General features: G+C 41.8%; 2 protein-coding genes across 2 annotated transcripts in view; both read right to left on the bottom strand.

Moving 5' to 3' along the window:
• Window positions 1-22,700: 22,700 nt before the first annotated feature.
• Window positions 22,701-46,196, bottom strand: HSD17B3 (hydroxysteroid 17-beta dehydrogenase 3). Its single transcript, XM_010223816.2, has 11 exons — window positions 46,003-46,196; window positions 43,939-43,985; window positions 37,905-37,980; window positions 31,375-31,482; window positions 30,587-30,654; window positions 28,855-28,890; window positions 26,814-26,848; window positions 25,694-25,775; window positions 24,015-24,080; window positions 23,572-23,721; window positions 22,701-22,853 (listed from the first exon to the last, which is right to left on the bottom strand). Exons 1-11 carry the CDS (start codon window positions 46,154-46,156, stop codon window positions 22,743-22,745), a joined length of 933 nt encoding a protein of 310 aa, XP_010222118.2. The 5' UTR covers window positions 46,157-46,196; the 3' UTR covers window positions 22,701-22,742.
• Window positions 46,197-56,954: 10,758 nt separating this feature from the next.
• The window catches only part of SLC35D2 (solute carrier family 35 member D2), a 17,593-nt gene continuing 2,610 nt past the window's right edge, over window positions 56,955-71,937 (bottom strand). Inside the window, exons 3-12 of the mRNA XM_088531462.1 lie at window positions 71,353-71,439; window positions 67,720-67,787; window positions 66,311-66,382; window positions 65,084-65,152; window positions 63,985-64,087; window positions 62,535-62,627; window positions 60,664-60,731; window positions 59,797-59,875; window positions 57,881-57,963; window positions 56,955-57,234 (exon numbers count right to left, since the gene is read on the bottom strand). Of these exons, the coding sequence (XP_088387588.1) occupies window positions 57,132-57,234; window positions 57,881-57,963; window positions 59,797-59,875; window positions 60,664-60,731; window positions 62,535-62,627; window positions 63,985-64,087; window positions 65,084-65,152; window positions 66,311-66,382; window positions 67,720-67,787; window positions 71,353-71,439 (825 nt within the window). The 3' untranslated portion in view covers window positions 56,955-57,131. The remainder of the gene's footprint in view (window positions 57,235-57,880; window positions 57,964-59,796; window positions 59,876-60,663; window positions 60,732-62,534; window positions 62,628-63,984; window positions 64,088-65,083; window positions 65,153-66,310; window positions 66,383-67,719; window positions 67,788-71,352; window positions 71,440-71,937) is intronic.

Below are 71,937 nucleotides of genomic sequence, written 5' to 3'. Positions count from 1 at the left end.
CCATTCCCAGGGCAACTCAGCTGAAGCTTAGAGCGAAGTTAAAAATACAAGTTCTGCAGCTGGAACCTGATCCACAGGCATCCACTCAAACACTTACAGACATATCTACGCATGCGTGCTCTCTTTGCAAAGACACTGAGCATTCAGAGCTTGATAAATGACATATTTGGAGAATTTCTTATAAGGAAGGATTATGGCTACCTTGAAATCAAACCAAGTGGTTGCCTCTTCCAAAGGGAGGGATGTTTAATTCAGTTGTTTGTGATCAGAGCTGTGAAGACCTGACTCCCATAGCCAGTGTTATTCAAAAATACTTTAAAGCACTTTGGGTCGTATTAGTTAGTATGCTCTCCCTTTTTTACACTCATTTAATTATGCCAATAGTGTAATAGTGGCTTAGCCTATCACTTGAAGATTTTCTCTGCATGCGGGAATCTGAGATCTGGAATTTGCTTAGTGTCTTTGTTAAGGTTAGGAAGTTCTTTTGGCATTTTGAGACATTAAATGAAACTTCTCTTTTTTTGGATCTTTTTTGCTTTGATTTTTTTTTTCAGTCAAGGTCAATGCAACCAAAATATTAAACTTCGCTTGATTTGAAGGAAGGCAGGAAGGAGAAATGTGATCTCATGAAACCACTTTATTTTTCCCTGAGAGCAACGGGCCTTTCCTTCCTGTGATTTCAAAGCTTGTCTAAGATTTACTGGAATCATTGGCAAATGCAGGATGTGCTTTAGTTTCATAATGAAATATACAACTTGGATCTTGCAAAGTTCAAAGTAGGCCCTGAGGAGCACCATTAAAGATGCTGCTATTGAGCACTCATGACACTGCTGTCACTCTCTTTGCTTTCCTATGGGGTTTCCTAAAGTTGAAATTAACCTGGTTTTATTTTATATTGTCTTTCTGAAAAACTGAAAAACTGGTAAACCTCAGTATTACCAAAACACCTGTTGAAGAATATGGGAAAATAAAGAAGTGGACTGGAAGGATAAAAGTATGTCTTAGACATAAGGGTTGTGTTTTTGTCTTTTTGTTTTGATTTGTTTTTTTTTTGTGCAAGTTTTGTTTTTTTTTGTTTGCTTGTTTATAAGAGTTGCAGCTGCAAACTGGTGGAGTACATATGGCGTCAAACTCTGCTGAACTCTGGTGTAACTCAGGTCTGAGTTTCTCTCTCTTGGTGTTGAATTTTGGGCCGTTTGGGAATAGGAGAGGCAAATGATGCAGCAGTGAGGCACAACATGATTTGCCCGGGCTCCAGACGTTTCCAGGAACCTCTCTTTGCCACTGGCTCTCTTTATATAACCCAGGTGTTGAGCTACTCCAGCCTGCCCAGGACTTACTCTGATTGCCCTGATTGCCTTTTTGAGTGAGATGTTGTTAATCACTACAAGAGACTTTTTCAAATTGTTCATGAGCTATTGCATTAAGAAACTTGAAAAATCATTAAGCACCTTCCTCACTGTAGCTAGCTGAGGATTTATAACATCTTCAGTGAATCAAGCACTTCTCATTGCCACTTATGCATCCTTCAGAAAAAAAACGCCTAGCCATGGTCGTTATTTGCAAGATGTACCTAGTGACAGAGTTCATCTAAGCCTTATCTCCCGTTGTGGTTGAGGCTCATCACTCCACTCCCAAAACTTGAGATTGGTTGGGGCTGGGGAAGAGCCACTAGAGCAAAAGCTTGAGGTCTCTGACACCCTGCAGTATTTTTCCCTTAATGAACTGCGCATTTCACCAGATGTCATGTTTCTGCTAGCAAATCTGCTCTCAGGTGGCAAATGGGCACAAGGATCAGCATGGGAATAAAAGTTATTTCATTTTATGAAATCACTGGCATAGCCTCAGCCAACTTTCCTGGTCTCCCTGTACTGGCAATAGAGATCAGGAGAGAGAGAGAAAAGTCAGAGAGAAAAAATAATGCAGAAGGCAATTTCAAAAAGGAGATACTGGAAGCATTTTGGATAACCTGGTAGATTATTTCTTTTTTTTTTTTCCTCACTGACTATATATGGAGTTGAGGATGGCTAGGCAGCTGATTTAGTTAATCAGGTGTCTAAATCTGGGGGATGTGAATAGCCACAAATTCCTCAATGCATGCATGAATATATAAACTATATGCCTGATCTGCCCTGCCAGCCAGTGCGAAAAGCTCCTGCTAGCTCCAGAGAGGATGTCTATTGTAACAGACATCTGTTCATCTCTCCCTGCTGTAGAATGACGTGTAAATAAGAAAAAGAGGAGGTGGGGAGGAAGTAAAGCACAAATTATACTGATTTACAGTCTTATTTGTGCACTCTTGACAAAACAGGTGCAGATTCAAGGTTCTGCATCTCCCTCCCTCACCAAACACAGCCTCACTAGTCTTTTTAGACTAGAGACTGTGAGTGTGTCTGGCAACAGGCCAGCAAACAATATTCCTTCAGTATCGCTGAAACTGAGCACTGACTTGAAATGTGAAAGGTTAATTTGAAGAAATAAATAATACTAAAGTACTCCATGACAGCAGTTTCACAGAATCTTCTCTTTGAAATAGGCAGGAGAGATCGTTTCAAAATCACCTCCACGATGGACTTCTCATCGGAAGGCCGAGCGCTGACAGGATGCTGGGGCCTCTAATGACACCATTTGGTCACCGATTATTTGTAGCTTGGGTCTTAGTGGGTGGCATTGGCGCTCTCTGTGAACTTTTTCATTTTGCTGTTGCTTTTGGCTCTTTCTTTTTTTTTTTTCCTCCCCTGGGGTGTCCGGGAAAGGGTGGTGGTGGGAGGACAGCGCATTCACAGCTAGCCGGAGACATGGGCCAGTTTATTTACTTAGACAACAAACATCCAGCGTGCCGTGAGTGCAGTGACAGAGGGCAGTTCCTGAATGGGATGAGACAGTTCGTCTTCTGAAGCGCCCACCCACATCGACTGAAAGGCTCTAGCAGCGCGGACTCCCGGCGAGGAAATGACAGCTTGTGTGTTCAGAGACGTCACAGGCTACTCGGCAATGTGTGTGATGCGAGGCTCTCACAAGCTGTTTGCAAATGGCCGGAGGCAACACTCCGCTCCTTTTCCCTTTATTTCCTTCGCCCCGTGCTCCCCTGGCCCCCCTTTCGGGGCTGTCACTCCGCTCGCTGTCCGGTACCAGCTGGCACGGAGCAGTGCGGCACGTTCCCCATCGCGGCGCGTTCCCCACCGCGTGGAAGGAGAAGGAGGTTATGCAAACAAACACAACAACAAGAACATTTCTAGGAGCAACATCAAACCTGACCTTTTGTTTTACGGCAAAAAAGCAACAAAGGCGTTCTTGGGAAAACAGCTTAACTGAGAGGGGAATAAATACGAACCCTTGAACTGTTGTGCCTGTGTGGAGCTGACCAAGCAGTGCTTTGCTTTCCTACCAGGGCTCTGAACTCTGCTGGACTATAAAAATGTACATTGTCGTTGTCATTCTGCAGAGGCTGGTAACCCCAGAACACAGCTGAAATGAAGCAAAACAAACTTTTTTGTGTCTGTTGTTTGTCTAGTGAGCCTTTACTGGGATTTCTGCTGACAGCTCCTCAGCATGGCAACGTGTGACACCAGCGCTCTGTGATCTCTGCTGCTCGCCTGCTGCTTTTCCAGATTGAAATAAAGGTGTTGGTTTCGACCTACACAGCCCTAAACGGCTTGGGACTTTCCTACTTGAAAGCTTTTCCCCTTCTGCTAGCTGTGACCAGCAGAGGTGCTCCAGATGCTAAGTTTAAAAGAAGAGAGTGGTGGGAGCATTTTCTTGTCCAGGACCCCTAACGGGTGGTATAAGCGCCTCCAGACCCAAGCCAAAATATTCTTCTGACCCTCGAGCACAATGTGAGAGAGCATGCCACTTTTTCTGGGTCCTATCACATGCCTGAGACACCCTCAAAAGAGGACCGAGATCAGGAAACCAAGGAGATGATTCAGGTAATTCCTGTTAATCTCCTGCAAAATGTTTCCTGTGAAACACAATCTTAGGTTAAAGCTGAATGTTCCTGAAAGAAGACACTAGGCCATGAGTGAGCCACTTCTCTGGTGAAAGCACCCCAATGTATATGAGAATAGGGGATAGAAAATCCATCTTTCTTGCCAACGAGAGCTGACACAAGCCCTGAGTCTTCCTCCTTCCTGGGAGAAATTTTTGTGACCTATGTAGATATCTGCAATGAGACAAGACGATCAATGCCCCAAAACTTTTTCTCTTCACTGACCAAAGAAAGCGTTAGTCAGTATTTAGGTTGATATTTGAAAATGTGAATCTCAGTTAGGGATCACATCAAAACACTTTTTTTTCACCTTTCCCTTTTAACTGGAATACCTTCTTCTGTTTTCTCCTTGGTCCCAAAATGTTTATGCTTGCTTTTTAACATTGCTCTTTCCATCCTCAATTCCTAGGTTGAGATCAACAGCAGTGGCTTAGGCCCTTGCGGCTCCTAGTTAGCTTGGGGTACCTACTATTCTACTACTCTAGTACTAATGCTCTACTACTTTACACTCTCTCTAAGTCATTCTTGCCTGGTTAGCCTTGGCCTAATAGCAAGCCACATGCAAAGATCTCCTTCTGTTCCTTATTCATGTGAGAAATAGGAAACTAATGCTCATTCTCAAAGTAGGCATGCTCAGGAAGTGCTGGAATGCAGCTAGACCAGAACCAGCGACCATGTGCTCTCTGTATTACCCAGGGGATCGGTGAAAACAAGTTCTGAAAGTGGCATCAAGAGACCGTTGTCCAAGAAGCTCATTCTCACTCTGCCTTTCCCATGAAATGGTACGCAAGCTGTGAATACTTGCAGCAACCTGGAGCTTCACAGGTCATTCACGTAATGATCACAGTCTCCTGAGGTGGCTGGCGCAGTTGGCGCGAGGAGGGCACTGACTTCTCTGCGCGTAAGTGAAACTGCAATTGCACGCCTAATTCTTTACAAATGAATAGCATGAGTTTAAATGGTATGAACAGGACTGTTTGAACAATTAGGAAAGATAATAGCAGGACTGGGGACAGAACAAGATGATTCTCTGCACTCCACCTAGGCCATGAAAATAAGTCATGTGCTTGTAAAATACCTACTTCCTAAATACCGCTGTCTGTTTGACAGCAGCTCACTTCCACTGCTTCACAGTACCAGGCAGAAGAAGATGTATCTGTGTGGATCCTTCCCAGGCTCTGTCCCTTCTCCATGTGGAGACATTGGTGAGACAATGAGGGCACAAGCTGAGGAAACACTTCCCGTAAACTAATTCAGTATAAATGTTACTGCTACATAAAAACCTACATGCACAGATTAACCACACATCCACAAAAGAATACTTGCTGCATGAAGTTGATCAAAATGCGGTATTCCACTATTTCTTGTATCTGGCTTATCCAAAATTGGCCTCAGAATAAAGAGTGTCTTTCTATTCCACATGAACCATAAGGAAACTTAGATTTATAAGCAGACACAGTTTCTCTTGGCTGTCTTGGCTGAACACCATTTGCTTGTTATCTTTTCTTCTACAGCACCTGGTTGACAACTAATCCCTGGTTGTACCTATTCTAGTCTCCAGGTTGACCATAAGCGTAACCAAAGTGTCTGCCAGGAGACATAACCCTGCATCTATCCCCGCAGGCAGGGTTTAACGCCACACACTGAGAGATGAAACTGCTACTGCAAGAACATTTGTGACACTGCACTGCTACTGCCATTTCTCTTTCCTTCGTTGCAATTTGCTGTGCTGTGCAGCTCACAGTGCACCACAGAAGAACCCAGCTACTGCTCCCTCAAAAAAGGATGAAGGGCATCTTTTCTGCCTTTCTTTGGTCGCTGGAGTATATTTTCTCTGAACATTACATGGTTACACTTAAGTGGCCAGGTACTTGAACTACAGCAAATAAGCACTTCTAGATTTCATTAATAAACCCATTCACCCATTAGAAAAAAAAAAAAATCAGAGTATCAGATTTTCCCTGAGGAAGAAGCAGCAGTTAGTCCAGATTTTTAAACAGACTTTTCTACTAAGGAAACGAAATGTCTCCACAGGGAGTAGACACTGAGATTATCTGAAAAGCTATGACCAAATCTGATCCACTGCCTACTGGCACATGCTCTAGTTGGTAAATTCTGGCCCTTTTCAAAGTGACCACATGAGTAAACAGCAGGAACCCTGTTGTTCACAAACCTTGAAGTTTATCTTACCTGCAAGTTAGCATAGCCAGAGGAACACATTTCCTGGAGCCCTTTATCAACACCCCGCCTCGAGGAAGAAAGAGATAGACCACCAATGCTCAGAATTCATTTACACTCTAGTAAACTATAGTTTCCTGCCTACAGCGAGTGCATACTGCTAGGAGTGACAGATTAGCATCTGTCACACAAGGGGTGATCTGGAGACGAGTGCTGGCCTCCAGCGTATCGCTGCTCGCTTCACAGCGCAGATCCATCGACGGGCCTCTGCAGTCCTCTGGTGCCTGGCCACTGCGCTTCTCAGAAATGTGCCAGGCAGCATGCTGGCCAAAGTGTGTCACCCTGACAACTTGTTCTAGAGCTAGAGTGGAAAATCTGACTAAAAAACAGTGAGCAGATACTGACAGAGATGATGAACAGCTCTCCCATGTAATAAGAAGATCCTTAATGCCTTAATCCTAGAATATTTAGAACAAAATGAAGCTACATCATGTTAATACACAAACTGCCGCTCAAGCATGAGAATATGTGACTGTAAAAATGAGCCGTCAGCCCTCACTCTGAAGATTTTAATGTGGTGGAAAGTCTGCTGAACTCTGTGTGGAATGCCGATAAATTCCAACTGCCCAAGTACATCCAGGACAACCCAAGAGTCACAATTTCAAATAAAATCAAATTCCACATGAGTTTTAAAACTGAAGGACATGTCTGATATCTGGGTAATCTGAATTTTGATTATATTGAATTTCAATCATCTGAGCTCACCACTGTTGTGCTACTGATGACTGTTATGGTTTTACAGGATTAGCAAATGTGTATTATTTTTTCAGGCATTTGCAGCCAGAGATACAACCCACACATTCCAGCTATCAGAAAGCACTTTCTTGTTTGCTAAGCCATGCACATCTATTTTGACATTCTATATTGCAAACTTTTGGCAGAGACTGGGCATCATCAGATTCAACAAAATTCTCATAGCATTTCTATGTATATAAAAATTCTCCAAATAAGGGGAACCGAGTATTGGAAGTTATGCGGGATTCTTTCCAAGGAATTATATGGCCTGTATTACATAGAGGGTCGGCATAAATGACAATAACGGTCCCTCTGGGCCTTAAAATCCATTAAACCTAAATAAATATAGAAATAAATGTAGTGAGAGAGAGAGAGAGAGAGAGAAGATGAACTACATTTCTGGTGTTCTTTTTTGCTGATGTTTACTTTGTAACAAGTAAGCTGGAATTCATGGTGTTTATCAAGCTGTTTTAGCCACACAGAGAAAAGCCAGAAGTCCTTTATATGTTTTAAATTCCAAAACTTCATTTTGTCATTTTGAAGAGACATTCTATTTGGAAATTTATCCAGCTTTAACTTAATATACATACATAGATATATATGTATGTGCATATATGTATATCTTTGCAATGAAAGATGTAAATCAAACCTTTTTTTGGGGATTAAAGAAAATGCCTTGTCCTTCCTCGTCAGCAGTGCTTTTCCAACTTCTCAGTTTGCCTGGGATGTGAAAACTCAGTTGCTCCCACAGGTGGACTACAGGAATACAAACATCTTTCATGAAAGCTCTTGAAAAAAGGAGTCCAAATCAGGCCAGAACACTTTAGGGAAGAAAACTACGCACAGATGAATGTCCAGCTATACTCTTAGCAAGAAAGAGCAAGAATGTGTGGTGCCCAATGCACTGTACATGTACCTTCTGTTTGAGAAAGCAAGGCTTGGACTGCATAAAGCAGGAATACATTTCTTTTCCACTGTATTTCTATTTCCTTGACCCTCTGATAAAGGAAAGAAGGACTGAAACTTCAAGCCATTACATTGTTTTTCTTTTGTGTTGAAGGAAATTCAAGAACAGTACCTTCTGCAGAAAATCTTGTGCTATATTTTGGGAATTCATCATAGATGTTCATTAGGTAAATAAGTAAAGCTAACCTAAAGAACCAAATTGGACTGCAAATCACTTGCCTGCTTCACAGAGCTCAGATGGTCCTTTTTAAATCACCACCCTACTGCAAGACCCTTTCCAGCCTTAGTAAATGTGAGTCCCGTTTATACCACAATGATAAAGATGTCAAGAGGTAGGCCATGCCCCCCTGCAAACTATTTTAAAAATCCATCTCTTCTGCATCCCATCTAATAGTCACGATAACGAAAGTATGTGAAAAAACATGACAAAATTGCACACAAGAGAGGCAGACCCACAACAGAGCACGTTGAACAGCTGCTGAACCTATAGAAGCCACAGTGTTTCCTGCACTGATTGTCTGAGGAGCTGAGCTTATTGAAGCCAGGGTGATTTGGAACAGCTTAGAAGGGAACTATTGACTGAAGAGCCCTTTTGTATGGAAAGCCATTGTTCGGTAAAATTTTATGACTTCACAGCTTTTTAACAAGAGGAATTTTAACAAGGAAAGTTTCCTTCGAGGTTTCTTTATGAAGTGGGTGAGCTGAGTTCCCCATTTCTCCACAGATTAAGCTCTGTTCTAAGAAGCTTTCTTGTCTTTCATGTACTGGAAAAACAAAAGGCGCAGCCTGGGTTTAGCACTGCAACCCCCTCCCCACAAATCATTCCCCTCCTTCTCTCCACTCCCTCAAAAAATAAAGAAAAAGGAAGAAGAATTTTTCAGTTTAATTATTATTAATGTCAAAATGGCTTTTAGAGGAGCGGCTGGTGATGACCAGGGTATCTCCTTCTCTGCCTCATAGTTACGTTACCAGAAAGCCCTTCTGTGTAGGCATGGAGCAAAGCCGGCAGCAGTGGGAGGCCAGCAGGCACAACCAGCGCTTTCACCAGCGTGTCACCTGGGACTCCTGTCCCCAGTGCCATCCATCGGCCTGCACGGAGGGGATCTCTCACCAGATGCAAAGAAGTGAGAAGACTTTGCTCACCAAAATATATTCTCAAATATACTCTATGTGTGTGTTCCTTTCATTGCTCACTCCCTTGCTGTGAGGAGACTCAACTCTGATGGGGCAGGGCTACCTTCAGAGGGCCTTAGAGTCCCGTGCTTAAGTTAAATCTTGGAAGAGCAATGAAAAGATTGCACTTGAGGGAAGTTCTGCTTAACCCTGACCACTGCTGTCTGCTGTGAAAATAGCTGTCTAGATGGACTAACTCATATTATAAGGAAAAGTCTAGGAAAATGTCTGAGTGGTGCAAGCCATCAATGACATGACAGAGTCCTTGTCAGAGTGAACTGTGCAAAATGGCAATCCTTTGTACTTTTGCTCTCATTCCTGTTCTTTTCCTTTTGCTCATTTTCAAAAAGAAATACAACACGGCAAAAAAGTCAGAACCTCAACACCTCTCCAGGCAATGATATCTTGTGCACTTCTGAAAAAATAACTGGAGTAGTGATTTCTCTGCCTCGCATCCCTTAAAACATCTTATCATTAGCTTGTCCTTAAGATGGGGGCCACCTGGTAAAAGGGCCCTTCTGTCCCCGAGAGACAATCTAGTAGCAAAAACCCTGGAGTAATGAATACGAAGCAGTGGCCATTCGGCCACAATTCTTATGCTGCAGTGAAAGTCCTGGCACATGTGAAAGAGGAGCAGATACCAAAATATACAGGCATCCAAAGTGCTCTCATTACATTCCCAAGTCTCATTAAAATCCACTGTAATCCTCCCTGCCAGGACCTTTCTGCCAGACCATCATTCACTGTAAGTCATGCTCATAAATCTGAAGAATTATGTTTCATCTCACATTATACTTTAAATGCCATTTCCGAAATGTTTATCTGTGTCAGGACATAACACGGACACAATCTAAGAAACTAAACATTTTAGTATATTTTTGAAATATATCTAAATGGAGACTAAAAGATAGTCTTGCTTCTACAAGCATAAAATATTCTAAACTACCAAGATCAAAAAAGACATGTTTTCCTTATTGCTGTCTTATTTCCCCAGGCACCAGAGAAAGTATTTTCCTGATCATGTGTCCTTTATGCTTCACATCATTGTTGTTTTTTCCCCCCTAAGTCAAGAAAACTTCACGTTGATTAGCATAAGCCACGGTCAAAGCAGAGAACATGAGTGAGCCTGACAAAGTGAGGATCCTTCTCAATATATCTTAATATCCTAAAGCTTCATGCTTTGTAAATTGCATCATTGTAGGATTTATTCTCTCCATTTTTTCCAGTGTTTGGACTTGATAGGAAAGGCTAATGGTCTCAAAAGAAAAAGAGCAGAGTCTTGAAAGGCAACAATTGCTCCCTATGTGGTAGTGAACTCCCACAACTACAAATTGATGTCAGGGCACCACACAGCTGGCTGCAGAGGGGAAGCGGTTAGGAACACACCTCAGGGAGAAATGGCATTTATCAGCCATTTTGCTGGCAAGGCACTGTGCAGAAACATGCATTCACTGGGCAGCAAAATAGCAGGTCTGCTGCTGTTCTCATCTGCAAATCTCACACGTATTTGGAATAGCACCATGGAAAATATTTGCTGAAATCAACGCGCGTTATTTCCCGTCCCTGGACCAGCCAGCGAGCAGCATGTGGAGCTCTGTGCGGAAACCGCAGACAAAACCACCTGCACCTCCCTGGCCCTGCGCTGTGCGGGGAGGCTCCGCATCCCACGGGCGGGAGCAGCGGCAGCCACGGCAGCTTCCCCGCACACGCACGGCAGAACCGCAGCTGCAGCCCCGCTCTTTCTGAACCCGGCGTTTGATACGTGCTGCCCTGCTTGCTCCGCTCTATGTGTGGTCTTATAGGGAAGAGGCTCCTCCTTGGGAGCCAGCAGCACAAGCGCCGAGTGCTTCAAACAAAACAGCTCAGGCTGCCACTGCATCTTATGCCTTCGCTTTTGCCAGAATTTTCCTCTAAAACACTTTCTCCCTGCCGTGCAGTCTGTGCCGTGATGGCCTTTCAGAGCTCCTGTGGTCTCAGTGGTAACGGGTTTGGGCTTTATGGCTGGCGGAGGGAAGTGCCAGGAATGTGAATGGTGCCACACAGACAAAGCAGGCACATGGTTCCTGCAGCTCATTATCAGATCAGAGGTATCATTGCGGCAGCGACAGAAAAGAGCTGAGTTTCACAGCGTAGCAGCCCAACTACTTCTGCAGTATTGTTATCTCTGAGCTCAAGACATATTCGATAAGCCTATATTATATCCAGAAGTGTCTGTTCATTTTCTTCCATCAAAGGAAAAATAAAGAAGTCACACATATGAAACCCTATGGATCAATATTTTACTTCTAAAGAAATGATGGGAGGAAGGCAAATGGGAGGTATAAGAATTGCAATGCCATTACAGCCAGGTGCTTGAGAGTATTTATTACTTTGTAACAGCTGAAAATAATTTGTGAATATGCAAGATGTGTACATGAGTAATTTTGTGTCTGCTTAGCAATAAAAACCAAAGAGCATTATAAACGACCTGACAGCCTCAGAGCATTCACGTCATGCGTGTGTGTGTGGGGAGATATGACATATGTTTCACACATACTTTACTCCTGTGAATGCTGAAAGGTCTAGTCCCCCAGCAACATGTGTGCCTATGTGGATGTCCAGAAGAGGACTCACGTGGAACTGCTCAGGCCTCGCCAGGGGCTACCCTGACCTCCAAGCTGAGGCCCTGCTTGGGTGCTGAATGTGGGGCTGCTGGACCCAACGTGATGGTCACCAGCTGGCTGAAAGCCCCTTGGACACCACTGTGGAGGGGAGGACTCTGCCTGCCTTCCAAATTAGGCCACCACAAACACCAGAGAAAATAGTTTCTGGAGGCGAAATAAAGCTGTTTTCCAGGTTCAAGCAGGCGGAGGGTCTCTCCCTCTCCCTCTCGCCAGGCGCAGGCAGCACCAGCGCTGCGGCTCCTGTCCCCACTGCACCTACCACCACCACACCGCGCTCACAGTTCAGTTCCACACAGCCCAGGACAGGGCCAGGAGCACAGCCTCTGGGCATGGGCCTGCACAGCAGCTCTCTCAGCAGGGGAGGAGAGGAGAGGGGCTGGCCCTGCGGGTGCCCAGGCCCAGAGGGCAGCACCTCAGGTCCTGCGAGGGGCCCTGCAGAGACAGACTGTGACAGAAAGGAAGGCTGAAGAGGAGCAGGAAAAGAGGGGAAGGCCAAGTGCACACGCAGGATCAGCTTTGCAGCAGGCACCAGCCACTTTCAGCGTAGGCATGGATGCACCAGCTGGATGTAAAAAGGATGTGAAAACACACTGGCAAACTATTTATCCCTTGATGCATTTGTGAACACCCGCATCCTACCACGGAGCGTGTTGTGGCCTGAAGCTTTTCCTTCAGCAAAAGGGCAGCGAGGTACCTCATGTTTAGCCTGTGTTAAGAATATGCCCCTGGAAGGGCTTGGGAGCTCAAGGCTGTCCCTGCAGTGGCCTTAAAAGGCAATTAACAAAAGCAAACCTATTGCAGTTTTAAGTAAGGCCTGCATCTCCACTGGAAAATACCTAGATTTACAGTTATAAAGAAAAACTTTAAAACACATTGGTTTTAATTTTTACTGTAAAGCTGGTAACATAACAAGTGATCAAAAGAATAAAAGCAAGAGCTGATTGAGGAAAACTTTTCATTGAGAAGGTATTTTTAGAAAAAATAAAGTAAAATCTGAGCATTTCAGCTAACAAATGTGTGCCTGTGTCTCTTGGCTACAGACATATGAATTCATTATACTAATGGTTGTGTTGATATAGTTGTGATGATATAAGGATAAAAGCAGTCAAGGTTTGTCAGAAGAGGCAATATGTCTTATTACATTAAGACATGAAGAAGAACTTACGTGCCTGAAGGACTGCCTGTTGTTTTCCAGGCATAACAGTGAATGTAACAAAAGACTTCACCTCTCCTGACAAACTTTGCTTCATTTTCATTAGAGCATACAGTTTTCTTTCTTTCTGCCAGGCTCTCTTACACTAAAAGAAGCTATTGTTTGTGTACAACATCTATTTAAAATTGATTTAATATTATCCCAGGGTGGGGGAAAGGAGGGGCTCCTCTACTACAACGTCTCTCTCTCCCAACAACCCATCACAAGTCATTTATTAGCAGTGGATTTGTCTGGACTGAAACTGTGCTGGAGACAAACAATAGATTCAGAGTACAACATGTTGTTCATGTGCTTGCCATATGCCTATGCTGCAAGCACTGCCAGGACTACACACAGTTATTCAATATTTAGAGAATATTATTCAACTTTTACTGAAATCCTCTGTGATTTCAGCAGCAAGATGGGTTTCTGTAATCCAGATGGGATCAGTGACATGGTTTAGCAACAGGCAGCTCTGGAAATCAAGGTGATTATCAATGTACAGGCCACCCACCCAGTGCCATTCATTCAGCTCGGCCAAGGAGAACAGGAGGAGAAACTGGCATCGACTGTGAACCGGCAGCGGAGATATTCTGTTACTTATTTATTGATCTATTCATTGATTTATGATGGGGGTGGGGCTTAGGGGAAGAAAACCGTCTTTTAAAGCCTTGGTCTATAAAATCAACATGTGAGGATAGTTAGAAACTTCTGCAAACATTTGTGTCAGCAGCTTCTGCTGTTTCTTTGTGAGCACTGCATCTTTAAACACTGCCCTTTTCAAAACTGTTGCTGCTCTGGAAATGCAGCAGAATGTGCTTTGTTGACTCTTTCTGAGCAGCTCACACTTTGTATCTCGGTGCAAGTGGCCAAGAGTGATATACATAAAATGCCTTCAGAAGCTTCTAATCAGCAGAGTCTGGAGAAGCTGCTAATCAAGAAATTATGAGTTTTAATTAAGAATTAGGGCTGTACTACATGGTCCTTGAGGAAAAGAACCCTAGAAAAGGGCTGTAAGTATTGTAAAATGTATTGTAAAATGTAAAGTATTGTAAAATGTAAAGAAATACATTTAAAAGCATGTTTCAGTTACCATAAGCCTTCAAAATTAGAAGACAGAGCTAAACCTGGAACTGCCCTAAATTTATCGGAGCTGTATATCCAGATAGCTCAATTCAGGGGCTCCAAAACTGGAGAGAAGGAAGGGAACAAACACGTGTTTTGGCCACGGGATGGACGCACACTCTTCAAGCTGTGCAGCAGGGTAGAGCTTCATGCCCCTAGGGAAAGGAAGAGTGCCCAGGGTGGACTGTCACAGGGGCTTTGCAAAAGCACAGCTCTGAAAAATGGAGAAAGTGAACAGCATAAAGAGAGGCTACAGGCCAGGCAACAATAACTGAAGTGTTTACAGATTTTGTTTGCTCTTAAAGCACAGGAGCCAGAAATGTATGTTCTTGATTGACACTGCTTCTCCAGCCTCTCCTCTAGCAGAAACTCCATCCACTTGGGCATCAATGTCAATGCAAATGAATGACGCTTTTTCTCATCTTCATTTTCCTCTCTTTATATCTTTATTCCTTCAGCTGTGACACATTCTCCTTCCTTCTGTCCCCAGTTCCCAGCCTTTGATGATCCCATCTTAGGCTTTGTCCACACCTCTCATTTTTCATTCATCTTTCCAAGCCCCTTTTGGATCCAGGTCCACTCACTATCCTCTTACTTTAACTCTCTTGTCCCTCTCCCCAGCTACCTCCAGCTTCTCTCCCTCTCTCCACTGGATGCCATTCTGCCATGCACATCTCCCTTCAGCCGTGGCCCCTTATCCACACAGACAATACACCTAGCTGCTGGAAAATACAGGAGAGAGAAACTAATCAATCACAGGATCTCAATTAAAGGTTGTATGTGTTGCATTCATGTTAGGAAAACATGAATTTATCTTAAAGGCACTTTAATTTTCCAAATAAATAGTGAGATATTGGTCCAATACAAGGACCAAGGCAAATTATGGAAGTCAAGAAGCTATTTCCCGAAAAGATCCACTCCAGTTCAAGGAAGTGCAAGAGAAGCAGCAGGTGTAGCCCTAGCTGCAGGAAACCTTCCCTTCCTCTAAGTCCACTGGGATGGGATCCTGCACTTGCGTAAGCTGATTTGTATGTTTTACACCAAAATATTAGGGAACCAGGTCTTACACATTTAAAACCGATATTACATCTTCAAATTACTAACACCAACTCATGTTACAAGCTTTGCTTGTCTTGTAGCTCTCATTGGGACCCAGAACTCCATTTACATTTTCCGAAAGTCAGTTCAGGGTTATTTAGGATCAAGTGCTCTAAAACTGATACTGAAAGTTTTTCGGTTGACTGTGCAGCCTGACTGGTGTAGGCAGCATGAAACCTTGTTCCAAGGTCCTTGTCCTGCCTTTTCTTAGAACAGCCTGCAGGCAACTTTGCAGATGCTTATGCAAAGTTCTTTTTTTTTTTTTTTTTTTCCAAACTGCTTCTTGTCTCTACTTCTTGGATTCCTTTGGTGCTGTCCCGCAATGCGGGAGGACGAATGCCATTCTGACAGCATATGAGGGATTTCTATTCTGTTTCAATCAATATGTTTAATGTAATCAGAAATCACCAGTATTGTTCCACTGATATCCACAGGCTAGTAGTAGGAAATGGAATGGATTAGAAAGGATGCAGGTGAAAACCCAAACTAGAATAATATAGGAGAGAAAACACTTAGTTACACTTCCATATGAAACTTTACTGGTCAAGGCAGACCACAGCCAGACAAAATAAGAAATTTGAGAGCCAGATTAAAGCAACCTTACATGCTGTAGGTATTAGATGAATACAGGTCTGTATCTGTAACAAAAAGGGCAATATAACCACCTTTGATCAGCAAGATGGTATACAACATTCTTTCATGTCCTTCAAAGGCAAAAAGATATTTTATTTACCTAACGTCACTTATACCATTGTTTGCGCTCCCAGAGCAAGATCTAGAAGCATTTCTGCCTGTGTGGAGCACAGTGAAAGATAAGAGCCCATAAAACCGTCAGATGATCTGTCTCCCGGCCATATGTTAGCCTGTAGATAGGAACAGAACAACACAGGGGTTTAGACCAAAGTCTGCAAGCAGAGCAGACATAAACCAGAACCAGGTGTGCTGCTATGGGCTGATCTCCTGTGGTGTTGATCCGTCTTCAATACTGTGTTGACATCAGTGGGCTTTTTGTATGAGCATGCCCAGTTGGCTTTTTGGAAGTTATTAATGTGGACAGCACGTTGTTGAGAGGTGTATGAAAGGCAGGGCTTGCTGCTGGACTTTTGGGCTTTCCAGCTTAGCACGGAACTGAAATTTGCTGCATTCTGTGCACAGCTGGGTTGAGAACAAAGATTACAGACTCTGATGTTCTTACTTGGCCTTAACTCTGCTTTCGCCCAAGGAAAACACCCAAGATCTGTTTTTGTGTTTTGTGGGTTTTTTTATAAACTGTATTTACTCTTGGAGAGATAAATTAAATGAATGTATGACGCTTACTATGACTTACCAAGATGACAGAAAAAAAAAAAAAAAAGGATAATAGGGAAATCTGTCAGAGACCCATTTTGAGGACATACTGCCCCCCTGTGGTACTGTGTGTTCAGATATCTGCATGTCTTGACATCACTTTTAAACTGCATAAAACCTGAAGACCTAACTTGTCCTCCTAACCCTGAACAGTTCTGCTTTTCGTTGGATTAAGTCAGGTTTCGATTGTGTTCCTTAATAACTTTAATTTATGCAGATTTAAGATACAATGCAATTTGTATTTTCCATACCTAAGCTGCAGTAATGTTGCTGCATGCGTTTACATTACATGCGCCTGCAGCACCCCTTAGTGGTCAAGCCACCACTTGATTTATGGCTGCACAAGATGGATTTTCAGGCACAGGACCGTGTTTCTATTTTTCAGTACGGCACAAGACAAGTAAAAAGGAGTGCACCTCGAAACATCCACAAGACATCCCTGAAGCACTCATCAGCTTCACCTGCTCGAGCCCCAGCGGAAAGCATCCCTGTCGTGCTCAGGTCTATCCAAAGGGACCGGAGCCCATCTGCACTCACTCTCACAGATCCCCGAATGGATCAGCAGTCTGGCCCAGTCTAATCTGGCATTTCAGGTTTGATGCGTTGCTCTCTTAGTTCTAGTAACAGCAGCTCAATATACAGCAACAGATCAACTGGTCTGCTTAATGTTTCTATTCACTTCCCTAATGAAAAATCGTGCTATCTCAAATACCCTATTAACACTGAGCAACTTTTGCTTGAAATCCAATATCCAGGCTTGGCTCTCTTCCTGCAGCCATTCTGTTTCATTATGGATTGAGTCAAAGCCCCCAAAGTCAAAGGGAATCTTTCCTCTGTTGCAGTCTCCATGATAATTCACTACCCTTTAGAGCATGCTAGCAGAAGTCAGATCGACCTGTTCACAGACACCGAAGCAGTTTCAATACCACCTTATGCTGCATCTTTCTTTTTCAAGCAATTATTATGGGTTGTACATCCCTGAGGACAAGAATTACATTTTCCAGCACCTGCTGTGTTATCACATGCTAAAAGTGACTCAGTAGTGATATCACTAGCCAGTATTCTTTACACGTGTGTTAAAAAGCCTTCACTTCTTACAATTTCACAGGCTTTACATCTCACTATCTCTGACATGGGATGCATATTCTTATCTGCACACATGGGCACAGATGACCAGAGACCTAGGTGAGCACCTCTGATCACATAACGAGCACAGTCCAAATCACCATGCTCTGAATGGTCCAGCTCAGGCACCAGACCCTCTTTAGTCTATCGCAGGCCATTCTGCCTTTGAATATTTTTTTAACAGGCGTTTTTGCAAGAATATGCTTGTTTCTTTCCCCAGGCCACCCGTTTGTTTGAAGACAGTGACCAGAGGAGTGACAAGTATATATTCGGTTTTCATGTAGCTATCTGCTGGCGGCATTTCCCCTGCACAGGCTCTCGCTGTGCTTACAGTGTAGCAAGGTTTCACACGGGCACAATGATTCCTTTGCCGTCACAGCGGCATTTCAGCAAGGTCTCTGCTTGCACCAAAACAGGTCTGCCCTCGCCAGCAGCATCATTATTGGCTTATTACACAGAATTTCTCCATTTTCATCAGTCAGAAAGACTCCCTGGGAAACACTCATATATTTTCAAGAAGTTCTCAGGGAGTAACAGCCCTAGTTCTCTGGGGTTCCTCCTTGCTTCAGGGGGGTAGGAACCCCACCAGGTCTACTGCCACTGGATTTCACACTCTCCCCTTATGCCAGCAAGACTATCCATTTGGGACCTGAGTGCGTAAAGCCACGTTTGACCTTGCCCCCCCGTGCCTTCTCTCTGCACCATTCACTCCAAAGTGTGTGGAGTGGTAGAGGAAAGAGAAGGAGCAAGAGGAATGTAATAGTCCTCCTGGGCCAGCTGCCTTTCCTGTGCTTTCCTTCACTGTGCAAGTAGGCAGTAACACCAGCCAAAAATGTTTTAATTCAGCATTCTTTCTAGGCAACCAAAAAATAACATTCTGGAGAAGCAGAACTATTTCACAGGTTGTTTCGTCTTTGGTCCATTTGCTAAGCTTCTCCTGACAAATGTTCACATGCCTCAGATCTGAAGCTTCAGAAGTTTTGGTAGTTTTGGGTTGAAAACTATCTATACAAATATATAAATAAATATGTGTGTGTTGGTGTTTATGCTACAGTTATTCTAGGTTTTGTTCATTTCGGAAGGTTAAAATGCATCCAAATCGAAGCAGAAAATGTTGATTATTTGTTTTCTGTCTCCTTTCTCAAGTTGCTGAGTAAGCAGGCCAGTGTTTTGACTGTAAATCACACACACTGCTCTAAAACGGGTACACAAGTGCCTAAGTGTGGATTTCAGGTACTTACTTAGCTTTAACATCCAAGATTGAAGACAGGGTTGAGAAAGCTCTCATTGTCTCCCGGCTGTCCCAGGAGATGCAGGGGGGCGTCAGGGGGCAGCTTACTCCAGATGTCTGCCATGCTTCTGCTGCAGCCACGGACAGTGACTGATGGTCTGCCTCACTCCACCAAACTCCTAGGCGTGATATTGAACTCTGCCTTCACCCCCAGGAACCCGAATGCATGAAGGAATATGCTACCACGGCTGAAGGGCCTCTGCAAGCGCCCTCACAGCCAGGGAGGGTCCTCGCAAGAGAGCAGAGGCAGCTGGCCCTTTGCACAAGGTTATCATTCATCTGTGATCCTTGAAACGGGAACGACGCGGCAGGACATCCTGGTGGATCACGTGCAGCCTCGTTCGCCGCCTTTCCGCCACTTTTCAGAGGATGGATGTCTCCTGGAGCACCACGGCCGCCTCTGCCGGTCCCTCAGCTGCTCCCTCGGCAAAGCTCACCTCACTTCGACAGCTCCTGCATGCTCCTACCACATACCAGTGTATCACAAATAAATTTTTCAGGCAAGCTGCCACATCAAATTCTTTCTCCTGTGGGTGGTCCCGGGGAACAGTAGGGCCCTGTCTCTAATACCAGCCCTGATAACAGACTGTTTACAACGTTAGGATTCAATGGGTTTGATTTTTTTCTTCTTCTTCCATGCTGTAAATTGCTTGTCTAGACAGATTTGCAGCTCCAATATTTTCTAAAAGTAGGACTTTGACTCAGTTACTGATGCAATTCACCGATGGAGCGAAGTGTATTGTTAAAGGTGGCCTTACGCTGCAGAGTTTCTGTTTTCCTTAATCTAGAAGTCTTGAAGATGGACTAATTGCATTTCTTTTCTTTTTTGTTCTTTTTTTTTTTTTTAATTAAAAAGACTGTCTCTTTTGCCTGCACATGGGACTAGCTTAAAAACCTGCCTAAAGCAAAAATTTCATGCTTCCATTTCAAGGTGATAAATTGTTTTAGTTCACAAGTTTGTTTATTCAGTAAAGAGTAACACTAAAATAATAATAATAATAATTAATAATAATAATAATAAAGTTTGTACCCTGGCCTACATGTTGCAAAAGTGGGAAATCCCTCCAAGGGGAGTCCCTCCAGGCCCAGCTCACAGCACGCCGCCATTTTGTGACCTCCCCACGACGCCCATGCACTGCTTTGGGGCAGCGGCCCTCACAAAATGGCGGCTGCTGGCCCACCTCACAATGGGCAGTGCTTCCATGGAGGGAGGCAGCAGCAGAGACTGGGGTGTCAACACGCAAACACTGACATTTCCTTGCTGTTCCCCCTTTTTTCTGAGGAATTGATGTGGAAGTGGTGCTGCTCTGCCAGCCCCAATGCGCTGTTGGTGGGTTCAGCCATGAAGTGAGCTGTCCTTCCCCTTCATGGGGAAAGGGGCCATCCCTGCTCTCTCGCTGCTGCTCAGGCCAATGTGACATCTCCTGGGCTGGGTCCCTGCATAGCAGGTATGACGGTGTGAATCTCTCAACATCGAAGTGTGTTATCACTGCAGGGAGGCAAAAAGCAGAGGTGGGTGACCCGCGTGAGGAATGTGCGCCGGTGGCAAACACAAGCCCCGCTTTCCACACCTACGGCTAGAACTGGATGAGGCTTTGCCCCCACTGACTTCAGCTTTTGGCCCAAATGTAATATTTGTCATATATTATTTCCCTCGTTAGTTGTCGAACAGCTGCACAAATATCACATATGAGAGGATATAATCACTCCAAAACCATCCTTGTGAAATGATGAACGAACCGTTCCTATTCCTTGTTTTCCAAATCAACAGTGTTAAAATGAGCAACACAGATGTCTCATTTTCACTTCCAGATGTTTTCTACATGGGGTGGTAATAATCAGTAGTAGTTTTACTTTAAAGGTATTTTATATAAGGCTATGAAATGCAAGCAATATGTAGAGGCCATTTAATTAAAAAGGCTACGAGATGCAATGAGCATGTAACACAAGAGAGTTTTTCAGGTGTTTTTACAAGCATGGAAATAAATATTTTCCTGTTCCAAAGCGGAAAATGCAATGGTTTTATGACAAGACACAACCCAAGAGAAATGAATCAGGCAACATTTTGAAAGGACTGAACTGATTTTACACTCTAAGAGTCAATGCTAATTTTGTTCCTGAACCACAGAACTGTACCCACTGCTTTTATTTCTGATGATGATTCAAAATACCCAAGAAGAATATTTTCCACGTTTCTTCCTTAAAAACAGCAGAATGATCTTGAAATATGTATGCTTCTACATGCACAAATTGGATGTGGATTGGAAACTTCCAGTGTTCTAAACAAAGTTCTTCTGGGTGCCAGAAGTGACATGTATTAAGCTTCCTCTCCTGCAGAGGTAACTGCAGGGGATATTCTCAGGGTAATTTTAGAGGAAGGTACCAAGCAGGGGCTTGCCTCCCAGACTTTTCCCTTAAAACACCAAGTTCTACAATCTTGTCACTGTGCAAGAATTGGAGCTTATGTTGTTATATATTTATAAAGTAAATGGTAGATTTCATGGCCATAGAGAAAGTATTGGCCATGCAAATTTCAAAGGTTCAGAAACGACCAAACAGAAAGGTACTTACTAGATATTAAAATCTCCTGATTTTAAGGGTAAAGCTAGCCTTTTTAATTCTGGCATTTAGCAATGCCTGCCTGCAAGTGGCCTATTTCTCCCTTCATCCTCAATTCTGACATGAATAAATATAAGAACTGGGTGGTCCATGTGGGGTTTGTTTTTGGTTAATCTGCACCAAAAATGCTTATATAACTGGAAAAGTACATATTATTTTACAGTCATTTTTAAGATTTTAATTCAGAGATCTCATCACAGTCCTTAATTGTTTCTTGCGAGAATTATAATAACAAGGCATCTAGAGAAAGTTGAGACTTAAAATCCTGTGTTAGAAGTCTATGTGGTGTCACCTATATTTGCTACTAGATTCCATACTTGCCATTAGATTTAATATAGTATGCAGGAATTTCTGAAGTCAGTAAATTATTATTAGCAATTGACCCCCATTATATAGCAATTATTGCAGAGATTTTGTCAGGTCACATCAGACCAGCAAACACCAATATATGCTTTTCTAATAAAGCCTCTGCTATCTTAATGCAACTTTACAAAAAGCTTCTTGGAATGCAGAAATAAGACTACTTTCATTAGATACACTGAACTTCCTCATTTAAATAGTTATCTACTGTTGCCTTCTGGTTTCATCCAAGAAAAGAGAATAACTGCTTATCTTTTGCTGATTCTTCTGCCTCCTCCAGGTCGCATCTAATATAATAGGGGAAAAGTACAATAATATGATCTTGACAGTAATATATTTTTTATGGCTGCAGACTTCCCAAACCTCTGTGTGTACATTCCCCCTGAAAGCTTCCTACTATTTTTTTATTTCTTGTAAATCTCCTTGCTTTTTTTTTTCTTCTCAGAAGAAATCAAAGACAAAGGACTTTCTGAAAACAAAAATACACTATGAACAAACTTGGAAGTAAAGCAAATGTTTTATTTCTGATTATCAAATAAGTGCAGGTATCTGTGGCCTCTAAGCTTATGTTAAAATAGTAACAGCAGCAGCAGCAGTGTTTCTTAGAACCTATGTAGAGCCCATAGAAGTCACTGGAATATCTCATGCCATTTTTGTTGTTTTGAAGAGGGAAGCTAATGAATATGCTCAAAAGATTAACTGGATCAAATTAGCCTTGGTAATGATCTGGACAGGGTTATTTACACACACACACAGGCAGGCATTGCAAGATGCATCCCACTGTGGTTGCTGATCACAGGTCTTCTCCCAGAAACTTCTCTTTCAGGGCTTCCTCCAGTTCTTCTTCAGGTAGCTGGTAAATGTGTTCAGGACGACTTCTTGAAATCTGTCGCTGTGGAGTACCCACAGAGGGATGAGCTGCAGGATGCACGCCTTCAAAACAACCAAGCAAAAGCGATACAAAAGACAAAAGGTTACAGAAGCCTCTGGAAAGATACTAACTCAGTGTTCACAAGGTCATAAAAAATAGGAAATGAAAAAAATGCTACTTGATACTTTTAGTATGAATGTTGGAGGGAAATGTTCTTTTTGCTCAGTTTTCAGTAGATTTGTTCTCTTCCGAGTGCTTTTATTTAGTGGTCATCATTGCAGCTGACATATAAAAATACTTATTCTATTTTCTTAGCCTAGTTTCCTAGGAAGATGAAGTTTATGGGATAACAGAGTCAGTTTGTTTGTTTGTTTGTTTTGTCCTTTCCTTTCAGCACTAATATTCCCTCACTAATAGCTTGAATCTGCAGGTCAATTTCTGTAATGGGGAAGGGGTCTCAAATTCATTTACTAACAGGGTCATGAAAACAGGCAGTTGAAGAAAGGAGAGAGACTAACAAGAGAACAGCTTTGAGCTCTGCTCGAGATACAAAAGCACAGAAAGCCACACTTCACTGAGAGACAATGCCTGTTACTAGCATCCTCCTCCCTTCATAGTTCATTATTACATTATCAGCACCTGGGCACCTTAACAATCTAGTCATAATCTCTCATCTGAAGCCTCATCTTAAGGTTTTTGAAGTCAGTAAAAAGATCCTTACTGCCAGTCGGCCTTGGTTCCACTTTTAGGACCCATCTGCTAACTATCAAATTCAATTACCAATATTTCATGGGCTAAGCATCCAAAAATCTCATCTCCAAAGGTGACATAATCCAGTGATTCATTAACAAACTCCTCTGGCCTCTTTGTGATAAGACCAGGTTTTTGGTACATTGTCATTGGAGTAGAAACACCGTAAGGAGACACTACCTAAAATAAATAATAAAAAAAGGAATCAAACAATTGCAATGGAATCAAACAATTTGATAAACTCTTGCATTTCACTGTGCAGAAGAATACCCTCGCATCTGATGAGCTATAATAGGCACGTGCAGTGACCTGATACTACAATAGAATAAGGAGAAAAGACCATAGGTCCAGAGAAGGAGAAGAGAAAGCTTTGGCAGAAGCACCTTCACTACAGGTGGCTACCCACTGCAGGTTTGAGCATCCCAGACAATATTCATTAAAATGAAGGCAAATATGGTAAGATATAGCTTCACCTGTATGATAATTCCCTTTTCCTTATATTCTGCTTGCAGTGCTTTTGAAAAAGTGCATATAAAAGCCTAGGGAGAGAAAAAGAAAGAAAAAAAAAAAAGAATTACCTTAGTACAGTGTTTGTATTTTATTCACAAGTATGTGCATACATAGTCTTTACCAAAAATGACCAAGCATCATACAACTTAAATCACAGTAAAAGTGGTGAAAAACCTATAAATGATCTTTTCAAGACACTCTGCTGTCCTGCCTTAGCAATAGCAGGATTGAATCTATCTGCAATTGAAAAGACATAGCCCGGCACCAGCTCAAGGCAGACTTGGAGCAAGTCCTATGCAGGTTGTGCTGAAACTTTTGTCATATTTCATGAAAATGCAGAAACATAAATACCAGAGTCCCCTTTATACTAGCCCTTGGCACTGTTACATGTGCTTTGGCTGAACATATCCTTACAGTCCAAGGCTTATGTTATAGTAAAGAAGAAAGTGAAATCCAGCTAATGCCTTAGCCTACAAAGATTTTTAAAGAAGGATTGAGGATTTGGGCACATTGTCATGCGAGTAGAAACACCATGAGGAGCTTATTTGATTTCATGGAATCATAGATTGGAAAAGACCTTCAAGATCATCGAGTCCAACCATAAACCCTTCTACACTATGCCTGTTAAACCATGTCCCTAAGTACCTCATCCACACATTTGTTGATTTCTGAAGCTTGAGCCTTCAAGGTTGATATTTCCAAAAGTTTCCTCCACAAAAATGCCATATTAAGAGGAAAACCTGTTGGCATTTCTTAGCCATCTTTTGCCAAGTCTTGCAATTTAGGACACCAATGGCCTCATGATATATCATGAAACAATATTATGTTGATAAGATAAATAGCTTCCTTTTAGGGCATTATAAAAAGAAGTGCATTTTAAAAAGTGCTCAAAAACAGACATTCAAGAAAAAGAAAAGTCAGAAGATGACAACCAATCTACCACCTCACTTTGGAATTAAAGAACTAAAATTGTATGGTTTGAATGTACTATTGAGTACTATGAGAGACTTATTTTAAAAGGAGAACAGGTAAACAGTAAATCAGATTTTTTTTGGCCTTTTTTGTTTTGTTTTGTTTTTAAATAAAGCTGAGTTCTATCTATGTTCAAGCAAATACCATTCTTTAAGAGTTTTTTGGTTAGAAGTAAATCTGATCTGAGTGGAACATTTTGGGAGTTTCAGTGAAAAGCAGGAATTCCTTATTCTGATAAGTTCTTGGGTTTTAATTCAGGAATTCTAAATGAAATATTTGAAGTCAGGTGACTCAGCACCCAACAACCAGTGATTTTTCTCTTAATTCCATAACTAAAACTAATCAATAGTCCTGTGCATCTAAAGTTTTGAGTAAAACACATAAGCTATTCCAATAAAAGCCATCACAGCTCTGAATCAAGTCATATTGTGATTATTGGTAAAATAGTGTTAAATTAGAGGCAAAAATATCCTCATTACAAGCCATACCTTCAGCTGGATTTCAGTGGTATAGCCCCAGTGCTCAGTTAGTGCAAATTCCCATTGATCCATTATTTCAGGGGAGCAACATTGACTCATGCCACCTGGGAACCTGACCCTGTGTTGCTGACATAAGCATTGGAGCAAACATTTGATTGACATTTCTTTATAAAACAATGTGAAAAACTTACCTTAGAAGCTGAGTACATTGTGTATAAAGGACAAGGGAAAGTACCCAGACCAGAAGACAGATTCAGAATAAGACCTTTTTGTCTGAAATTTAATTTAAATATGGTTACATTCAATTATACTTGAGAACACTACAGTAAAAAATGTGCAAGCTGAACACAACTTGTTTTCCCCCCAGAAGACAGAGCTCTCTCATTATATAGTAGACTACATTCTCAAAAGAGTTGATCTTTGTGGTTTAGTTAAGTGCCCCAAACAACTTGGAATTATGTCATACGGGAAATTTAAATGCCCAGTGCAGCCAGAAGCATGGGAACATTGCACACACTATTGTACGTCCAACAGAGCAAGAACTGCCGGGCAAGGAAAGACTTCATGCTCCTAAGGAATCGGTAGGTCTCCTTTGCTCGTTAACCAGAACATTCTTTTTCCTGCTTCTTGCAACTGTTTCTTCAGTTTCCCTATCCACAGCTCCCAATACAAATTCATAAAAATGATGCATTCAGCAACAACCAGGAGAGAAATAAACAGTAAAAGCTTATTCTGTTGCCCAGAAAAAAAGCATATACCCTCCTCTAATGTGCATTAGTAACAATGTTTTCTAAAAACTCCCTCTGAAGAGTTTCACTGCTAGTTCAGTAACTCCCATGTCAAAATACACATTGTATTAAACAGAGGAAAGAAATACATATTTACACAGCTGAACTAATCTCTCTGAAGAAATATAGGTACCTATATTTGAACAGTATTACTCAGAGCACAGCTACCACTAAGCATTAAAATATTTTCATATGCAACTGCATGCCTAGCTAGGCCCAACACATGCAACTTTATTTCTGCAACACATGCATGTTTTTCTTGGAAAAAGGTTACATATTTTGTATTTTCTTTTGTTCTACAGTTGATTGATGCCTCATGGCAATTCCTGTCATTCATTCACACAGCACTAACATCAACAATAATAAATCTGACATACCATAAAGCAGAGAGGGTAATCATGAAAAGGCACAGCTATCACTGAGCAAACTGAAAGTAACAACTGAAAACTAGTGAAAGTTATAGAGTAAGAAAAAATATCTAAATTATACATATATGTATTTAGAGAGAGAGAGAGATTTTTACCGTAGCTCCATTTGTTTCAAAATTATTTGTGTCATCTGTAAGACAAGTAAGTTAAGAGTTATATCAAAATATTCCTACTTCTGGCTCTAGCTTTTGATTCATGATTTTTTTTTCACAAGATTTTGCATTTGCTAAAGACCCAGGAATATGTGTACAACTCAGACAACCTTTGGGGAAAGAATTAGAGATATCCATGGCCTGCCAGGTGGCTGAATTGTTGCCAAGAATTCCAAAGGTTCATCTGCTAAGCAGTGAAAATTCAAAAAGTTCTCAACAGCATCTGAATTCCTGCATCTTCCACATTTAATAGAAACTTAATGAGAAAGCAGGTTTCACTTCTCACTCTACTTGACTCATGAAGATCAGTAAAATCATGAAAAGCCAACTTCTTTTTCTCCTAGTAAAATAGTGTTAGGATCATATTTATGCTAAATATTTTGTCATCCATTCTTATTTTAACAGCAGGCTTAATCATATTTATACATTTTTACAGCACGGGTAAATCCATTTTAGGTATGAAGTCTGCTGCTGGTTGTTTTACTCGAGGAGTGTTGCTGACATTAGGCTTTAGCCCTTTGGCAATTTATACTCAGATTATTGATTTGCTGTAAACAGTTATAGTGCATAAATGCCTGCATTTGAAAAATTGCAAAGGGTAGTAATAAAAAGCAGTGCAAATGAATGGTTCAGCTTAATTCAATCTCTGTTAATTCCCTGTTTCTTGGGGTTGGTGGCTTGGTTTTTGTTCTTTTGGTTTATTTGGGATTTTTCTGCTTTTTTTTTGTTTGTTTTGTTTTCTGGAAGTGTCATTGCACAAGGGATAAGTAAGAGCAGGGTAAGGTTCACAAGCTTCATTTTCAGAAAGGATAGTAAAACAAAAAGAGAGGGTAAAAGCTCGTCATGACAGCTTGAATAGAAGGGAATTCACAAAGTAGAGGAAAACATTGAAGAAGGCCCTGCCTGCGCTGAAATGCTGAAATTCCCACTGACTTCTGTGAGAGCCAGAAATACCTGGAGGTTGGTCACCTGAAGAGAGCACGGAGCAGTGGGCAGGATCCTTCCAGGTATCCAGCCAACAAAAGATTACAAGGTAACTTGGATCTAGCCATTTGAAATGCTCTTGGGAGCATGACTGGCATTGGCACTAAGTGTTTGTTGCAGGCCTGCTTGTGTGGGAGAGGTACCTGTAGCACTAAGTATTGCAGATGTTTCTGTTCTTTCCATGTGTAACTAGAATAAAACCTATGAACAGAATGTTCCCCAAAAATCACTTGATGTGTTTTAATTGACAGGTATTCCGTGATTTATAATCTCAAGTCATTAAGCAGAAATGCAAATTTGGGAGGTAAAGTTTGCTAGCTAAGGCAAGAAGAACTTCTGGTGATAATTTTTATACTGTGTTTAGAAAGACATTACAGATGAACGACAAAGTGTTCTTCTCTCGTTCATGTTAACATGCTGGTTGCAAACAGTAGAGTTACACAAATTTTAATCAAAGGTGGAAAATGCAAAACATTAACTGTTCTTTTAAGCAAGGAGTCAACAAAATTAACAATGAGGAGCAGTGAAACAGAATTGGCATTCAAATCCTTAAGTTTCTGTCCCGTATTGATGCAAAAACATTTTTGCAGGCAGAGTTATATCTAAAAGTGTTCTTCCTGTACCAAAAATGCCACTGAGTATCTTCTACAGATTTCGATTTTGTAACAGAATCTCCCCATTTATTTAAATCAACGGGTTTTGGAAAATGTTTCAGCTGCTATGTAACACTCTGTCTTGAAGCAACTGTGTTAAACAATTTCCAGCAAGTATTTCCCAGGCAAAAGAATCAATTCTGCCAAGCCTTCCCTAAAACAAAGCTGACTATTTACAGCTGTCATAAGTGACTATGTGAGAATAAATAAAATGAAAAAACACCTGAGAGCTAATTGGTCACTCCGCATGGAGCTACATTGTTTGTTGTTGTTGTTGTTGTGTTGTTTTGTTTTGTTTTGTTTTCCAATCAAAAATGTTATGGATTATATAGGTCTGTGGCACATACCTTTGTAACAGAAATAATGTTGCAGTTGATAAGACTCTGCAAGAAGCAAGAAAACAATAAGCACATAGTTAACAACAGACTGGTATCCTATCTAGATAACATGTGTAGAAATTCCAACAAAAAGCCTGCATCTAGCAAAGCATTTAGTCTTTCAGCTGCTAATTTTGATTTGGATTTTCGCCAACTGTGAGGTACTCCAAGGTACCTTAGCTGACGGTGGATTACAGAATCCCAGAAAGGTTAAGGTTGGAAGGGACCTCTAGAGATCATCTAGTCCAACCCCCCTGCTCCAGCAGGGACACCCAGAGCACGTGGCACAGGACTGCATCCAAGCGGGTTTGGAAGATCTCCAGAGAAGGAGACTCCACAACCTCTCTGGGCAGCCTGTTCCAGGGCTCTGTCACCCTCACAGGAAAGTTCTTCCTCACATGGAGATGGAACTTCCTGTGTTTCAGTCTGTACTCATTACCCCTTGTCCTGTCACTGGGCACCCCGAGAAGAGCCTGGCCCCATTCTCCCTACATTCACCCCTCAGGTACTTGTACGTGTTGATCAAATCTCCTCTCAGCCTTTTCTTCTCCAGGCTAAGGCGGCCCAGCTCGCTTAGTCTTTCCCCATATGATAGATGCTCCAGCCCCTTCATCATCTTCTTTTGTTTTTGTTGTGCTTTGTTTCCTTTTCCCAGCCATGCCATTCAACCCCCTCGGTTTCATATTGCTTTGATTCTGCGTGCAGCTTGGCCCAGCCAAGTCTTCGCACATGGCAAGGCCTGGAGGCCGCGAGCGCGGGCGGCCATGGGTGAGGCCGGATGGCGGCGGAGCAGCAGCCACAGGGCGCCCGGCCGAGCCCGCGCGGCTCCCGGCGGCAGAGGCAGCAGCATTCCCCACAGCGCGGATGCTGTGGGAGCTGCCGGGCAGTGACGCCCTCACAGCGGGGCCGCGTGCAGCCCGCGCCACAGCTCCCGGGCCGCGCGGAGCCCGGGGCGCTCAGCGTGCACGGAGCCTCTCTCCGCCTGGTGCCCGCACTGCCGCTCGAGGGGAGCAGCCTGCTCAAGGGCTACAGTCTGTGCCAGGCTGCGGCATATAGATTTCACGGGTCCTGTGGTGGGTGCCAGCAAAAAGAAAAAAATTGAGATGCTCAGAAGATCTGAGCTTTGTCCACAATTATGTTCGTATAGGTAAACAACGAGGCAAAGAGAATCTTGATTAAGTCTTTAATCCTATAAAACTTTTGCACTATAGTCTACTTCCCACAATAGTAAACTTCATTCAAACTAGTTTTTGGTTAGTTTTTGTTGTTGTTGTTTGTTTTTCCAGTTTTCACATACTTAATAATGGTGTTTCAAAGAAAGGAGGTTCTAATGATATTAGTAAGAACCCAACACTTAAGCTGTGGCTGTGACCGGGCTGGACCCCATTATATTACCTATGATCAGCGAGCCAGAGAGGCTGCTGATCTCTGCAACATCCTGGCCAGCTGCACGCTCTGATCCGTTCTTAAACGTCTGCACCAATTTAGCTGACATCTACCACTCTGTTTCTCTCACAAGCTCTTCTGAACATTAAAAAATGAAACAAAACAAACCATGCTCCTTCAGGCCCAGTGCTTTCCCCACTCAGTTGCACAGTTAAGCATGCGCTGATTGTAACAGGGGTAGAACCTGTCCCTCATTAAGTGGAATTGCACTTCCTAATTGTTATAGTGCAAGTAGGAAACCACAGAGTAATCCTACCTCATCTACGTCTGGTCCGTTAAGGAAGCGGCACGGAAGAGGATTATGAAGCATTCCAACATTGTTAACTAATCAAGGGAAACACAATGATAAGAACCACATCTAGACAAAGTACGTATTTGAGCTAGTTAAACAAACAGGTTCTCCACAAGAGTCAGAAGTTAATAAGCTGTGTGTGAGGGGGGATGCTGTCTAGCACTCGGTCTCATTCGTACTGATGTTATCTGCACTGACTTCAGGGAATGGAAAAACAGTCTGTTTCCACAGCTCGGGCCTGTTTCTTCTTTTGCTTGGTTGTTTGGTTTCTATTTGTTTGTTTGTTTCACTGTTGAATGGACAGTTTTCTATATCAACAACAACAAAAAAGTTTTCATTGTTCCTATGTGGCTCACACAAATTAGGGTTAGCCACAGGCTCATTTCAGACTGAATGTAAAAACTGCACACAGCTGGAAAACAACCAGGAGTGAAAATTAATTCCCTGATGCTACGCAGGGGAAGAAGTCACCCCACTAACTGGTGCTGCTTGTAAAGCAGCAGAGGAGATCTCACAGGAAAGAAGGCACGTACAGAGCAGAGAAATGGGAAGCCCTTGGAGAATTATAATTCACTTTTGAAACTTTCTCATAACAAACAAAGCTTAAAAGCAGTAGGCATGCTTGGCTTTAGCAGTGCCTGCGAAGTATAACAAGTTTTTATGGCATGCATCATTTTATGCAGTTCTCTATAGAATAAACCACAGATGCAAAACACCCTTCAGCCGCGTGATGGCTTCTTTTAGTGACTCACCCAAAACACCAATTTCCAGGCCTTCAAGACTTTCTTCAATATTCTCATACACTGAATCTTTAGTGAAATCAGCTTGTATAATCTTCACCTTTTGACCTGTGGTCTGCTCTGTAATTAAGAAAAAAAAAAATCCCTCTACATCTACAGTGGGAGAGAGAACTGCAACTGAGGGAATGAGGGAAATAACCAGATGTCCCATGTAATAATGTCCATTGTAGAAAAGGTAACAAGAAAAACACCCTCATTGTAACAAGTTGCTTTCAGGGAATGGCCTGACTAATAAAGGATCAAATTTTGCCCTGAAATTGATGGATACTCCCTCACAAAACTTGAACATTTGGTTCTCAAGTAAGAAAAAAAAAATGGAATAACCAATACAGAACTTCTTCACCACGTTATCCTAATACTTACAAAAGATTGCTGTCAGCATGTTCGACAAGTGAACAAGTGTGCAGAATTGCTTCAAAGTGTTTTCCTATAATACACCCATTTGAATAAGCAGAGCTTATGTTTTTGTGCAGGGGGAGGGGAAAAGAGGCATCGTGAGGCAGTATCTTCTGCCTCCTTTTCAAACTACTTCTCCCATATTTTTAGATTTGTACTTCTGTAGACCGGGCCTTCCCCAGGATTCTGCAGGACTAAAAGGCATTTAAGGGAGGGCATAACTTCCATTTTACAAGGTAATTTACACAGAAGGGAAAGGGAAATGTATGATTTTTCCACTATCATTGCTATGCAGGAACGGAGCCCAACTGTACATTACCATTTTTAACAGCAGGCAGTTTACTGCTGTCCATATTTTCAATGAGTTTTCTTGAGAAAAAAAAAGTGGAGGAGACTAATTTATTCCTCTTTAACGGTGAGGTTCTCCTTTAAAGGGGCTCAATGAGGTCTCCTCTAACTAGAGGTCCATGTTGTAAAATCTGGCTACTAAACCTGCCTTAAAGTTTTATGGGCAGCCTGAAATCCAGATGAATTTTGCTGAAAAAAGTGGCAAAGGGAAGCTTGGAAACATCAGTAGATGATCTGAATGCAAACAGGCTGGGAGCTGCAGGAGTTCAGGCACACAGGGATAGCAGGAAGTCTGCCTGGGAGCCCTGCTCGGGAAACCCTGTGTTTGCTCAGAGCTTGATTTTGTCTCTAGTTTCATACAGGCAGGAGAGCGAGCTGCCCCGGGTGCAATTCTGATGCAATGATCTCCATGCAGAGATCTGGCATCATACCTCCTGGAGTACATTTGGATTTAGGAAAAGACCAGTTATTCCCTGCAATGACTCCTGCATGGCAGTGAGGCTGGCATGAGGCCAGCTCCGGTTTCGGGTCCAGCGGGCCAGCTTGCACCAAAACAGGGCCCATGCTGGAGGGCAGGGGGCAGATGTGGGAGCTGTTCCCTCCTCGCCACACGGATACACCAGGAGCCTCCTCTGCCTCTCACTAGACCCGTAACACAAGCAGCCTGAGGAACGGCAGACTCTCTGGCTCCAGGTCTGAAAAGCGAGTTGCATCTTATGTGCAATTTTAGAAGACATCTGTCTCCGTGACAGGGGTGAGGGGAAAGAAGTGCCCTTTTCCCTGTGTCTTTCCAGGCTGCGGTTGTGTGTATGAAAGGGACGAAAAGGTACCCTTTGAACCTTCAACCTATAAAAGCAACTCTAGTGGCAAATGACCCCCTAGTGGTCCCAGGCTGGGGGAATGATATCACTACAAAGAATAAGGACATTGTGAGCATAAATGCAGGGAAGGAAAAGAACAGAGCAACAGCTGGAGCAGGCGCCTATATGACCTTTGGATTCAAAGAGCTCTATAAACAAAATGAGATGGTCTTAAAAAGTGCAGTAATGTTGTGGCCATCTTTTTTGCGGGCAACCAGAAGGGCAGCCAAAACTACAGTAACATAAAAATCAGGATCAAACAAAACATTTGGCCTTCCCGTGTCCCCGTGTCTGCACAGAACTGCACCGCTGCAACCAGCGCTGTCAGCCAACAAACAAGTACTCCAGATGGCTTTGCTCTGTCTCATTTAAGAATGAAACAATATATTAAAAAACAATAAAACTATCATGCTGATAAATGAATTATCCAAGGATAGCTCTTTAGAAAATGATAATAATTCCATAAAGGAAAGTGCCAAAGAAAAAACCCTTTGCAATGTTTCTCTCTCTGTGACAGAGATTTATGACAGCCTTTGAAGGCATAAGCCATTTCAACCTTTTTAGAAAGTTCTAAGTGTGCCAGAAGCAAAGAGCCTGGGTTTTCAAACATGAGCACAGGTTATATGCTTCTTTTTAATGAAGGGAAGATTAATATAATGAAAATTTAAAACTTGAATTGAGGTGTTTAATCTGATGTGTTATAAAATGCGTCATTAAGAAGGATACATCTAACTCCTTTTGACCTCAGACCATTTGGGAATCCTGCTTGTCAGATAGGATAATATGCTCCCTTTTGAAATTTACCAAGAAGAAAATAAATCAGGCTGAAGCACAAAGTTGGTTAGAGCATACACTCTGCCAGAAACGCTTCTTTCAGGCTTAGAGAGTTACAAAGGTCATCCAAAAACTTGAGGTAGCAAAATAATGAAGGCCTGAGTGGTTCAGGAACTGATCTGTGGAGGAATAAGAGAAGTTTCTGAAGTAACTATAGTAGAATTTGAATATGAAGAGAACTCAGACTAAGATGGCATCCATATTCAGATGAAATTTGCAGAGAGCGGGACAAAATAAGCAGCTGAGTAAGCCATTTTACCTGCAGAAATTGTTGTTAAAAACAAGATTTATGACTGGGAATACATGTAAAAGTTCTATAGTATTATAAAGCACTAATTCTGGCTCTAGTTTTCTTGAAAAAGTATTTACTCAGAAATACAGGTAAAACCTCTTCAGAAATAATAGGAAAACAGAGATGAACTAAAGAAAGATGGTAAAAATATAAAAGAGAAGAAGACGATAGAAAATACTCAGAAAAACTCAGTGAAGAGACAAAAAAAAAAAAAAGAATAAAAGAAGAGGAAATACTGTTAACCACTAGAGTACTCAGAAACATTAGTTAAGGCCCTTAATCTCTTGGTTTTGTACTTGGATATTGGAAAAACAATGCCAAGTAATAATGTCTCACCAGTAGGCATCAGCTGTACTGCAGTTACTGTTAAACTACAGTTTACCAACAGGTAACCTTGGAGGGAAAAGGAAGGATGTGCCAAGTGCTTTACCGGGTGCAGGCATCTCGGCCTGCTCTCTGCTCAGGGAACAAGGAATGGAGAAAGAAGCAAAACAAACTGGAAACTGACCTTCTAGGTTTAAGAGCATTTAAATGAATTATCACTTTTACAGGTCTTAGCGGGAATTAAACAGATTTGTTTCCAGACCACTCAGTAGAGTGGTTTTGATATTAATTCTATCATTTCATATTAATGGGCATGATTTCAGCAGCAAAGGTTGATAAAACTAGTTACTGTATTACCAAACCCAAACTCGTGGAGTACACGCTAGTCTAAACCAAAGTATCTGCACTATTCCTACTACTTTCTGAGGATCAAACACTTTCTTCCTAGAAACTTCTCACTCTTCCTAGTGCGAAGAAAGCTCACTGTGAATAACTCACGTATCTTACAGCAGTGGCATTTTCTCATCTGTTTAGTGTAGTAATATAACAGCTAAACCCTACAAACCTTGCTTGCATCAACACGTCATCGTATGCAACTCTTCAGTCAGGATTGACCTGTTCCGCTCAGCTTGCTGAGAAGGTGCATGCAGAAGTGCAGGGAGTGCAGCTAATGTCCCACTGCTAACTTCTGTTGCTAATCTCACGTTTTTATGGATTGATCAATAATACATATTGCTACATACCGTAACACAAACTGCGAGAAGTATACCAGAGTGTGTCTGTCTGCTTGTTGTAGGGCTTTGTTACCTTTCATCTCACATTTTGAAAACCCTTCTTGCCAGAATGGGAGGAAATCTTGCTTTCAATTCCAATGTTCCTTTGGAGAAATGCTTTTCTTATTGTGGATTTCTGCCCATTCCTAATTCCAGTTTTGAGACATGTTCTCTGGATCACCTACGATTCACTGGCCTGTTTGAAAGCCAAACTCTGAGATCTCTGGACTTATCCACACTTCAATCTCCTTTCTTTTGTATTCTTCTGTATCAAAACAGAAGGCAACACACTGATTATGCAAATAATATTACCAGGTTGGAGAGAGAGGCAAGTCAATTAATTAATGATGTCTAACCTATTGGGAAAATAATAATAATAAATATATGTGGTGTAAAAGTTAAAGAAGAGAAAACACGAATAACTGCCCAATCCTACAATTTATTTATGTTGCCTAAAGCACATTTTTTGTCTAAAGCTCTCTATGTCTTAATCTCCTTGCACATTAGTTAGGGATAATGATAACTGCTCAGACTGAGGCACTGCTTGTTTAAGCAGTTTAAAGAGAAAAAAAAAAAAACAGAAAATTTAGAACATTGTTCTGGTAAAATTTTTGCTTAAGCTTTGGCTTCCAATTTTTATTTACTCACATAACATCACAGTAAGTTTAACCTTTCGCTCTTTCCTGATGCTTAGCTTCTTTCTTCTTTTCTGATGACTGCCTAGCTTAACTACGAAAACATTTGCAAGCTGAAATCAGGCGGACATTTCAAAAGCTTTGACATAAGCACACATTTAAAAGCCTGATCCAGAGCTCCCTGCTGATTTAATGGCCTCCAAGATCATATACTCTGAGCTTTTCTTGACTCCGTCTTCCTCTCCTTCATTTTCTTTGTGCCATCTACTTGTTGTTATGTTCTCATTTCCAACCTGACACAAGAAACATCACGAGTCACTCTGGGCTTCAGCCAAAACCCATGGAAAACAATGGGAAGAGCTCGCTGGGATTTGCCCCAGCTTGGGCAGACTCTGGGGGAAGCTCTTTGTGCCCACAATCCATCTGAACAGGGCTCAGATGCCCCAACAGCATCACCGCGCTCCTGCGGTCTCACTGCCTGACTCTGCACACCAGAGATTACCTGAAGAACCCTGCTGAAGTCCACGGGGCTTCCCCACAGGCCCCGCTCGCAGGACACCAGGAGCGCTCGCAGGACAGGCTGTTTGAGCAATACCTTTCAGGACAGGGTCAGGCTCCTGCTATGTGTGAGCTACAGAGCTCAGTACAGGAGGGCCTCAATTAGGAAGGGGGCCAGCGGATGGCCTTAAATAAATCACAGTACGGTGGAATTTACAGTATGTTATCTTTCCAGCCCTCCACCACTTCTTCTCTTTACTTAGTTGTGTCAGTCTCATGAATCTTGGTGTTTTCATTCTTTGGTTCTGATTATAATTTACAACACAAAGAAACCATGAAAACTCCTTAGCCTTTTTAGAGGATTTTGTTGTTTAAATTCTTTAATATTTAGCTGCAAAGAAAGGCAACAATGACACTGTAGCTGGCCTAATTCCCATGGAAGTTATTTTTTTATGACTGTTTACTTAAGAGGAGCTAATGTAGGCTACAGTCACACTGGCCTAATGGATATGGCCGCTTATAGAGACTGCTCACAGAGAGCTTGTGCTTTCCCCACTGAAACCACTTGCTTTTTGAGGGAAAACAGGTATGTTGTTAGCACAGACAGAGGGAAATGGGCAGAAAATTTAGGATATTAGGACTTGATTCAGCAGCTTCAGGTTCAGAAATTACAGATTTCTTTGCTCTCTTAAAGTGTATCCTATCCCTGAGAGATGCACTGCTCTCTCTGCAGATGGGTATCCTGTTGCAGTGAGGTGACAGACACTTAACAGGACAATACATGAATCAAACACCGGGTGGATTGACAGAGAGAGAGTGGGAAGAATAACCTTGATTATAGAAGTCTTTAAAGTCAGTTCAGGGTATAAACTCCTTTGACTCATACAGGGATCCCAACCTCAAATCTCCATGGATTTAAAAAAGCCATTTCTTAAACTATTTCCCTTCAAAGATAAAAGAGGGGATATTAACTCCAAAGACATGCTATTTAGCTGCTTTACCCCAAAATAGGCATAACTTGTAAACCTTATGGAGAAAAAGCTATCAAGTATTCATTTACTCCTCTTTTTTTTCTATATCATTTATGCTTATTTTCTTAGGTGACTTACTTTTTTCAGCTTATAAGAACTAGCCTAAAGATATCGTTTCTTTGCCAGTCACAAGGTGACTATGCCAGCTTTTTTAGGCAAGCTTACTATAACATCTCAGTTGTCTGCATTTACAGTTTTTACGGATAGGAGAAGCCAATCAGGAACCTGCCTCCATTTTTGCCTCTAACCTATTCCACTGTTGGAATTGCAGCCTGTATTTTCAAAGCTGTCCATGAGTCACTTGGAGAGGCTCAAGCAAGGGAGTATTGCAACGAATAATTTGTAGCACTGCGGTTGTACCTGGGGCTGCAGCTGTACCTGGGGCCACGCTGTGCTCTGCACAGTGCCAGCAAACTGAGGAAATAGACTCAGGTCCCTGGGGGCTTTGCCAGTCTGCTAAATATGAAGGTAAGTTTGAGGCAAGCGCTTACCTACTTCAGTGGCTACTCTCTGAAGTTTTTCAAGAGTTCTGCTTATCATAACTATATTTAGTCCACGTTTTGCCAGCTACAATAGAGGAAAATAGAAGTCGTTAGAGAAAAATAGGTGATGAGAATCCCTATAAAATTTTCCCGTTTTATGATAAAAGCAATAATGGATATTTTGTAATTGCTTTCACTCACCCATCACCTGCCTAATGAGCAAACAGGAAATGTGAAAACCATGCCAAATTTTAAGAAGAGTTCTTACAGTCTGTCTAAACATCTCCTTCTCTAAAAGTCCTGGACTTTTGCAAGAAAAAATATACTGGACTGTTGTCTAAACAGTCCATAATCCCCAAAAATACGGCCCAAAATACATTATCTTTTCAAATGAATCACTTTTTAAGCAAAAGAATGCCTACAAGCAGTGAAGACAATCTGACATTTCCCAGAAAAAAAGGGATTTTTACTTGGAAAGGGAAAGCCAAATATGTTGATGACTTCCTAGTCATTTTACAAGACTGCTCTCCACCCTCTTTTGTTTTTTTTCTTTTCTTCCTCTAAGAAGTGGATTAAATACATTGAAGACATGAAAGTGTTTGAAAGAAAATGGATTTAATCATGATTTTTATAGAAAAAAAGTCTCATATAGATCAGATAGCTATTTTTAAGTGTTTGTTGTATTAAAGGGAAAAAAAAAGGAAGGGGGAAAGGAGAAAAGATGAAGAAGTCTATGCATGAAAATTCAAAATACAATCACACAAAGATACATCCACAAAGATGTTGGCAAGAGTTGCAGTTTACAGCTGTGAATACTATTTAACACAACAGTCCATTTATAGTCGCTTTCGTATTACCATGTGCAGAACAAATGCAGAACAAACAGAGAAGGCCCTTTTTCCTTTGGCCTCTCATTCCCATCAGTTTGAGTTTAAGGCAAGCCTTGAGAGAGAAATATGCCCCCAGCTTGTGAACCTAGGTTATTAACAAGCAGCAGCCAAACTGAGTTCTGCACACAAAGTAAAAAAAGATAGAGCTGAAACTAGAAAAATGCCCATGGGAGCAATAAGAAAGAAAGTTAAATGAGCACAAAGGATAAAGCCAACTTCATCCAAAAGTAACCAGGTTTGCTTAGAACAAGAAAGGGCCGGTGAAGCCCACACACTGAACACCCATTCACTGCTGCCGCTGACTCCCCGCAATGCTTTCTCCTTAAACCTATTTGAGGGAAATAGTTTGTCCTATTGAGCTCTTCTGAAACAAAGAAAAGAATGTTAAGAAATAAGGACCTTTGTTTAAAAATTGGCTACATCGAGAGTATGAGGGGTGGACTGTCTATTAAATGTATCAGCCACGACCATTTGCATTTTCGGCACAAAGACCGTGCTCACTATTCTCTGCTTTTGGAGACCCTCTTACATAACTGCCCGGTGCTCCAAAGAGACACGCAAACACTCAAACTCTCTGGAGTTTCGGAAGCTCATTTTAAGGGCTGCATTTGAAGTACTCCGGAAGAGAATTCTAATTATCTACACACTGGCAAATTTCCCTTTGTCCACAATGAGCTTGGCTCTAGCTGTTTCCAATCCATCTGGAAGCCAATGGAGACGTGGTCTCTGCTTCCATGGTCGCTTGTTCCTATTTGTAACTTAGGGATGTTCAGATGGAGATCATTTTAATTTTTTATCATGTAGACCCAAGAGCAAATATTAGTTGCGTTAAGTAAATAAATAAATAAAAATAAGGCAGTGGTCTTTTTTTTTTTTTTTTTTTTCTGGGCTCCTTAACAACATCTCAACTGTATTTTTGTCTCATCTGGTGGAAAATTCCCCTTCTAAAAAACTATGTGAAATATTCTTCTTCCAAGACCTAAGATTGTCTCATAGCTAAAGCCAGATCCTTGTGGCAATTTGTAAAAATTGTTAATCATCCAGTGAGAGAAATGCACTTCTCTTTACTCCCATATACCAGGCTAACCAGAACTATTTGTTGCTACAAAAACAAATGGTCATAGCAGTCTTTTTTTATGGCAAAAGAAGCTAAACTCTTTTGCTTGCTCATTCACATAAAAGAAAGACAAGCATCCTTTTCACAGGTCTTTTTGACTACCAGGAGATTCAAATGCATCTTCCAGGCAAGCAGAAAGCATTGCGATTTCCTGGCCATCCACACTAACAATTAAGTCAGCTTTAAGACAACTGCATTCTAGATAAAAGTAACTTTTAGTGTAGACGTCCTTAGCACAAAGAATTTTGCTACCACACAAAGGCTTTGACCTTGGAGAATGGAATTTCCACCACAGATAAGAGCACCAGCTCCCAGGTCTCTGCAGGGTGAACTCACATGTGTTAGGAAATCCTGACGCCCAGTGGCAGAGGATTAAAATGCTTCTGAGGCTGCTGCAATGTAAGAGTATTACTGCCTTCAGCCATAACGAGTAATGACAACTCAGCATTTAGAAATTGGCTAAAAAAATGAAAAATAAATAAAAAAGGCAAGCAGGATCTTGCAAAGCTGTTCAAAGACTTGAATAAACACAAAACTAATGAAAAAAATCACTGCACATTTCTCAGTAAGCTTGCAAGCAACTGAAGTTACATGCAAGACATATTTTTGGATTCAAACCATGCATGTAACTACTGCAGTTTCACTCACAAATTGCTAATAGTCTACACAGATATTCAGATATACACAATTTGATAACACAGAACCAGTAATAATGTTTTATGGAAGATGTAGTTTTTACATTTCTACCTATCGTATGTGATTTTTTTCTCTCTTTTTTTTTTGAAATTGCACTGATATTGTCTCAGTGCTTCTTTAATTTTCTTTCCCTGGGTTTCAGATCTGTGAATTCTCTGTGATTTAGACCTCTTAAATATCTCTGGTCCAGCAGACCAGGATCTAGCCACAAAACAGACAGATTCTGCAATTTTGTGGTAACCTCCACCTGCGCAGCAAGGTGCAATATACAATATCTGCAGGATACAATAAATTCAGGATCAGGTGGATAAATTATAATACAGATGTAACTGCAGCAGGATAACACAAATAACATTTAGCTTGCATTACATTGCAGGTAATACTGTGCAAAATTCCAGGAAAAGAGACAGTGTTCAATGTGAGTGACCTGCTTATGTCTTGATATCAGAGGAGAAGTCTGAACATGATAAACTGTAAATCTCAGAGTATGGCATGACCTCTTCCATAAGCCCACTAAGCTTAAGGTACAAAGCCAGTGATAGCCACTGAAGTAGATCTGTGGTTATTACCTCAGGAAAAAACAGACCTATTGAGACTGCAGCAGTACCATGAAACACCAACAGCTTTAACCTCCCTAAGAGCTCTGAGATGTGACAGACCAGCAGCACGCTCACAGGCAACGTATTTTTGTGCCTTGTTAGAAGCCTGGTGACTCCGTCAGACCAAAAACTAATCGACCAGATCTAACAGAAATTTGTCTTCTGTAATTTGTATAGCAAGTTAGAGAGAACATCCCACTACCCTGAGATCACAGTTGACCTTTAAAATCACCCTGCTGTGCTAGAAATACTGATGCTGTCTTTATGGGGGCCTGGTCTTCCACACAGAAGAGAATAAGCTCAAGGTGTTTGCGAGCTTTCTTATCATCAGAAGTCCAGGAAACTACAGAGACAGTAATTTGCTCTGAAAGAATCTGTGTCCTTAAGGCGACAATGCATATGTTTTTCTGAAACACCTCGCAGCTAACTGGCTCTTCACGCAGGCTCAGCCAGCTACTGAGCATGATAAGCTTTGCACTAGCTACAAAGCTAGAAAGAAGGTTACTGAATCAGTAAATAATTATAAAGTTCTTCACCTGGACCTCTGCCTGCTCTGTACCCAAGGAGCCACCTACTGGGATTTCCCCATAAAACACAGAACAAAGAAAGCTGCTTTACTCTGGCTTTCCAAAAGCCAGGAACTCTTCTCCATAATCTGAACTCCCAACGAGAATGGAGTCTGTGAGTCACCAGCCCTCTTCTGGGCTCAGGCTACCACAGAAATCCATCTCTTGGTGCCAAGCACAGGCTCCAGAGGCACTGGAACTACCTCCAGTCTTGTGGCTGAGAAACAACACACGCACCACAACTCTGCCCTCACACCAGCCCCTGACAGCAGAGGGACGTGAGCCAGAGGAACATCCGAGCGTTTGTGTCCTGACGCCAGAGCAGTAGGACAGCAGAGGGGAGCCAGAAACTCCAAGGGCACAAGGACATTAAAAAGCCACAGCAGGGTCATATTTATTTATCCATGAACCACACACAAGTGTGTGCTCTGACCTACGCCAGCAAGACGAAGGTGCCAAGCTATGAGCTCACGCAGTGTGGCCTGGGGATCTGCACCACAGCACAGTGGCTGAGCAGAGCTTAAATCAAAGCAGCTACCTAGGGAGGAAGGTAGATCTCAGCACAGATAGAGAATGGCTCTCCATCATCAAGCAAAGCCAAAAACAATTTAAAAATGTTCCACAAAAACTTGCCACTTCCAGCCAAGTTTTTCAAGAAAACATACTGTTTTTTAAAATTCTTTTTCATGATGTAAAGCAGCCTTTCTGGCTTCTGATGGGACATAATTTTGTGCCACCCAAATATCAAGGAAGCAGAATAATGACAGAGATTCTGGTCTAGACACTCATAGGCACCTGCAATCTTGATGAAAACCTGGATATATTATAACCAGGTGCTCACATAAAAAGTTAGTTGAGCAACCTGCATGTGCAAGTGGCTACACTCAAAGGTGTAGTTTTAAGATACAATTAAGCATTTATGCTAAATTCTCTCCTCCTCTCACCTATGCTTTCCCAACCTGTTCATTCCTCAAGTCCTTTCCATTTGTTGATGACTGGAGCAGTTCAATGAGAAAACAGAGGAAACATTTTCCCTTTTCTCCCACAGAAGAGCTTGTGATCTTTATCGTAACTATAATGAATGTTGAATGTTAAATTATAATATTTGGCATTTGTTGTTGTGCTTCCTACATTCTACACACTTTCAATGGCGCTTATTCCAAAAGCCACTTTCAAGAATCTAAATCCTGAGTTAGGCACTTGAAGTAATTAATGCATGTGCTTTAAAAGATTTGGTTTCAAATTCATGTCAATTAATTCAAAAGTAAACTCCTTTCTTCTGACATATATTTTATATATAATTTATTAGCAGAAAGGATAGCATCTAATCTAAATGCTAACAATTAGAGGCTGCTAATTTTCACCTAGTCATCTCAGCACTGAAGGCAATAACTTGTGTTTCACTGATGTGCATCTTCTAGAGAGACAGGCACTTCTGAATGAAGACATCAAAGAGAAAACCTCGTGGGAGCAGTTGCTTTCCCCAGCAGCGAGGACGATGTGAGAGGCCCCTGTCCTGGGCATTGATGGGGGTGCAGGAAGGGGCTGCATTGTTGCCTGTGCAGTGGCAGTCAGAGCACCCTCTGATGCAGCTGATGGCAGCTCTCGGCTTCACCCTTCCTCCCTTCGCTTTCTTCCCACTCTTAAGGCTACTGATTCTTTTTCATGCTTTTAGCCTTTGTTATAATTTTCATAACTTAAAGTTGGTTTTCATTTGCATAGGTCTCCCTTTTGTTTGTGGCTTCAGACACACCTTTTGAGCTTTTCTCTGCAATCATTGGGGCTACAGAAGGCTGCATTTTATAAGTTTACTGCTAGACAGGGCTGTAGAAAGGCATGCAGCAGAGCAGTGGTAGACTAGATAAAATATCCAACTCAGGAGACTTCCTGCTCTGGACAGACAACACAAAATCTTTTGGAGTACTCAGGGTTTCCATTTGATCTTCTTGGTCTGACATGAGTACTGGGGCAGGAATGATTTTCCTCTGAGAAGAAGTACCATTTGGCCTTTCAGGATTTCATCAGTGTTACTCTATGCAGGCAGAGTGACACGGGTTAGTACCACGTATTTCACACCTGCTCTTCATGCTAGGATAACCTCACTAACTTCCAGAGGTTCGCTGAGGAGCGTGGGTTTAATTAAATGAATAGCATAGGGCAAGTAATCTATCTTACCTCAAAGCAATATGCTTTTCCAAGGCCATCTCCTGCTCCTGTGACCACTAGACAAAGAAAAAAAAAAAAAAAAGAGAGAGATTACATTTGTAGCTCTGCTTTAGTGTTTTCTTTTCTGGATTCTTTAGTCTTCATCATCTAAATTTCTTGACTGTTACTACCTAAATGGTACTCTTAAAGCATAGAACCAACTTTTTCTTAAATTTTATTTCTTTTTGCTAACAGGTTTTATCATTTAGCATTTTTCCTCTTCAAACATCTTACTAATATTAGCAAATCCGTCTCCAGCTAGCACAGTAGCCAATTATTTTTCTCATTTTCAATATGGTGAAACACAGCGACAAGCAAATTTTCTACAGTATGGTAAAAATTTCTTACGCATGCATAATTTTAAAAGCCTTGATTTCGTAAGATAGAATGCTAGAATGGCAGGATGTAACGACTAATTGGTCCCTGAAGCTAATGATATTTCCTTCTGATGATCTTTCCCTCACAAGAAATCTGTCTGTAAGAAAACAACACAGCAAATTTACCACCACCTATGAAATGCTCTTCTTCCAGAGTTTTCCTACTCACAGTCTACTTCTGGATTTTGTGTCTGGGAAAGCAACCAAGTATTGGCATATGTAAAGCACCCTGAATCCTAGAAGTTATGCAAACAAATACCAAAGAGGAAATACAGAAAGAAAGCATTAGTTATCACTATGAGGAAGAAATACAATAGGAAAACACAAAGGCAATTCCAAGGAAAACCTGGTAAGTTTTCAGAGCAAACAGGATTACGAGTCTTTATCTGAAAAAAAAACTGTGCTTTTTTTATGTGCCTAGAAAACTGGCAAAAACAAAGCAAATGTCTGTTGGGAAATAAATTTCTACCCGCCAGATTCAATTACTGTGATTCTCAGCTTCTCATGTCCCTTATCATGCAGTGAATCATTCAAACCTATGATTTCAATGTATCCAGCATACTGCACATTTTCAAAAGGACAGAGCATAAAAGGCGAGTCCACTGAAGGAAGCAACAGTCTCTCAAACTTCAGTGGAAAAAAGATCTTTGAATAGATACTTCCCCTCAGTGGCTCACTCTTCATGCACAGATCTGAGACTTGTTCCTCACTTAAATTAAAACAGGGCCTACATGTTATTTCAGAAATATTTGGCCTTTAGACACCACTTCTGCCAAAGAGTGCATTTCGCTCTTTGGTTAGTCCGCTGTGAAATGTGCTTACTCAGTGCTTATTAAATCCAGTTAGTTCAGTGCTCTAGGGTGAGGGCAAGAAGTACAAGAGTATTGATAGAAGTCTCTTGTTAAGATGCCCCCACTGATTGCAGTAGAAAATGCAGTAACTTTTCATTCCTACTTCACTACAGTAATCTAACAGGCCTGCGAAAAATATCAACATTAATGGAAGATGTTTGTTAAACATTTTATGAGAACTCGTAATATCTTTAAAATAGAACTCCCAGGTGGAAGCCTTTGAAGTTTCTAGGCAAAAGTAGATTTGCCTCATTAATGATACAATTAAGGATAGGACACCATTTCAGGAAAACAGACTGGAGCAAAGTCACCAGGAATGAAGAAAATTTGCTTTGGTGAGAGGGGACCATATGCTAAACAGAAACTAGTTGCTTCATATATCAGGAAAGTGAGGATATCGGCAATGTCATCAAAACTAAAGCATTTCCAGCAGTGAGAGAGAGGAGGGAAAAAAAAAAAAACCACATAAGTAGGAATGGGGAAGGAATTCACTTCTATTCATTAGGTGTGTTAGCTTTTATCGGATCAGTTACTTTCTTACTCCCTGTGTGAAAAATCTTCTGTCTTTTAACTCAAAGTTACTAGGAGAGATGAAAAAAAAAGAAAAAAAGAAAAAGCGGCAAACCATGCTTATTGGAAGGGATGTTATTTCCTGGATGAATAGGGTAAGAAAATGTAAAGAAAACCCAATCAGTAATGATTAGTAACATAACAGGTCCCAATTAGTAACATAACAGGTCCCAATTAGTAACATAACAGTTCATCACTCTGTTACAAGAAGAAAAATGTGAGGAAATTTCCTTTACCTGCCCATTCTCCCTGCGACCGAAAGAAAGTCTGAGGCAAAGCATTCCAAATATGTGGGAAAATATATTTCAGAAATAGGATGCATTTTACCAGAGTATGGAAACAGATCAGAGCTCCCAAAGCAGTGAGTAGCTGATTCTGGATCTCCTCCATGGCAAAGGCTAAGGCAGGGAGCTGGGATGAAACTGTTCCTATCTCCCTGAGAATGCCCTGGTGCAGGCTCTGAGCCCTGGCCTAGATGTGAGGCATCTAATCAATCACGTGATTTCTTTCCTTTTTTTTTTTTTTTTTCCCCCAAGGCGTGTCTGGAGTTTATGGAGTTTAGATTAGAATACAATCTATACAATACACCCAAATTTGTAAACTACTGAAAAAATCCAAATTATACAATGATTTCTGGTGCTTGCTTTAGAGGCAAGATTTTGCTCCACTTCTGGAAAGTATCCAAGAACAAAAAGAATAAATACAATGTTATTGTCATTGCTTAAGATTCGAAGAGACTACAGACAGGTCTAAACCAAAACCCTGGATAAGAACATTCCAAACCTTGGAGTTAATGCACATTAGCATTATGTCTTGCACTGCTGCTCCCTAGTCCAGATACTTCCTCCACTGAATTTGTGCTAAGGTCAAAAAAAATGGATTTATCTTCAAATTGCAAGGGTAATAACAACATCTAATTATTTTTATAGCGAAAACAATATCATACAACTTTTCACAGAGCACTTCAAAAAGACATCAATACAATTATGCCTGTTTTACAAAGGAGGAAATTATGGCATAGAGGAGTATTAATATATTTAAGGAGGAAGGACTTTCAATTATTAAAAAAAAATCTCCTTGAACTGTTATTAAAGTTATGGAAGTTACCAAAATCCTAAGGGGAAAAAAATACAAACATGCTTAACACAAGAAAAAAAATAATCTGAAATAAATGAATCTCAGAAAAAAAAGTGAATTAAAAAAACGTTAAATTTAAAAATTCTCAAGACAGAAGCCACCTAAGCTCTTCTTTGTGGTTTTCTGAAAGATTTTTCATTCTTCAAAGAGCAGTTAAAACTGGAGCAGAAGAATACTGATGCTTATATAGGCACTTAACATAAAGCAAAATAAAAGTAGTGTGTATAGTGTGTAGGTTTTAGTGATATTCTTCCATCTTCCACATGAGGCATATTTAAAACTCAGTCTGAACTTCTGACACCCAGAAACCTTTAAATGAAGGGAGGCAGCACATGTCACCTTCAGCCAGAAAACCACAACTGAGAGAACTGACTCAGTTTTGGAGGCTGATTCAGGAGAAACATAGCACTAAGTCTGTTTGGAACAAGATATGAGGACCAATACCTTCATATGATGCCTTCACCTGGGTGTCATGGTGGACGACAAGTTGACCATGAGGCAGCAGTGTGCCCTCGTGGCCAAGAAGGCCAATGGAATCCTGGGGTGCATTAAGAAGAGCGTCTCCAGCAGGTCGAGAGAGGTGATCCTGCCCCTCTACTCAGCCCTAGTGAGGCCACATGTGGAGTGTTGTGTCCAGTTCTGGGCTCCCCAGTACAAGAGGGATGTGGAGCTGCTGGAGAGAGTCCAGTGCAGGGCCACAAGGATGATCAGGGGCCTGGAACATCTGCCCTATAAGGACAGGCTGAAGGAACTGGGCCTGATAGGGGATCTAATCAGTGTCTATAAGCACCTCAAGGGAAGGAGTGAAGAGGATGTGGCAGGCCTCTTCTCAGTGGTGGCCACCAACAGAACTAGAGGTAATGGCCACCAAAATTTCTACAGGAACTTAAGGAAAAATTTCTTGACACTGAGGATGACAGAGCACTGCAACAGGCTGCCCAGAGAGGTTGTGGAGTCTCCTTCTCTGGAGATCTTCAAAACCTGCCTGGAGGCCACCCTGTGCCACATGCTCTAGGTGACCCTGCGTGTGCAGGAGGGTTGGACTAGATGATCTCTAGAGGTCCCTTCCAACCTTAATGACTCTATGATACTATTTAGCCTAAAAAGCACTCAAGTTTCTTTGCACATAACGTTTCAGCATACTTAAACATTTCTACACTCTAAGAACTCTTGTTTTACTCTGTAAGTAACACCATTCAGAACATTAAAAAGCCTGAATATTAAATTTCTCAAGGTATTTGCAAACAAATCACAAATGCTGTAGATAATTATTCATTATTTGAGGGATATTATAAATTTGGATTTACACACATCGTTGTTGCGTGTAAAAAATACAATGTGTCTCATCCAAATTTATAATATCCCTCAAATAATGAATAGACACATTGTATTTTTTACATGCAACAATGATGCTGAATTTCTCCTTTAATCAGAAGGGAAAATGAAACAAAACAGAATTTTAACTATGGAGCCACAACCCAAACTTCTCTAATTTATCAGCCTCCTCTGCTTGACTTTTAGGTTTGTGCATGCTCCCAAGCCTCCCTGGCATCTTCTTTCCCAGAGACCTTGGTCTCCCAATATTTCATATACCAGTACTTCATATCCTTCTTCCAGTATACTTCAAATATTTCTTACAGTACTTCATATTCTTAAAATAGGCTGAGATTCCAAGAGAAAAAACAATAAATTCTCCTGGATGTGAAGTGATTTTTTTTGAGCCCAGTCCTAGTTTTCCCTGAGGTATTGCTTCCCTTCCACAGGAACCATTTCAGGAATTGCGCACTGCATGGCCGGAGAACCGCTTGTTCTCTTGCCATGGTATTTGTTTTTCTTAGTCCTCTTCCACTACTGTGTATTTGCTCCTCAGTAACCCTTGCAATATTAGTCTGTACAGGTTATTGCACAGATGGATATTCCTTTCCAAACCAGCTGTTGTTTTACCTGGAAGTAGTTTACAGGTTTTTGTAATCTTCTTTTTATGTTCCCTTATGTAAGAAGATACCTGTTGTTACCTGTAAGACTTTTTAAGTTTTAAAAACATTAAACTGACTTCTGAAAAATTGAGTTCTATGGATAGCAACATGTATCTACATGATCGTGAAAATTATGTAAGGGAAACTGATTTTCAGAAGTCAATCCAAGATTTTTAAAAGTAGGACACTTTCTAATGCATAAATATGCATTTTGAATGCTAATGCTCTTTGCAAACTTCTTTTTTTCTTCTTGCATTCCAAAAGGAAAGAAAATGAAGCTTCACACAGCAACTAAGTCATGCAGTTTTACCATTAGTATAGTATATGATTAAGCTAACATGAAGCCTGTAGAAAACTAGGACCAGGACTATTTTTACAGGTATTTCTCCAGATGAATCGGTTTTAAATTACTACTTTATTTGCTGAAGGAAAATTACTCAAGTGAAGATCTGAATGAGAACATTCTCATCATTGCTTAAATTCTTACACAAGAACTATGTCTGAATGACCTCGCATAATCAGAATTTCAACCAGCCAATTCAGAAGAATTAATATTTTCTCTGTAGATAAGGAGGAAGGATTGGAATTGAGTTGCTCTTTGTAAGCATGGACAGAATTTTTCTTTCTTCCTTGGTCGATTTTGACGCTTAGCATTATGTTCTCCGGAAAGCTCTTTTAGCTAGTATGAATCTAAATCACCTTTTAAGTTATCTGAGGAATATTACCATAAAGACTGTGAGAATAAGAATGGAGCTTTTGCATTTTTGCTAAGAAGTCCAAGTAAGGAGAACTTCTGAAACATGACATGAACAACGAATTAAACTAAGTCTTTTCCACTACAATATGGGATGAACTGTATTGTATGAATAATGAATGAAAAACGAATTCCACTATAATCCAGACAGAACCACTTCAACTATAGTAGAGAAGATGACTATACACAATGCATATTTATACTATACATGCACTTGAAAGCATTTTTCCTTGTCCATACATACAGAAATAAAAAAGTTAAAAGAAACACAGATTGCATCTATTTATTTATAAAAGGTACAGCAAAATAATAGTTGATTAAAATGCATATGGCAGCTCTTCCTTTGCAGGAAATACATCTTCCTTGTTTAGTAAGTGCCACTAGGTTGTTCATTAGTACTGCAATCAAACTGCTCTGGTAATCTTTTAGTAATTGATTAAAATTTTCTTATTGCCTTGTCCCACCACTGAGTGTTGAGGCTCAGTATTTAAGATTCTGGAGGTAGAGGTGACTGGAGGGAAGGTCCCACAAAAGAACACATTCAAAACCACTGAAGGCTTTAAGTACAAAGCAAATACCTTTAAACCAAAGATATTACAAAAATATTTACTGAGGCAATATCCATCCGACTATAGAAGGCCGCATCAACCTCCTCATCCTGGTCAGGTGGCCTGTAGCAGACACCCACCACAGTGTCTCCCACATTAGCCTGCCCTCTAATCCTTACCCACAAGCTCTCAGCTCGCTCATCACCCGCTCCCAGGTTGAGCTCCTGCATTCCAGTTGCTCTCTCACATAAAGAGCAACTCCACCACCTCGCCTTCCCAGCCTGTCCTTCCTAAAGAGCACACAGCCTTCCATGGCAGCGCTCCAGTTGTGTGAGCTATCCCACCATGTCTCTGTGATTCCAATGAGATCACGACGCTGGGACCGCCCACAGATCTCCAGTTTGTCCTGCTTATTCCCCATGCTTCATGCATTGGTGTACAGGCATTTCAGGGAAGTAATCAAGCCTGCACGTTTCCCAGGAGGGGTGAAAGAGGACCCTCTGTGATCATATCCTATCCTCACGTCCCCACTACCATACTTCCGCTGGAAGCAATCTGACCTTGGCTGTATGGTACTGATTGCCCTGTCTGTGTGACACTCCCCTTCCCCTTCTTGCCTAGTTTAAAGCCCTCCTAACCAGGTTGGCCAGCCTTTTGGCAGAGATGTGTGCCCCTCTTGCTGAGGTGGTTCCCATCATTCCCCACTAGCTGGTGGTCATCAGAGTCCCATGGTCATAGAAGCCAAAACCCTGTTGCCAAGCCCAGCAGCCCAGCCACTTGTTAATCTGCGATATCCGCCTTCTCCCCCTTGAATCCATTCCCCTTGTTGGGAGGATAGAGGAGAACACTACCTGGGCTCCCATACTTTTGACGGCCATCCCTAGGGCTCTGAAGTCACGCTTGATATCCCTCAGTTTCCCCATGGCATCATTTGTGCCCATGTGAAACAGTACCAGTGGGTAATAGTCAGACTCCTGGACTAGCCTTGGGAGCCTCTCTGTCACATCCCTTATTCGAGCCCCTGGCAAGCAGCAGACCTCTCTGGATAAGGGGTCCGGTCTACATATCGGTGCCTCCATGGCCTGCAGCAGTGATTCATGCAGCAGGATCACCTGCCACTTCTTCTGGGTGCTCCTTTTCTCCTTACGGGGAGCAGCCTCAGGGCGTGGACCTGACTGCCTCTCTGCATACAGCCCCTGAGATGGGCCTTGGTTCCTGACCTCCTCTGTCTGATCCCCAAGTTCCAGGGCCTCGTACCTGTTGGACGTGGTCACTGGTGGAGGTGAGGTGGGCTGTGGAAGGGTTCTCCTGCCACCTCGAGTAGGGACCTGTTTCCACTGTTGATCGTCTCTTGATGCTGTTAATTCTGTCCCCTCTGCCCTATGGCAAGAGGGTACTGGATTTACAGACTGAATTGGGGGCTTCTCTGAGTGGCTTTCCTGGGAAGACTGAAGAATGCAGCTCCACCAGTCTATTTCACATTCCCTCATGGCCCTCAGCCTTTCTACCTCCTCCTTCAGCTCCACCACCAGGCTGAGCAGGTCGCCCACCTGCTCACACCTAAGGCGGGTGATGTTTTCACTACTCCTTGGTAACATGGAGAGGCTCAGGCATTCCCTGCAGCCAGACACCTGGACTGCTCCATGTTTCTGTGGCCGTTCAGTCTGTGTCGCCACAGACTTCCTGGTGGAAGCTCTCTGCTGAGCGCAGACCATGGCTTCACCTGATCTCCTGCTGCTGGAAGAGTCTGTGGAAAGGATTCTTTCCCACACCTGGGAGGAGATTCCCTGCACGCCCTCTGGTCACTCACGCTCCCTGGGGGCGGCTTTTGAATTCCTGCCAGCCCTGTCCCACCTCTGGCTGGAGCTCAGCGCTGCCCGCGCGGGGGTCAGCACTGGGGCGGCCTCTTGCTGTTGGTGTTTTCGCGTTCAGCAGCTTTGGCCACTGTTGTTGGCCTCTAGACAAGGAGCTCTGGCACGAGCGTCCGCCCCAGAGCCCTTCCCTTCAAGATCACAGGCTCTGGTCCTCATGGGGGACTTCAACTACCTCGACATCAACTGGAAGGACAAGACAGCCAGGCACAAACAGTCCTGGAGGTTCCTGCAGAGCGTTGATTATACCTTTTTGATGCAGGTAGTAGAGGAGCTGACAAGGTGAGGTGGGCTACTGGACGTCATGCTAACAAATAGAGAGGGACTTGTAGGAGACGAGAAGGTGAGGGATAGCTTCGGCTTCAGTGACCATGAGTTGGTGGAGTCCAGGATCCAACGAGGAGGAGGCAGGGCTGTAAGTAGCCTTACAACCATGGACTTCAGGAGGTCCAACTTTGGCCTCTTCAGAGAGCTCCTCGGAAGAATCCAATGGATTAGAGCTCTAGAAGGTAGAGGGGCCCAAGAGAGCTGGTTAGTTTTCAAGTGGCACTTCCTCCACACGCAGCAACAGTGCATCCCTGTGTGTAAGAAGTCAGGCACAGGGCGCAGGAGACCTGCGTAGGTGAGCAAGGAGCTTGTGGCAATGCTCAAGCAGAAGGCAGCGGTATACAGAATGTGGAAAAAAGGACAGGTCCCATGGGAGAAGTACAGGAACATAGTCAGGGAATGCAGAGATGCGACAAGGAAAGCTAAGGCGCGTTTGGAACGCAATCTGGTAGGGGATGTTAAAAATAACAAGAAAAACTTCAAATATATTAACAGCAAAAGGAAGATCAGGGAAAACGTGGGTCCGCTGGTGAACGGGATGGGCACCCTGGTTACGAATAACACAGAAAAAGCAGAGTTGCTCAATGCCTTCTTTGCTTCGGTGTTTACCAAGGGCAGCCCTTTAGAGTCCCAGGCCCTAGGGACAAGAGAAGAAGCCTGGAGAGAGGAAGACTTGCCCTGGGTCAGAAGATTGGGTCAGAGAGCACCCAAGGGAACTCGATACCCACAAATCCATGGGCCCTGATGGGATGCACCCCAGAGTGCTGCGGGAGCTGGTGGATGTCATAGCTAAGCTGCTCTCCATCATCTTTGAAAGATCCTGGAGAAGGGGGAGGTGCCAGAGGACCAGAAGAGAGCCAATGTCACGCCAGTCTTCAAAATAGGCGAGGAGGACCCAGGCAACTACAGGCCAGTGAGCCTCACCTCCGTCCCCGGAAAAGTGATGGAACGGCTCATACTGGCCGTTGTCTCCAGGCACATGGAGGACAAGAAGGTGCTCAAGAGTAGTCAGCATGGATTCACCAAGGGGAAATCTTGCTTAACTAACCTGATAGCCTTCTATGATGGAATGACCAGCTGGATAGATGAGACGAGAGCAGCGGATGTCGTCTATCTCAACTTCACCAAGGCTTTTGACACCATCCCTCACAACGTCCTCCTGGGCAAGCTCCGGAAGTGTGGGATAGATGAGTGCACAGTGAGGTGGATTAGGAATTGGCTGGATGGCAGAGCTCAGAGGGTGGTGATCAGTGGTGCAGAGTCTAGCTGGAGGCCTGTACCTAGTGGGGGTCCCCCAGGGGTCAGTCCTTGGTCCAGTCCTGTTCAATTTATTCATCAATGACCTGGATGAAGGCACAGAGTGCTCCCTCAGCAAGTTTGCTGATGATACCAAACTGGGAGGAGCAGCCGATACCCCAGAGGGCTGCGCTGCCATTCAGAGGGACCTGGACAGACTGGACAACTGGGCGGTGAAAAACCTCATGCAATTCAACAAGACCAAGTGCAAGGTCCTGCACCTGGGGAGGAATAACCCCAGACACCAGTACAGGCTGGGACCGACCTTCTGGAGGGCAGCTCTGCAGAGAAAGACCTGGGTGTCATGGTGGCGACAAGTTGACCATGAGGCAGCAGTGTGCCCTCCTGGCCAAGAAGGCCAATGGGATCTTGGAGTGCATTAAGAAGAGCGTCTCCAGCAGGTCGAGGGAGGTGATCCTGCCCCTCTACTCAGCCCTGGTGAGGCCGCATCTGGAGTATTGTGTCCAGTTCTGGACCCCACAGTACAAGAAGGATGTGGAGCTGCTGGAGAGAGTCCAGCGCAGGGCTGCAAGGATGATCAGGGGCCTGGAACATCTGCCCTATGAGGAGAGGCTGAGGGAGCTGGGCCTGGAGAAGAGAAGACTGAGAGGGGATCTGATCAGTGTCTGTAAGTACTTCAAGGGAGGCAGTGAGGAGGATGGTGCTGGCCTCTTTTCAGTGGTGGCCACTGACAGAACTAGAGGTAATGGCCACAAACTGAAACACCAAAACTTCCACAGGAACTTAAGGAAAAATTTCTTAACAGTGAGGGTGACAGAGCACTGGAACAGGCTGCCCAGAGAGCTTGTGGAGTCTCCTTCTCTGGAGATCTTCAAAACCCACTTGGACGCAGTCCTGTGCCACGTGCTCTAGGTGACCCTGTGTGTGCAGGGGGGTTGGACTAGATAACCTCTAGAGGTCCCTTCCAACCTTAAGCATTCTATGATTCTACTGACCCTCACCCTCCCATCTCCCTCAGAACTTCTTTTTGTTCTTTTTAATTACATCTCTTATCCAGCTCTGGGCGACTGGAAAATCCAGACTTCTGTTTCCATTTCTAGGATCTTCCACTTCTAACAATCTACAATCATTCCTCCTTTTGCCACTCACATCCACGGGCAGTCCAGCAGAATCCAGTCGTTCCTTTTAGAGCACTGACTTCTAGTGGTAGAAAACAGAATCAACCCCCAAATCTTTTTTCCTTAAGGAATACAACTTGTAAAAATAGTAAAGAAACATAATACGGTTACAGTGATATGGTTACAGAAACATCAGGATATTGCTATTACAGAGTTGGATCCAGATGCATCAAAATCAGTGCAAGAGTCCACTAACATGAACTAATGTCAATTCTAAATAGAAACTGATGATCACTGGCTTAAATGCATATCACAAGCAAGCAAATAGGTTTGATGTTTTTACTTTATATCAGGTAATGAGCAGAGCTATATTATCTCCCCAAGTCTAAGATTTCAGAATTAAGTTCCAGAAGAGGAAATGTTTCTAAAAGCATGAGACATACGCAGTGTTTGAGCACCATGATTCAGCTGCACCTATTTTTCCAGAGTTCTTAAATGTTTTGTATCAGGGAATATACTGAAGCACATACGGACTTCTGCGTCTTCTCAATATGAAGACGTTTACCTGAATCGATGTATGCCTATAAAATTATTCTAGTAGAGATAAACTGTGGAATATCCTGTTTAAAGAAGGTAGCTCCTAGCACTTTTCAAACACAGTGGTTTCATTTTACAGGGTTTTACAAACTATGTAGATTTTAGAAATGAGATGAATAGGAGGAGGCATGAAATACTTAAGTAGGACAGGAACTTCTGTCCTTTCTTAGTATCAAATAAAGAAAGCAATGCTTTTAAGAGTGCTAAATAAGAGAAGGAAATGCAGCATTACTATACGAGATATTTTTTGCATACCTGATTGTACTGTGAAATCATTGCCACAAGATGCCAAGAAACTAAAGAACTTAAAACTGCTGAAAACTGGTTATTCCACCAAAGCCTCTGGTATGATTTATTCACTCACACTTGTTTGTTGGTTAATCCAGTCTGGCCATTCACACATTACACACTGAAAAACACTTTTTAGGTTTTGCTGTGCTTTAACCCTACTCAGACAGAAAAAGTCATGACACACATCCAGTTCCATGTCAAAGTCGTTCAAAATCTTTCTTCTTTTCATTTCTTATTAAAAAAATCTTGGCTCATATCTGCCTGGAATAAAAAGCTTCATCAAGATCAGTTACTCCTCCAGCAATGCAGTGTTTATAAGGTGCTTTCAAAGATCAATGCTTTATCCTCAGTGATGCAGGTATGTATCAGTCAGCTGTATTTGCAGCGAAAAAAATAAAGTGCAGCGCCACTATTGTCTCCCAAAATAATTTGGCCCATGAGATTTTTTTTTTTTAAATAACCATGAGATTAGCCTTGCCCATTGCAGCAACCCACTGGTCTTGTAATGACTCCCTGTTCTGAATTTAGCTCATAAAAAACGTGCCAGAACGGCTTTCACCGCACAAATAAGGCACAACAGGACATTGGCCCTTTTTCCTCACAGCTAAACACAACACTCAGTCAGTCCTCCACACATCAGTCACTTCCCCTCTCTCAATCTGCACATTGTGTTATCACTTCTGTGCAGTGTTAAAAAACTAATTATAAAAAAGGTAAGAGGAAGGGACTGATATCAAAAGGTGAGTGTACCTGACCAGAAATAAATTTACCTTTGTTGCCTCTCCAAACTACCCATATGGCTCAGACCAGAAAAAAAAAAAAGCCCTTTTCAGTCTCTTTCTTCCTTTTGTTCCACAACAAAATTATAAGGAGCCACTTGTAAGAAAGTGACAACTGCAGCAGAAGATCAGGGTAGTTTTACCCTCAGATTATCAAAACATACACCAGGAACAATCTCCGGTACAGTTCCTCTTGGATATATGCATTCCCCTGTCACTCACACATGGGCAAATGTCTATGTGAAATCATTCTGATCACCAGTGACTTTCATTTCTTCACTGACCAAAAAGACCACATACGATATAAGGCAGTGACAAACCAAGCCTCATGATCTTCACAGAGTTCTGCCTCAGAGGGTACTGATGGGAACTGAAAAAGGACTATTTTGTTCAGTATAAATAGCTCCAAAGTCTAGATGAATAAAGAAATTCACAACTGAGAATTGCTCATGGGATTCCTCCCTGTAAATTAGTTTGTGGTGTCAAAATAACTAAAAATAAACTTCTCTGTATGTTAAAAATAAAACAAAGCAAAACACCACAGTGTGCAAGAATATTTCTGAACTGATGAAATGTGTTCAGATCTATGGTAAATGAGGTAGACTTTCTTTTTTTCTTGCTTCAAATACGTTCCAGCATACCCTTGTTTAAGTTCTCAGCAGCACTAAATAAACTTGTATCTTCAATCTTTCTCAAGGCAGGAATTTTTGCTAACTCTTTGACCCAAGATGTGCACTCTCTTCATCTCCAGGTTGCTTAGGCTTGCTGTTTCCTCTTAATGTTAAAAACGAGTATCTCAGTCCTCCTGCCATACTAGAGAAAAGAGAATTAACACAGATGTCAGATTTTATGAGTACTTAACTTTCCTTCCAAGGGATCAAAGAATGCCAGCCAGATTAAACTAGAGCATCTTAGAGCTGTGTAGCTGTCAGCAATCTGAGAAGGTAGCCCTGAGTACACAGCAATCAACAATCAGTTGCTCCAATGGATTCATACGAGCAGATTCAATAGTTCATCCAAACACTAAATAATAACAGTTCAGAAATAATAGCTTGTATGGTAGAGCATAATTCATTGAATCACTTTCTACACAATTTGGCTTTTCCTTGGAAGCCACTGGGTTCAAAGCTAAACAGATACACCACCAATAGGAGAAAAAAAAAAGGGGGGGGTGGGGGGGGAAAGAGAGGGAAAAGAAAAGGATGAACTCACAACCCCCAGTACTAAATCCACAGGCATAATTTCACAGTTAAGATTCTAACCATGATAACACTCAATACATGTAAAGAGACAAGAAAAGCGTAACTAATCGTACTGAATTTTACATCCTGAGGCAGTAAAAAGCGCTTCCTCAGGCCAAGAGTTTCAAAACTGCAACAGCCAAATGGGCAAAATTAAACAACAGATAACAGAAATCTCCAACTTTAACAAATAAAGACCAAGTTCAAGTTCCACTCACCAAATATTAAGCCCTATAAAGTTCAACACGGAGAATATGTAATCTCCACCAACCAACATTCCAATGTAAGCAACGGATATATTCTGCAAAGATAGCAAAAAATCAGGAGGTTAAAGTCAGTTTTCTCCTCCAAGAATATAAATGATACTAATTAATTCACTTTTCTAAGCAAATAGCTATACTCATTTGCTGGCCTCTCTAGAGTTAAGTGTTTGAATCAGTTTCATGGCACTTCAACTTTATGGGTAACACAACAGCAAGATAAAATCAGCATGTTTTCTAAACATGAGCAATAAACTGAGAATTACTTTGGAAGAAACAAAGAAGAAAATTAACTATTTGGCATTCAGCAAAAATGGAATTAAGGCCACCTTCTGAAAATGCATTTCTTTTCAAGATTTTGGAAAACTCATTTCAAATCCCATTTCCTAAGAGCAAGCTTTGGTTTCTCCAGGCATAAAAGGTTGTGTTGTAAAGTTGCAACAAAAGCTCTTTATTACTTCTTTAAAAGGGTTACATCCTTGTTTTTCTGCCTAAAAGTGCAGTGAAAGCACTTGGCTCAACTTCACTGCTGGCAATTTTGAGTCAAAGTCCTTTTTTTTAAAAAAAAAAAAAAAAGGAAAAAAAAAACACCTCTCTGCCATCAAGTTTCAAAAAATGAAAAATGCCCCCTATAGACAGACTGAAAGCTATGGAACTGCATGCTCATTTTACCAACACTTTGTTGACTTCATATGTTTTAGCAGCTAGTACAGCCAATGACATAATTTCTTTGGGGACTAGTGAGTCATGAAGTGCTTCTCAACTTCAAAGAAATCCAGAACTTCTCAAAAAGTAATTATTGTTGAGAAAAAGTAGTAACAGCATTGCTCTCTTTTAATGGTTCAATGCAGATAACCAAAATCTAAAAGAACAACACCTTTAGGGTTACAGAAGAAAGGCTACTAAATCAGTTTTACTAGCCTGCTAAAGGTGAAAAAAAAAATGACATGTTACTTTTGCAGGTTTTGCCATGTTTTTTTGTCATCTCTGCAAGTGAGCACCCTGAGGATTCTTAAGCCTACGTTTGATCTAGTTCGGTGACACAACTGTCTGCATTCACAGCAACAAAAGATAGATGTTTTAGTAAAATCCCTCTAGCTTACAACTCTGTGCTTCTCCCCACACTGGCCTACCAAAATGTGCTTGTGCAGTCAGTGATTCTCCTAGCTTGGAAGCGCTGGTCTCCTCAATGAAAAGTTAAGATACACTGCTTTAATTTTACACTGGGTTACAGAAAACAGACTATGAAGGCAACAGCTTCAATTTTGAATAGAAGCTTGTTTTGAACAGAAATCAAGTTTACCAGAATTCATATAAAGTAAAATAGTCCATTAGGCTAGTATGCCAGTTCCCACACAGAGCAAGAAGCAAGTTACCAGTTACCTGCTACAGGTTAGCCATTATTTTGTAATCGATTAATGCCCTCCTGATCAGCAGCAATTAAAATAAGTTCCAACCCTAGTGAAAGACAGTTAATCTGCATCGACGTGCAGATTGCTTAGGTTAACTCAACTGACAGTAACTTGTTAAAGAACAGTAACAGGTCATATTAAAGACAAATGTGATTTAAGGTATAAGTCTTAACTAAACTTGCTCAAGTGTTTCCTGTATGGAAAGGGAAAACACAAATAAACAAACAAACAAGCAATCACATTTCTTTCTAGAGTACACCTGGGTTTCAGTGAGAAGATCCTTTCGTAGTGTAGATCTCCATAATGCAAAATGAAGCTATATCAGGAGCAGTGTCATGGGATTAGCCCCATTTTTGAGTTTACAAAAACGAGGCTCAAAATATAATCAGGCTGCTTGCCGAGGCAATGCTTTTTCTTGCCAATTTACAGAGCAGAAAAAGGAGAAGGGAGCACTGAACTTACCTTGATGGCACCAACCACTGTTGTTGTAAGTGCAGAATTGTAATGGCTGCATAGGACAGTAGAATACATCAGGAGAAACCTAAAGTAAAGCAACAAATTTTTCCATGTTTCTCCCATAGCAACTAACAAGTTTTGCTGAACTCTGAAATTAACATTCTTTCAGGATCACTGTTTTACTAGTTCCACCCTACCTGTTCCAAACCCTAAAAAAGATATTGTGGACCTGTATTTCAAGGCAATGGTACGCATATACAGGCTATTCAAAATACAGCATAAAATAGAAGTCTTTCTATATATCGCTGGAGCTCTAGCAGAGAGTTATCAGTATTCTCTGCCCATCTTTAATCACTACCAGCAATAGAAATATTCGTACTTGAAGTCTTGGTTGATGATGTGTGAAAGAGAATAGAATAAGAACCAATTCACTATTCTATTTTTCTTTTGGTACTGTAGTGCCAACAGTAATAAAGTTTTTTTTTTTTTTTTCTTTCTCATCACTTATGTTCCTCATACTTTTCCAGGTACTTTAAATACCAAATACATTGAAACAGCTCCCACACTAACATAACAGACTTACACTCTTTGAATTGCAAAGGAACAGGCAGAGCAAAGACAGGCATATTCAGCACAGAAGTCGCTAAATATCATGTTGCTGACTACTGTAGTTGTGATGACCACACAGATTGGAAATGTATGGGAACTGTATAGTTAGTTACTTACATTACTAGAAATGATTAAAAGACAAGGCAGTAGCATGGCAGAGAAATATATCTCCTTTGAATTCCCACAGAGCTTCTTGATATGTCTTACAATTGAGATTTGAAATACATTCATTAAAACTTCTTACTTGATTATTTCATGTCTTACCCCAAAAAACAGGAAAGAAGAAATTGAAAGACGAACAAAAAATTTGTCCAGTGTTGGAAATCTGTTGCCTGTTAAAAAGCGATAGAAAGGATTATACACTACACAAAAAACATATAGTTAAAGCCAAAGTGTGCAAAATTACAAAAGAGGCTAGAGCCCAATATTACTCCTAAAAGCAGTTTGATGCATCTAACTTTATGAACAACCGGATAACAGCACCCATGATACCCAGACACATATTTAAATTCTTAGGCATAATCACTACAAGCAATGAATAAAAGTATGTTTTTTTTTTTTTTACAGGATCTGGGTTTTTAATTTATTGATGGAGATATAATTAATGCTGTAATTAATAATATACTACAAACAGGATTTGAAAAGAACGAAAAAGCAAATAAAAATATATTTGATATTAACCTGCTTAGTTTAGGTCACCTGTATGAATACGAAGCTCAGAGGAGGCTAAAAAATTACCTGAGAATCAGATTAGTGTTAAGGCTGTTGGTCCATGTGTAGCACCTGAGCTATGAGATCTGAGCTACTCTGGGCAGCCCTGACCTGCTCACGTTGCTGGAAGTGCACTGACAAACTGCCGAGTGTTAGACAGAGACAGACAGATACTGTGGGGCTTCGTTTCTCTTCCATGACCCCAGGTTCCCTGCCCTTGCCACCAGCCAGCTGGTGGTACCTGCTGCTCCCCAGCCAGCTGAAGGAGCAGACACAATCTGCCTGCCACACGCAGGAGACCAGTATTTTTGGCTGGGATATGCTGCGCATTGTCTCAGACGGATTTAATGCAAAGCTCTCCTAGGCTGGAAGCATGCCAGTGCCTATGGCCTGAAAATCTGCTAACTGCAGACGTTATCTAAAACTATTTGTTTACTATTTATCAGCATTTTTCTATTCTTTCCTTTTTTACCAGCCAATACATGTACACAACAGGCATCATGCATTTCTTTGATATTTGTTTGTTCTTTCAAGTAATTGAGCATTAAATTGTTCATGTCAAATCAATGAGTGGGCAGAAAGCAATCTTTATTTTTTTCCCCACCTGGCAACAAAGTAAACTTCCTTGTCCAGAGTTCCCAAAATGAGAAAAAAACCTGTTTGATGGGAAAGCAGTTGAAATCTTACAACCATGTAAAATTGGCCTACACTGAGTCCTAACAGGGCACCAGCTGCATTGTCCTAAGCTGGCACAAGCACACATTGGACTGATGTCAAAGAAAGCCATTTCCCACAAATAAAAAACACATTTTTTTTCAGGGACTGACTTTTTTTCCAGGTAAAATAGTCTTTTAAGAACAAAACAACAAAGCACCATGTGAATTAAGGGCACAACACCACACAGCAAAGGGCAGTGGAATGATTTATTAGACCTACAAGTTCTGCAGTGATTGTCACCATCAAATATAAAGTACTTCAAAGGAATAACAAAAATCATTAACATCACTTCAGATTATAAGCAAAAGGTAAACCAGTAAGGCTGTGAAGGGCCAGCAAAATAACACGGATCTCCTTGTCTGGTACTTTATCTGACAGAACTTGCTACTAGCAGTAGCATATGCACTGTATTATGATTACCTATGGAGGGTCACGTGGTAGTTCTTTAGGACATGAAACGGAGGTTCCAGCCTAGACCAGACTAAGCTGAAACCTCTTTTGTCTATCAGAACAAGCAAGGACTGCATCTGCCTGTTTTCTGCAGCCGCCTTTTGGAGCGTGTGGCAAATCTCATGGCACAGCCTCAGCTTCTCTTTATAGAGAATAATTAAAGGTTTTTTTTCTCTGAAGGGACACCTCTTAAACAGAAACCAACAAAGTCAAGAAAACAGCAGCGTCAACCTGAGATACTGCATATTGCTCCTTACCTGTTGAAAGTCTCCAGTAGAAAAACTAATGATAAATGTTGGAACCACCATAAAACAAGCATTATAGAAAAGGACGCCGTATTTTCCCAACTCCTGTAAAAAAGGAAAGAGTGTTTGGAAATACGAGCCTTCTGAGTGCAACAGACTAAGCGCTGCTCTGGCAGTCCTGGCATTTTTGCCAGCCAGCAGGCAAAACACAACGCACAGCTACGACCTGCAGGACGAGCGCGCAACAACAGTGTTCAGCGCTCGGCACCCAGCCGAGCTTCCTTCCCAGTCACTTTGCCTGCTTGCTCGGCCAGTTACTACTGCTCTGCTGTTTTCAATAGCTCCTCAACAGCAGCATCTGGTCAGAAACCTTCCCAGGCACCAGTGCGGACCTAATCCATGCTAAAGCGCAGCAGAGCCAAGAGGTTCCCTGGTCCCAATTCCTCACATCCAGCAGAGTAGAAGGGGCACTCCCCGAGACCATGCAGCAGGAAGAGGAACCAAGCCTGCTTCCCAGAGCACCCGGAGCCACCAGTACCTGATGACACTTTAAGCAGCTCAAAGGACTCTTTACACTCTGCTGGTTAACTGGCTCGAAGGCAGAAGAGGATGAGGGGGATACAACAGCAGGCTTCTCCTTCCTCCAGATTCAGCCATGCTCTTTTACTGATCCCTGGAGCTTAGCTTATCCTTTACAATGAAAGCCTACATTTTACAGAAAGCTATGGGGCCATTCAGCATCGCGCATAAAGCAAAATGCAGAGCCTGGATTCAGTGTGATTCTGAGCATATTACAAGATATATATTTCACTGTAAGACTGACCCTATAAAGGTCACTGGCAAAACCTCAGTCCAACACTGCTCTTTGCAACAGCTTGCTCTGCTCTTTTGGCATTGTATTTGAAAAGCAGCCTGTTGAACATCTATTTAAATTGTAACGGGTCAAGGTATCTGCCTCTTTGGCATATCAGTGTATGGTGTAGATTTGCTTTTAGATATCCAAAGGCATCTTGTGGTTACATTGGTATTAACATTTGCTGACTCAAACTTGAGTCAGCATGTGGGGTCACGATTCCTCGCCTAGAGTTGATTTCTTTTTTTTTACATAAAACTCACTCAAAGCATATTGCTGGTCAAAAAGTTGCATTTCTCAAGCATATATCATGCTTAGAGGTACAGAATTTGCTTTTCTTTTGAGGATATATAAATCCATATTTTTAACAGAAGCAACAATTTAAAGCCAATATAATCTCTGCCTAAAGATTCAGGAAAAAAAATGCATTATTAGCTAGCCTGAGACATTCATAAGAAGTTCTCCCCTCACTATCCCAAGTTAATGATGCATATATCAAGTGAAATCTGAAAGCAAGTTAAACCTACTTGTTAGGTTATAGCAGTACATTCATAAAACAGGTAACCACTGTCACCACATTTTCATAATGCTGATTTCACACACAATTACCTTTGGATCAATTTTCTGCTTTGTGTAAACTCCATTTGCTGCTGTGAAGATATAATTTAGCAATACAAAGATGTAGCCTTTCAGATTAAAAGACAGATCAGACCTTGAAAATAAATAATATACTGTAAATAAGCAAGCAGTAGACAGTACATTGCACTACCTTGTTTACCTACAGCAGTATCATAGAAAATGACAAACAAATGCCAAGAACTTCAGTCCTTTATATATCAAGGTATTTCACATTTCTCCACTCACACAAAAAAAATAAAGTCAGAGAGCTCTCAGAACTCAGCATAGTGACGAGATGTTTAATTCTCATAGGGTGAGGAAAATTTTCATACATTTCAATCCTGACAACCCGTCCAATTACTGCTGAATATATTTATCTATTTCTTTTAACAAAAAAAAGTAGGAAATAAAAATCTGACTACTTGTTTTTCATAGTCAGACCAGACATGCTGTCATCTTTTCTGTTTTGACTAGCTACCTCAGGGACACAGAATGATTTATTTAATAGGAAGGAGCTCTGTCCAAATCATATGAAATGGATAGAGTTATTTACCTTAGTATACATCATAGCCAAATATATAAAAATAAAATTATCTTTCCATTTAAGGAATTCTCAAATAGATTTAAAAAGCCCACACACATAAGAGACTAACAGATCAGTATTCTGTGAACTTATCTCATATTTGAACTTTTCAAAATGATAAAATTTCAGAAGACATTGTCTAACTCAAAACAGTACCTAAAATCTAAAAGATGGCCCTTTTTACCAGAAAAAGGATTTATTTTAAGATTATTAAAATATACTGACATTATGAATGGAAAGCAGTACTTCTCACACAGTTTTATCTTGCTTCATTTATCTCTGCAAACATGGAATATTAGGGAGAAAAAAAAATGCGCCCCCCAATGCTTCCAGTTGGAATTTGATTTTTCCTTTTGTGTACCTGTATCACCTAGTGATGCTAGTAGAGAGATTTTTCCAAATGAACTTCACCCACGCTAACCGAACTCAATTTAGGGCCCCCTGGGCCTTAACAAAGACCAAAACCCTCCTGCCATCACACTTAGTATAAACAAATGAAAGCCTTACCCAGCTGCTATGAAGGCCCCAAGAATGATAGCAAATACGCTGACTATAATACTTGGCGGATATCGTTTCCTGTAGATGAAAATTGTTCACATTTCTGTTATTAGGAGATTAAATGGCAGTGTGCTTTATAAAAGTTTCAGTGCAGTCGGTCATCAAGGGTGCTCAGTGGAAGGACCCAGCCTTGACAGCCCTACAGAGGTGACGTTACTGGCCAAGAGAAGCTCTGTCTCCTTCTCTCAGTCAGACTTTGGCCCTGAGAAGAGGGGCTGATAAAGCCCCATACATTGCCATCTACCTTATATTAGTACCCATATCAGACATTAAATTAATGGCTGACCCCGAAATACAGGAAAACCACTACCCTTCTCTGGGTGGTTTACTACCTCGTCCGTTCCCGGGGAAGATGTTATACAGCACAGCTCCTGGAGCATTTCCAAACACCCCAATTTGAAAAGCGGGTGGCAACCTAACAGGGGCTTTTCAGAAAGCTTCTTCTCTGACTGTTGCTCTCATCTTGCTTGTGTTCAGCTTCAGCAAGCTCTTTTTCCCCTTGTGACCTAATTTTAGCCAAGCACAAGCCATCTGGATAGAACCAGGCTGGTAACATAAAGTATCACATATTCATACGGCTGTTCTTGTAAGCCATATTACAACTGAAACTAATGAATCCAGATGCAATATTTTTAAAATTCTAATTTCTCATAAAAGATAAAAATCGATGTATTTATAATTAAAGATTTTTTTCTAAGCACACTGTCAGATATCATTCTGCTTCATTAAACTGGCCTGTGTTAAGACCTTGACCCAGAAAGCTGCTCTGTAAAAGCAGGCCGCCATGCTACCATCATTGCCTTGAGACATAAGGATCTGTCTGCTTGAAGGAGTTTGCAGCACACTCCAAGATTTAAAACAGCAAACGACAACCCCCAAAAGAAGACCATCTGCCTGAGTCACGCTCTGCTTACCTTACTCCTGTGCAGCAGTCAAGAGACTGATTTGCAAAAATGAGAGCAAGCAGATTTTTTTCCCATATTCACTAAAGCACATGCATCTGTGCCTTCAAAGAAAAAGCTATACAAAATATAAAGCCACTTTCTTTGCTCCCCTCTAACTGACAGTAGAAGTTGTGACATCTCATCAGGTTATCAGATGACTAAGTATGAAACTTGATATGACCTAAAATAAAAGTAACTAATAGAAAGAAAAAACAATAAAAAAAAAGGTCACCCAAGTATGATGATTTCCAGCAGTAATGTAAGTGGAATGGTAAACTTCCTGAGCACTGTAAACATCGGCAAACTGTTAAAAAAAGGAAAAAGAAAAAAAAAAAAAAAAAAGACACCAAGCATAGGGTCAGATTAATGAGCATAGGGTCAGATTAATGGCATTCATGTGTTCTAATTCTTATGTAATTTAACTAAGCACAGGATGAAGAGATTACTCTAGCAATAAGCAAACAAAACAAATTCCCGGCTTCTCACCATACATAAAAATGTCAATCTGACACTAGGGGTAGATTAGATAACCAAATCATTGAAAAGAATGACATTTCCCAGTTTTTAAAGCAACCACAACTGGCTATCACCTTAGAAGTCCCTTTATATCAGAAAGGGGGAACAAGCGTATTTTCTGCCCCAGTGAAACAACTCTTTCTGCAGAAATCCTGGGCAAAGTAACGAAGGTTGTAAAGCCAAAGGACAAGCAATAAACCTGTCTCTGTAAACATATGCTAGAAATTAGATAGAAAGCAAACAAGTTCAACTTGAGAAAATGTAAAATAAATCCACAAGAAGAAAGTAAAGAATATGAAAGGTTGGACCACCTGCAACTATCAAACAAACAGCTAGATTTGAGCAACATATTGTGGGTCTGCTCAAAACGATGCAGTTGAAAACCTTCCAGATCAATTTGAGAAAACGCTCAATTTGAGCTTGCATTTGATACTCTGGAAATTAGACAGCATGGCCAGCCAGAAAAAAAATAATCTTCTGTAATAAGATAACTATTGGCAATTGCATTAATATATGACACAAATTATGACAAGAGTTTAATTAAAGTGCAACAAACTAACACTTTGAACTTTGACCCTCACGCTTCTGCATTCCTCTTCCTAGGAAAATTTGGTCAGCTGATCAAACAGGTGGGTCCTCTATCCACCTGCCCATCAGCAGTTTCTTTGCCCTGGTAGTGCTGCTACCCTCTCATCACATTGCTCAGACTGGCCCTAATATCTTGTGCCAATATCACAGCATTAACCTTTAACATGTTCTTTTTCCTTAAAAAAAAAAAAAAAGTAGTCTTTCTCACAGTTTTTATCCCTCTGGCTAGATCATCCACAAAAAGCTGGGGACTCAGATAAGCGAAGATGTTTGAAAAGATGATGGCAAAGCTTTGATTTTCTCCTGGTACAGGCCATGCTCAGCCTCCTCAAGAGAGGCATGCAACTTGTAAACAGATCAAATGTCTAGGTAAGAGTTTCACAGCCGTGTCAGGGGTTTCGGCAAACATCATCCATTGAAATGAATGTATTTAAGTTGTTATGCAATGCTTCTTTTTAGTGTTTATTTTGTATTCTCCCTCCCATAATAAAAAGGGTAAAAGCCAGAGACTCTACTTATAACTTCTATTTACTGTACCTGAGTCTGCCGGTACTTGATAATCCACTTATGTGGTTCGCAACATAAATCAGAGGCAGAGGAAACAACTGTAGTAAAATTAAAAGGACATCCTAAATTAGATCTATGTTTTGAGGCACTTCTGAAAAAAATTGATACCTGTAATATCTGATATACTTTTAGCAACAAGAAGAGGGGGAGGTCTTAAAAGAAAAAGAAAAAACAAACAACAACAAAAAAAGCAAGTATGGTGCAAAATGAGCTTCTGTCCTTGTTGTTCAGCCATTTATGACCCTACCACTATTAATTTCAGTGAAACAACAGTGATTTACCTCTAATGAGGCTTAGAGTCTATTTAGATTATATACACTTTATTTTAATTAATGTAACTCTCAAATTAATAACCTTTCTAATGTTTGCATTTACAATTAAGAGAAGTATTAATAACAGTGATAAAACAAGCAAGAGAACAGTAAGAAAAAAGAATGAATAAGCTTCAAAAGCATGCTACGCTTCCCTGGCTACTCCACATCACCTTAAGCTTACCTAATGAATTAGGCTACCCGAAATAGCTAGCAGGATAGGTAAGCATTTAGGACTAGATAAAATCTTAGCATTCCCAGCTCCCAGCATAATGGCATTTTCACTGGAGTATATTAGCTCCTACACTAAGTAGTAACAGAATTTCACAGCCTTAAGGAAATGCCTACGAGAACGAGGATCTGTGGCAGCAGTCAGTGACAGTCCCGCATCCGTACCCAACATCCACCACAGGGAAGCCGCGGGAGGTTAAAAGCAGCCCCAGCAAGCGCAGGGCAAAGGCGGCGCGCGCAAACGCTCCCGCCCGAGCCGGCGGCGCTCAACTGCCACACGTGGGCAGAGGGCGCGCGCGGCCGACGCGCTGCGAGGAGCAGGGAGCGTTCTGCCTTCCCGAGGAACCTGTGCCTTCCCTCCCAGCCACGAGGCCACGCGCCGCGAGGAGCAGGGAGCGTTCTGCCTTCCCGAGGAACCTGTGCCTTCCCTCACAGCCACGAGGCCACGCACCGCGAGGAGCGGGGAGCGTTCTGCCTTCCCGAGGAACCTGTGCCTTCCCTCACAGCCACGAGGCGCCGCGAGGAGCGGGGAGCGTTCTGCCTTCCCAAGGAACCTGTGCCTTCCCTCACAGCCACGAGGCCACACACCGCGAGGAGCGGGGAGCGTTCTGCCTTCCCGAGGAATCCGCGCCTTCCCTCCCAGCCACGAGGCGACGCGCTGCAAGGAGCAGGGAGCGTTCTGCCTTCCTGAGGAACCTGTGCCTTCCCTCACAGCCATGAGGCCACACACCGCGAGGAGCAGGGAGTGTTCTGCCTTCCCGAGGAACCTGTGCCTTCCCTCACAGCCACGAGGCTCCGCGCCGCGAGGAGCGGGGAGCGTTCTGCCTTCCCGAGGAACCTGTGCCTTCCCTCACAGCCACGAGGCGACGCGAGGAGCAGGGAGCGTTCTGCCTTCCCGAGGAACCTGTGCCTTCCCTCACAGCCACGAGGCTCCGCGCCACGAGGAGCGGGGAGCGTTCTGCCTTCCCGAGGAACCTGTGCCTTCCCTCACAGCCACGAGGCTCCGCGCCACGAGGAGCGGGGAGCGTTCTGCCTTCCCGAGGAACCTGTGCCTTCCCTCACAGCCACGAGGCTCCGCGCCACGAGGAGCGGGGAGCGTTCTGCCTTCCCGAGGAACATGTGCCTTCCCTCACAGCCACGAGGCGCCGCGAGGAGCGGGGAGCGTTCTGCCTTCCCGAGGAACCTGTGCCTTCCCTCACAGCCACGAGACGGTGAAGGAACAGTGACAAATACGCAGCCTGAAAACACGGGATTACCATGACATAGTAACATGCTACCTCTTCTGCAGACTAAAACAGTATTCATGTATAGGATGAAAACAGAACTGATACTACATTCTCTTCCCACTAAATATTGTCTGTTATAAAAGCAAAGTTACAATTCCTTCCTCTAGCAAAACCTCAGAGATCAGTGAAACATCTATGTAAAAAGAGTGAACAACTCCAAAGCTTTCTCACTAAAACAAGCACTTTGGCATTTCAAAACTCCACCTGAAATCACTGAGGCCATAGATCAACCTGAGAGTCAAAAGGGATAACCTTAACCCCAGTGAGGGCAGGGCACTGGAGTTACTCATTACAGCGAAGGCGTGTTTTGCTTTACAGAGTGAAGAAATCAAAGATCGGCACAGCTGACTCACTGTGACTAGCTGCATATGCAACTGCTGAACACTGCAGTGCTGACTGCTCCCAGCATAACCCGCAAAGTCTTCCAAAGGATAGATTAAAAAAAAAGAAAAAAAGAAGAAACCAAGAGTCACATTTTGTAATGCCTTTGTATTCCAGTTAGGGTGAAGACTCCAGTAGGAAGTGTAACAGGATGAGGGAGGATGTGTGAGCTTAGGCTAAATTTTATACGGAATTCAAAACTACCAGCTGGGACAACTTTCTCATTCATACTAAGGAAAAAAAAAATCAGAATTCTCCATGTTTATATTTGATAACTAGGTATTCCTGTAAGATTAGTAAAAGCAGACAGTCCAGGAATTTCAGCATGCTATGGAAACATAGAGCATTATCAAATCAGGCACCTATGTTGTGACTTTCTCACAGTAGGACTCACGCCAAGAGCAAAAAAAATTAACTGTGCAGTGAAGGCTGTGGCCTGCAATGCTGAGAGACCTGAGCTCTGCAGCAGAGCTGGAAACTAACTCCCTGATACCCTGGAGGGAAGCACTGGCCAGCACCCTGCAGCAGCATATGCCCCAGAGCAAACCTTCAGCAACAAGGCACAGGGATGCAAACCCCATTACGGACAGGGTCAGGGCTGTGGTCTGTTCAGACCCATCCCCAGTCTGAGATATTGAAAGATTCTCCCCTGCACTTTCAGTCCTGACCAGTTAGACCATACGTGCTTAGCAGCAAGGGCTGTTTCTTCCTGCATGCATCATAAAACATCTAATATACTAAAATGCCGACTTTGGCTTGGGTGTCCTTGCATGTAGTCATGTCCACACAATATACATGTTTCCCTCTATAAAATACAGGTAGCCCCTACCTATGGTGTTTGCAGTAGGCATTATTTTAGACCATTCTATGGAGCTGAAATAGTACCTTTGAGTCAAGCGCTGCTTGGGACTTTAGTCAGTGATTTATTATTTTTCTATTGTTTTCTTTCCACCAACGCTATTCACATTTCCGAGCAGCACCACTTTTCATCCTGCAAATGTGATCAAAATTCTCTCTTAAACACAGATCTCTCATCAGCCCCACAGAAAGCTGTACAAATGCTGAAAAACACTGCACCTATCTAAAAAGATTCATCCTGCTGTGTGAAGATACAGTCTCTAAGGCATCTTTTTCAATGCACTACAAAACTAAGTAGTCTAGAATTCTCTACAGACAGAGAGCAAGAATATCACAGTGAGATGAGAATGCTTCAGTCCAGTAGGGAAATAAAACAAAGATACAGACAATCATATTCGATAAAGAAGCTCAAAAATATGTAGTTTTTCTTTTATATCCTGCTACCATCAGAAAAACAAAGTTAAAGGCCTGCAGAAAGAACATTGTCAGAAGAGTTAACATTTTCTTATTAACAAGAAGACCTATGTAACCCTTACCTTCACAGGTATACTTTTGTCAAAATCAGGGAAATGAATAATCTTGTTTAATTTTGACACATACAAGATAAGTATGGTGGCTGCCATCTAAAACAAAACAACAACAACAAAAAGTAAGAGCAAATTCCTAATATATACATGATATGTGAGAGAATTGCTTCAAAGACAAAACCATTATATACGTCTGACAAACACTAGACATCACACATTCCAAAGAATGACACAGCATGCAACAAATAAACATGGATAATCTCTTCATCTTACTAATTTTGACTGTTATTTGAAAGTGTTATATAAGTATGACATGTTAGACCAGCTTCAGAAAATATGTGGGACTTTGTGAAACAACACACTAAGCAGCTGAGAAAAGGAAGCAGGAACCAACCCCATAATAATCTCGCTATTTTCATGCAGAGTGCTATGTCAGGGCTGTTGAAAGACTCTCCTGACTTTTCTGGTAACGTGAGAAGGGATCAGGCATGCATCTGCATGTTGGTAAGTGGGGAAAAAAAAAAGTAAAAATAAAAATTAAATCACAATGAAAGAGAGCACCTGAGCAAATACATGCCACCAGAATTTAATGTT

Source organism: Tinamus guttatus, unplaced genomic scaffold (assembly GCF_059628265.1).
Source record: "Tinamus guttatus ecotype Peru unplaced genomic scaffold, ASM5962826v1 Tinamus_guttatus_pri_ptg000419l, whole genome shotgun sequence".
NCBI classification, from domain to species: Eukaryota; Metazoa; Chordata; class Aves; order Tinamiformes; family Tinamidae; genus Tinamus; species Tinamus guttatus.
The sequence above is the reverse complement of the archived record's forward strand: the minus strand, read 5'-3'. Positions and strand labels throughout refer to the sequence as shown.

What these genes read in the sequence shown, in the direction of transcription:
- HSD17B3 (XM_010223816.2), bottom strand. Translation starts at nt 46,156, where the DNA reads ATGGAGGAGATCCAGAATCAGCTACTCACTGCTTTGGGAGCTCTGATC. An exon ending in GAAAAGCATATTGCTTTGAG is followed by an intron (nt 37,981 to 43,938) that starts GTAAGATAGATT and finishes CCTCTATTGTAG; the next exon opens with CTGGCAAAACGTGGACTAAA. An exon ending in CCTGGAAATTGGTGTTTTGG is followed by an intron (nt 30,655 to 31,374) that starts GTGAGTCACTAA and finishes TCCCTTGATTAG; the next exon opens with TTAACAATGTTGGAATGCTT.